A 72,089-nucleotide genomic window follows, 5' to 3' on the forward strand; every position below is an offset into this window, starting at 1 on the left:
CCAGATGGCCTGCCAGACACAGATACCAGGCTGAGTGAGAGAATTGTTATATCTTCTTGTAAATCAGAACTCAAAAATATGTAGTCTGTGGAGTGTGTGTAAGAGATGCCATTTTGGTTACCAGGGACTGAACCAAGAGCTTCCAGAAATACAAGCAGGAAGGGCTCCAGCATGCGTTGCCATGACGTGTGGCGCTCAAATCCTAAAATGAAAACTCCTGCTAAGTCTGTAGCAAGTAGGAGGTGCAGATATTGTCTCTCCTATTCTGAGGTTGCAAGAGACCAACGTGTCATTGCAGCAAGGCAGTCGCAATGATGTGAAGAGGGATGTGATGCAGGAAAGTTTTGCTTTTAGGCAGAGCTGTTAACTGGGTTAGGAAACTGCGTATATCAGCGAATCTGTAGTAATTTACCCCTGGGCACAAAACACCTTTAAGTTTATGCCTGAACTACACTTGCAGAATACGATGGCCTTTCCTCCCCCTCCCCTTCCCCCAGTCAGTTAAAGGTGCTTGGGTGCTCTGCAAAGCCCTGGATCAGAAGGCACTCATCCTGCAGACAGTAAATCCTACATTCCCTGTCTTGGTGATGCTGTATCATCTCGTACTCCCCTTTGACCTGAAGGCTTTGTCCCTTCAGCCATAAACTGTGCAGTTAGCAATTGCATGAGGAAGTAGGGACAGAGAGGAAATAAAGAGACTCACTCAAGTTCAGCTTTACAAAGGGATTTAGATACCTAAAGGTATTGGTAGGCTATGTGATTATGGCCCTTGGAATCCCAGCTTCCAAATAAATCTCTGTGCCTAGTCTTTGGAAAAGGCAGGTCCCACTGAAGAGAGGTTTAAGGGGCTTAAATGAAAGTGCTGAGCAGGAAATAGTCTATAGGCAGCCTAGAGAAGACATTAGCCAAGGGTGTTGCATTAAATTCAGTCTATCTGCAAGTGTTTTAGTGAGTTGTGGTCTAACTCTCATTCTAGGATGGTAAACGTGGGGAGTAGGAAAATGGAGATACTCATAAGAAAAAGAGCATTTATTTTTTTCCCTGCTACCTATAGAAGAAACAACATGAAGGGAAACAAAACTGATGGCTCAGTGGGAGGTTAATGGGAAGGTAAGAGGAGAGCAAATTTGTTGATGGAAGAGCTCCCCTACAAATCCCGGCTGCTCACCGTCTTCTTTCCCTCTAGCTCCTGAGCAGTAAAAGTAAACACAGTAAAAATCAGCAGCTGGGACCTTTTTGCAAGGCAACAGCACCGAGCAGAATTCCTCCCTCCATATTTTATAATTTATCTGAAGGCTACAGACATCTGTTCAGATGGCCAAGGGGAAAAAAAGCATGAGGGAATTGGGCTAAATTCAGCACCACTTAGGAAAGACGCACCTGGCCTGCCATTTGTTATGTTCTCTCCTCTCTGCTTTATGATTTATATTTTATAAATCCTTTCCATTGTGGCTCCCCCTGCTTCTCTCCTTCTGTTCAAGTTTGATCAGATTGTAAAGGTTCAAAGTGTACTACTGTTACTTTAATTAAAGTCATTTCCCTCTGCCCTCCCTGTTAGAACAGATGTATTGGAAATCCCCAGGCACCTCCTCCCTGGACAAAATTGGACACAAAAATGTAAAACTGTGTTAAGACAAATTCCCTGTGCTAATTGCTTTTCTCTACGCAGCAGGGATATGCAGGAGAGAAGGTGTTTCTCCATGCTAGCAAGTCTATTTTACCCTCTGTAATGAGTTTATGGTGGCTACCTGAATTCCTTCTCACACCATCTTGCCACTTGCCAAAAAGGCTTAAGATAATAAAAGCTGCAAGACATATGTGGCACGATTTGGTACCTTTACTGCCTCTCCCACCCATATCATGGGGATCTCGTGTCGCTGCCTAGTTCACTGAATTTACCGTTCTATTTTCAGTGGACAATCACGCCTGGTGCATGAAGATTATTTAGGCACCCTTGTCCCTCAACTAGGTTTAAGGCTGAGAGGAGGAGAATATAGCCTGAGGTAAAACCAGACTTGCAGTATTAAGTCATGAGATGAGTCAGGAAAATACATTGCTATGATTATGCTCAACAGGAAAGTGCCAGCTCTTGCATTTTAGCCAGCTCGTGAAGTAGCTAATTAGCCTATATGAGCCTGTCCTGGAGAGCATTTAGGGCTATATCTTTTCTGCTATTGGACTTAGCTGCCCCCTTAGCTTCTTGCTCCTCCTCAACCTTGCTTAATGGAGATTTATTCTCCATATGTTGTTTATAATCCTGCGTTCGGTCTTGATGCTAATTTCCCTCTCTTGCAGCTTGTTTAAAACACTGCAGATACTATGGTGTATGAGCTTTTCCCATCTGCTCTAAAAGGAGAGACCTTACGGGAGGGAAAAACACATCTCTGCAGAGGGTCATTTCATCCTGGCTAGAACATGTCAAAAGGCCTAAGCATGAACTCAGACTGACCCAGGCAGCAGAACGCTGTACGGCCAGCAAAGATTATTTAGCCAGTCAAAGCATCGTTGGCAGACTGTGGAGGACAGCAAAGAGCTGTGCAGCATGGAGGATAAAGCTCTGCTGGTTTTGAGGACGTAAAGCCTAGTTATGTGCAGACGTTAGAAGGCAAGTACAAGATCATGGATTTTGTCCTTGCGTGAAGATATATTGCGTATACTACATCTGTACTGACCTGTCCTGTAGCCCTGGCTGTGCTCCCCAGGTGATATCCCCAACCCGTGCACACTCAGTTACCCGGCATGCATGACAGACTGTATGTTAGTGAAACCTCAAAAATGCCCAAACCTAGCAGCAGCGTCCAGCAAATGCTGTGCTTTATGTGTGAGTAGAGTTGCTTTTAGTTCACAGCCAAGTACCACTCCAGAAAGGTACGTCCTTTTTAGCATGACTGGATCCCAGAGTCAAACTGCTCCTTAGCCCTCCACCTCATCAGACATGCAGAGCAATGTAACTCCATCTCCTCCCCCAGAAGCCTATGCAGATTTATAATAAAAAGAAGGACAACGGCATTAACAAAGACCTTGCTCCCTTCTCTGTACATTCTTTTCTAGAGACAGTTTTCCTCTCTAATTTTACATGGCATGCTGGGACTTACCATCTGTTTTGGAGAGCCCTCAGATGAGCAGAAAACAGGCCATGTCTTATAGCAGAAGAGGAAATCTTTGAGCACCACACAGACTTCTGACAGAGCAAGGTTTTGGAGAACAATTTAATTTAACATTATAAACAGTTCTGTCCCTCCCTAAGTACTTCCCACAGAACAGGCAAGTTTTTTACTATCAATTCCCAATCCCAGCTCCTGCTCCCCAAAGGACAACAGAAGTAGTCTGTCATTCTTGGGCAAACTCCCATTTCCCTCTCCTTCCTGGCTTTTCTGATGGAAATATTCATTACACACCAGTCTCCCACCCGCCTCTGCGCTGCATTCAGACAGTCATTGAAACCTAGATTCCCAGCCTTCCCGTGACACCCATAGTCACTGTACAATTCCTCAAAGGTCCTAAAAATTTCAAGGTTGTGTCTAAATCACTTTAAAGTCTTCTCATTTTCTTATTAAAGGCAGATAAGACTGGATTGATCTACGGTCCCTAAGCCAAAGTCAGCATAACAAGCACCCAGTCAGTACATTTGGAAATTTAAGGCAATTTAGACTCTCTATCAAGCTTATATATTTCATATTTAAAATATCTGGGATTGTAAGCAAGCGTCCAGGACAGCACACAAAGCCATCAATTTTAATTAAGACCCATAAATTAATAATATTATTCAAATGTTGAAATCCAATAGCCTGAAGATGACTGCTATACTAATGCATAAATTTAGTGAAAAATACAGTCATACATAGTACAAGAAAATGAACCCAATGGGAGAAGGTAGTGAACAGGCAAGGGTAATGACCGCCCAATGGGTAGACATTATATGTGATTCCAACAGCAAGCACAGAACATGCTTTAAAAGAATGCAAAGACAGAAAATAAGAAGAAATACACTTAGGTATGAATTTTTGATTAGAAATCCCTTGGGCTAAAATTGGTAAATGTTTCACTACTGCAAAAAAATTCATAACTCTTCTGTGCTACACCAGTGACTCCAGGTCAATAATATCAAGCCAAAAAAACCTCATTGCTGGACATGGGTAAGTGCCTGTGTGCTATTTTTAAACCTGAAAAATATCTGTAAGTAAATTTTAATTTTCTGTTCAAGCCAATTGCCATTCTAGACTAAGGGGAACACATTCAAAAGTGTGTGTTTAACAGAGAAGGGACTACAGATGGGGGCATGTTCTGGAGCAAGCACCGTTGACAGATTTACAGGATAACTGATGAGATTTTGGAAAGCAGGTTGCACAGGATACAAAGGACACCTTGTGCCTGTGGGGGTTGTGAGCACTGATGCGTGTGCTGACAAGGTTTGCACAGCTTGCTTGTGTGTACATTTGCCTTTCCACACTATGCTGGAGGTGAGAAGAGCCTGAGCTGGCATGAAGACATGCAGCTTAAACATGACACGAAAGAGAGTTAGTAATCATATATTTATTGGAAGATGCAAAAGCTTTGGGCATTTCTGGGGCTTTACAAGCTAATTTAACTGCTACTTCTTATGAATTTGCTTCCTGCATTTTTGGTTGGTTGGTTGGTTGGTTTTGTTTCATGCTTGGTCAGAGAGGGATACTTTTTTTTTAAAGTAAAAACTAAACATAATAAATTGGAGCTCTCTGAGTAATGAAGGCATCTGGGGGCTGTATTTGATGAAGAAGAAAGTCCTAGTGGGAAGAGGAAGAAAAGTTTCACTTGCACAAGTGTGTAGTTTTTCAGAGATTTGCCACCTCCTTGAGAAATATTTTGTGCCAAGAAAAGGACTGTGTGCCTTATTGGTTTTGCCTGCCTGGCACTGTATAGGTAAAGATCATACAGAATCACTGAAAACTGTGCTATCCATTTTAATGCAAGTACCACGAGAGTGAATGATGCTTCCGAAAGGCCCAGCTCCCAGGGCTCAGAGAATATCTGCCTTGACAAAGACAAAATTGACTACTTCTGTCAGCACCAGAATGAAAGATGCCAAATTTCTTACAAGCCGGTGGGATTCTACTTGGATTCTCTGCTGTCTCATATGTCAGCCTCAGTAGCAGATTTCAGCAGCACAAGGAAATTCTTTGTGTTTCTTGCTTGTGCATGTAGCTTTGACTCCTCTGCCCAGTTGCCCATTCTCTCAAAATTTAATGGAAGGTAACATGTCTAAAGACTGCTATTGCTTTAACACCTGACTGAAATTGGACAAAAGCTTTTCCAGTCCTACTGATTTTTCCCAGAGATTCCTCAAGGGCAGCGTGTGCCATTTTTGGGAGAGTCAACAATGATGGGCAGAGGCAGACCTTCTGGTCCAGCAAACTGAGCAGTCACTGGTTCTAGTGGCAGCAGGGGGACCAGCTCTCAAGGGCCCTGTTCCTTAGCACTGCTCCTTCCTGTCTTCCCTTCTCATGCTGAGGAATGTAGACCACAAATTCTCAGCCACTAAAGTTCAGTTTTTCTTACTCTGCTGAAAGCCATTTAGTTAACCCTTTCACTGTGCTGTATGCAAAGCACATTCCTTTACTATGGCAGAAGTTTTGTGAGCATCTACCTGAATCGTCATGATGCCTAATTTTGGTCTTTAATGTGGGAAATGCAGTACTGTGTCCACTTGGCTCCCCAGTTCAAGAAGGACAGGGAACTACTGGAGAGAGTCCAGCGGAGGGCTACGAGGAGGATTAGGGGACTGGAGCACCTCTTGCATGAGGAAAGGCTGGGAGAGCTGGGTCTGTTTAGCCTGGAGAAGACTGAAAGGGATCTGATCAATGCTTATAAATATGTAAAGGGCGGGTGTCAAGAGGATGGGGCCAGACTCTTTTCAGTGGTGCCCAGCGACAGGACAAGAGGCAACGGGCACAAACTGGAACACAGGAAGTTCCATCTGAACATGAGGAAAAACTTCTTCACTGTGAGGGTGACCAAGCACTGGGAGAGGCTGCCCAGAGAGGTTGTGGAGTCTCCTTCTCTGGAGATATTCAAAACCTGCCTGGACGCCATCCTGTGCAACCTGCTCTGGGTGATCCTGCTTTAGCAGGGGGGTTGGACTAGATGATCTCCAGAGGTCCCTTCCAACCCATGCCATTCTGTGATTCTGTGATTCTGTGAAAGAGCAGTTAGAATTAAAGTCCAGAGAGTGCCATGTTTATCTAGAGGGGGTCACAAGAGAGACTTCTTTAAAGAAAAAGAGACCCAATTAGCTCCTTTGAGGGTAATGATTTATGGTTATGCTTTTTTTTCACCAGAGTATCCACATCAACTGATCTGTAATAGAAGAGGACAGGACACTTACAGCTCTTGGGCCTCTCAAGATTTTGCAGCTGTTTTGGGGATACAGATTAGATAGTGCTCCTAAAGCCCACAGAGTTTTGGAAAACACGGTCTTTATTCTTTCATGATTTGTGTGCATGCAAAGCTCTCCTTCTAGAATTCAGAAGGTCCATACTTATTTTTTGACAAATAAGCAGGGAAAAGAGAGAATGTTAATTGTGCCTGAAAAGTGAAAATCCTGTTGTTTCTCATCATACTTTGCACATTCTTTGAGGCAGGGGACCATGCTTTTCTGGCATGTTTATACAATATGATCACCCCATTACTCTTTTATATCAAGTGCCACCGGTTATGCAAGCAGTAAGCATAGCAATGGAAATCAAGGTCCTAATGGAAATCAGTCCATTAGAAAACCATTTCTGTCCCAGTTAGAGAAAGTGGTTTGTCTAGGTTGGCTCTCACTAAAGACACATAAACTTGGTTGTGATTTTCCAGGTGCTGTGATACGGTGTTATTTTGCAGAGTTTCACCAGAGGCAATTATAGATGAACTAGTAAAACTAGGCTACCTTTTAATCCATTCATCAAAATGTCAGATCATCCCATTCAGAGGCAGGAAAACCTATAAATATTGCAGCTAGATGGGCTACTCTGTTAGAAATATTATATGTGGTTCTCTTGTCCAAGTCAGGAGTTACCTTACAAACAGCAGCAGACTTACATTTGCATGGATGTGGGATAAAGAAGACAAGAAACAGCCTAATAGTTATTAAACAGGTATCCCCTTCTTGGCTATCAAATTGATAAAGTATCTATTGCTTATTGTATTGGGAAGGACAAAGTATGAGAAATGTCCTCTTAAATGGTTTAACTTAGTCTGTGGGCTTGCAATTGTTTGCCTGGTAGCTTAATTTGTATGGTATGACTCTCATCTTGGAATTGATGGTTAAATAATTCTAAAGCATATTAAATTGGGGTGGCCACATTTCTTTAAGGTGTTTTCTTGTTGTCTGAGAAATATCTATACTGAACTTACAGACATTCTTGACCTTCATCAGTATCTTCAATTTTGGAAGATAACTGCGAACTCACAAACAAATGTGTGAGCTGGCTCTACAAATCATGGTGCATTGGATTTACATGGTACTCTTACTAATTTTCATTATTTTAAAGTTGGTGCCTAATCAGCTGTGATACACACTCCTTGAAACAAAGAACGCTTATCCCAGTATATTTTATTAGACCCATGGGACCTCATTTGAGCTTTGACTTTTCCCCAGCTCTCCAGGCCAGAAGGGTTTGTATCAGAAAGTCAACAAGAAACTTTTCTAAGAGACCAAAGATTGGGGGTCTTGCAGAAAGCCTGGGGGCACATGTGGTTTGCACTGTTGTAGAGGAAGCTGAAGGAACTAGCTGACATTGCATGATGAGTCCCATCAGTTTCTCTTGGATTTTCTTAGCAGAGAGATAGTTGGACAGAAAGGAGCCACTTGGATTATTTAATCTAGCCTGCATCCATCACTGGCAACCAGGCCATGATTCCCTTTCATAGAGTGAATGATCAAGTACCAACTTTGTTAAGGGTTGAGTATTTTTCCTTTCCCCCATCACACTGGTGACTAGGGACCATCCTCTAAATGGTCTTGTATTGACATCCTTTAGATTAGGCAGACAGTAGTCTCCCTTCCTACAGTGTTTATCCACATGATGCATTGCCAGGCAGCTATCGCATTCTTTATCAGCCCTAAAAAACAGCTAAATAAGCTAAGCTTGATTCCCATCTTATCCAGGAGAAGGCTTCAGTGTTCCCCTCATGTTTTAGCAATCTGTTTCTGTGCCTATTCTGATTTAAATTAATCCATCCTCAGCATAGCTAACCAGAACTGGACACTCTGCCAAGCTACAGTCTTTGGTATTAACCTTGCCTCAGTATATCTTGAGAGCACAGCTCTTTATTCCTCTCACACTAGTAGGTCATAGACAGTCTGTATTTGTCAGTCATCTGCAAGACTTACCTCAGTTTGAACTGTTGACTTTAGTGTGTGACTTGATATCTTACACTATTCTTCTTGGTGATTTCAACTTTAACAGGTTCTCTTTTATCCATGCTCTCCTCTTTATTCTTTAAGTTTATTGCATCTAATGCTTCCCCACCTTTCCTTTTATACGTATCTGTCCTACACAAAATACATCCCTCAGGACAAGCAGCAATGGGGAGCTATTAGGATGGAGACAAGAAAATCAAGAGAAAGACCCTCTGGGCCCCTTAAGAATCACAGAAGATCTATATCCTCCCCTGGAAGACAAATCAGAGCCGATTTGTTGGCTTTTGCTAACTCTCATTTGTTTCAACACATGATTTATCACCAGGGTCTCTTCTCACATCTCTGAAACAAATGCCAGATGCTTTCTACACTTGCTTATTTCTCCAGCCACTTCAGATTCAGCCAGCATCAATTCCAATATCTCAGGGAGGGCCCTGTTTGTGCAGCTTGCCAATAAAATCTATATCTTTATTCACAGCATTTAGTGAATTCATAAAATGGGGTCGATGGCATCCTAATGGTTATTTCATCTCTGGGTCACTTTCAAGCAGATCCTCAGAATACAGATGGATGGAAGCCCTAGGGAAGACAAGACCCCTGTCACTGAGGTGGCACATTGAAGTGGCATGCAAATTAGTAATCTGAGCAAGGAAGTTGATCTCTGAGCAAATGGTGTGTAAGCACCAATTCTGACTTTCCCCTACAAAGAGGTGGAGGGAAGAAGAGGGCTTTCCCCATCAAGGTGGAAGGCTGGGAGTTAAGTGCGGGAGCAGACTGGGGTGGGACTCAGAGGTGCAGTCATTTTGAATTTCCTCAAAGGAAGCAGACACAGCCATGATTTTGGCTATGAATTTTCCCTCCTTCCCCATGGCTGGAATGTGGTAAATTGTGCACCCTTTAGAAGGGCAGACTAAGATGATGAGTTTCTAGGGGTGACAGTAGGGGACTGGGAGCCTGCAGTTTACTTTGGGTGTTGTGTATCCTCTTTAGGACATGTCATGCAGGTATGTCTGTGGTGCTGTACAGTCAAATTGGGTTGCCAGACTTCCCCTGGGTCCCAAAGAATTCTATGCTGCTGGAGTACTACTGCTGCAGGGGCATCCCTCCTCCCACAACTACCACTACGGTAGCTGTGGGTGCTACCACCTCTGTCAGACCTCCTGACCACCTTTGCACAGAGATGCAGGTTTGAGATGAAAGGAAAGAAAGGAACACAAGGGAAAAATAAAACCTCCTAGGGGGCGAAGGCAGATAAAGATGATTTAAGTTGTATAAAGACTCATGACTATTCCTACATGCTTCCTTTGTGCTATTGATCTGATGGCACATCTTATGTCTGTTTTTTTAAAAAAAATCATCAAACATAGCATTGATTTTTGGAGGGAAAATAGGAAGGAAAAGCAAAAGGCAATACATCAAAACAGTCCTGAAGGAAAGATCTCTAGAAGGCAAGCGTCAGGCAAGCTTCCACTTTGCCCACAGTTTTGAACTGAGTGAACAAGCCCCTGTGATGGCATCACTAATTTATCAGGCCTTTTCAGCTTGGGAGATGACAACGCACCAAGCCACGGGCTACATAAGTTTGCAAGGTGCAATGCAGCAAGTGGGAAACTTTTAGGTGGGTGTCATTAAGCACAGTCTCTGCTGTTCCACAACTGTTCAGCCACCCCACTGTCCTCTCTAGGCCACTGTCTGCATGTTTGACTACTATCATTCCACTAGGAACTTTTTTTTCTCCGTGTGTAATCAAAATTTCCTTTATTGCTCAACTTGTCCACCGAGACACCCACAATGCCCTCCTTAAAGCAGAACTGAATTTCTCAGAGAAAGCAGGAACTCATAGCATTTGGCGTACCCATCTCTGTGAAGAAATGTTAAGTAGGTGATAAGCACCTCTTTCAAGTATGCCCTGTGGATTTGAACCTAGGCCCCTCAAAAGAGAGGAAATCCTGTGCTCTTCTTCTGCGTGCCATGAGGAAGTCTTTCAAGAAACTTTGTTATGTTGCTTCCCTTACAAATCCCCAGAATTTATAACTTTACATGCTTTTATGCAGGGAGAAAGAAAAGGAAGCATAATTAGCATATTTTTAAAGACATTGGAGTGCTTTTTCATCTCTATTACTGAAAAATTGAGTCATCTTTACTCTATATAAATTCTGTCTCTGAGAGCTTTTGTTCAAATGATATTTGCTACTTAACAAAATTTGATTTAGTGAGGGGGTATGCATAGAAGAGATGGAAGGGAAATATTAGCATTTCATTGGAAATTTTAATATAGACATTTAATGGCACCAAAACCCAGATAACTTGGTGCTTATATTAACTTAGACTCCTAGTCATTAAATGTTTTTCTTCTACTGTTGCTCCTTCTTTACCTGTTTTCTTATTACTCTAGCTCTACACATCACACCCATTTTCTCCTGCATGGGATCTCTAAATGGTATCATCCATGACTTTTTTTCCACGGTACATATACTGGATTTATGGACAATGTGGTGTCTATAAAAAAATGAAAGACAAATAGCAATGACTACCTCCAAGCAGAAAGCAGATGAGCCTTTCCCTCATGGCTGTAGCAGGATGGTGTGCACCATACTGATGAGATGCAAGATTGCCACTGAGCCTCAGTCAAGGTAAACGCTGTTACTTGCACTTCTGCTCTTAGACCTTCATCCAATCCTTCTGGTCCCAGCTTGCAGTAAGGATCCCAGCCAAAGGCCCCTTTTCATCTTCATGCGTCGGATGGGTCTCTCAAGAAGATCTCTCCTTTGCAAAGAGCACAATGAATTGTAAAGCCAAAGGTGATTTTTCTGAATGGGTTTGGGAATGTGACTAAAGTAATGCGTAATAATGATACACATTTCCTTCCCTGTTCTGATCATTGCTTTAATCTTGTTGACTATAACTTGTTTTTAGCCTAAAAGATGACAAAAATGTGGGGGTTTATACAGTGAAGCAGCAATATCAGGCCAATACCAATAGGGAACAGGTTCACAGATCACACATCCATATGAGACCATTAGAAGCCAACAGGTCTGCCCTCAGATTAGAGATATGGAACTTCTCTGAGCAATTCCAGGTTGAACTGAGGAAAAAATTTTGAGCTTTACTTAAAAATTATCAGAACTGAAGAAATTGCCATCAGCCTTGGTCACTGCTCCCAGTTGATAACAATCCTCAATCTTCCAAACTACCATCTTATTTTGAACCTGATTGTATCAACTCCCAGCTTCCTAGCCATCAGAATTCGGTATTTCTGCATGAAACTCGGTGAGAAGTCCCTATGCAGGTATTTCCTCTTTCTCTCAAAACCAAATCCATTGCTTCTCTATTTCAAGCTTCTAGGAAGAAAAAAATTGTTTGACTCAAACAAAAAAACCTCCTCTGCTCTTTGTTAGTATTTTTTGAATTATTTCTTGCTGGTCTTCCAGGACTCAAGATAAATTCTCCACTGACTGTGCCCCTGATTCACTGATGTTTGCAGCAGGCTCACCCAGACCCTGCTGCTGTCACTGGTAAGCAGTCACACAGCCAAATAACACGTTTACACCACTGATGAAACTTGGCTCAGTAACTACTCCTGAGGGAGCCAGTGATTCAGGGTTTCATACAATGGAGGAGGATATTCCACTTGCAAATAGTTTCCAGCTGTTCATTTAGATGTGTATGCTAAACACTACTAAAACTGAAAAGATGCTGAAATGTAAAAGCCAAAGAAGTAAAAAATAAAAGTACTGGTGTAAAAAAAAGCTGGCAATCAAATAAAAAAGAATCAGGACTATTGTTATACATTCTTTGCAAAAGTGCTGCTTCTGTAAGAAGGAAAAAAACCCCACAAAAACAAAATATGAAGAAGTCTGAAAGAAAGAGTTAACAGGTTCAGATTAGTTCTTCAGTGCTGTATAATTCTCCATCACTCACTATCACTGTATTTACACCTCCCACACAGACTTTCCCTTGCCTCTTGTTTTCTGCTATAATGGAAATGCACTGTTGGATTTCTACTGTTGACTTTATATGTTGTTTATTAAGTGTGTAGAACATATTTTGAAAGAGACATGTCCCAGGGTACATCAAGCTATGTCAGACTGTGATAGGTTTTCTCATAGTGTGCTAAGCTGGTGAAGCAGAAGAATTTGCTTATGGTCAGGACTAAAATGATTGATCTGTTTGGTGGCTTGAAATGTGTTGATTTTAGGGTGTTGTAGGCTTATGTAGGTGTATGGGCAACTTTCTAGTTAGTATTTCACCATATTGTATAGTAGCTAGCATAAGAAACAGGCATATTTTTAGCATGTAAAATAATTTATGTTTGAACTTTAACACATTAAAATCCCCTATTTCCTGTTTAAGGGATCTATTTCTAATCACCTAGCAATAGCCTCTTTTGATATCCACACACCTTTTAGAAGAAAACTTGAGAATTAATACATAAAAATTGTACTTCTGAGGTGAAATAAAGATCGGATTGGAAAGAAGACATTTTAAAGTCATTATGAAATGAAGGTAATTAACCCTTAACCACTTTCCAGTTAACTAATTAACTGCTTACCCCTAAAGTATTTATAAAAGAAATATGGTGGAGTCTCTGATGGTCTGCGGCTTTACATCACACTCAAAAGCCTTTCTAAGAAGTACCCTCCAGATTCAAGTATCTATGGGCTTGCTGTAGGAACTGCAAGAGGAAATTTCATAGTTAAGTAGGAGATTAGGAGATCAAATAACATACTCTGTAATTCTATCATTCAGAGCTTTCACAGAATCAAAGAATTTTCTTCTGCAGCTCTCCAAGCACTCAAAAAATGAATACATTAAACTTAATCACGGACACATGACCCTCCCCTTTCTCAGCTGGGCAAACTGAGGCACAGTGAAGTTACAGGGCTGGTATTTTTGGAAGCGGGCTGGAATGCTGGGTGCCATCTCTTTGGGGTGTTCGGCTTTTGATGCACAAAGGGGGATTAAACCTAGTAAGCTGTCTGAGCTCCTGTGCTCCACCTGCGCAGCGGAAGAATACATGACAGCAGGAGAGTGACATCCCCACAGCATCCTTTTCCCTTTTATTCTTATCCTGCGGCGATACGCAGAGCTTAGCGCATTGCTCCGTGTGTTGGCCACTATGATTCCAGATGACTGACTGGATCTGCCAGTGTGCTTCTCAGCCCCCCGGAAAGAGATACTCTGTGTTCAATGGGTGGATCAAAAGTCCGCCCATAGTAGACTGAGGAAGGCCAAAGAGAGTCATGAGAAATAGGAGTGAATTGCAAGGTGCCAAAAATGTTGCTTCTGCTGCCAAAATCTAAGACAATCTTTCCCTTCTTCCCCTGCCTTTTACCCAAAAGCAATCCACGTATCCCTAACACATCAAGCTGTGACAACCATTAACCACCAACCTCTAGAAACACAGGAAAAAGAATAACATGATAACCTGGAGCCCTGTCTAGTCCCATGCTTTGGCCTCTCAGCCTGTCTCACAGCGCTGTCCCCAAGCGTTGACAGACGTAGGCTGCCTGCATAACATTTTTGGCCTTGTCCCCTGAGTAGCTGCTCTGGCCAAGTTTTCTAATCAGTGATCAATGATCACCAGACCAGCAAACGGGACATACGCACCCAGCAGCAGATGGCAGTGACTGTACTGAAGCATGACAGCTCTTTGCACGCAGAACTGGCTGCAGAGGGAAGCAGACTGTTCTGGCCACCTAGATACAACTCACTCTCTGCTCTGAGTCTCAAGTAGAAAGCATTTTTCTACCTGCTAAGACATCTGAACATCCTACTGAAGGTCTGGAGCATTCTTTTGCTGTATGCTAGAAATGTGCCTGGGAAGCAGAAGACTTTCTCTGGCTTCTGCTTTCTGGGACTCCATAGGTGGCCCTTCAGTTGGGTGAATCCATAGTGTCTGGTGTATGTGAGCAGGAAAAATGGGAAGCCTCGCCTCTGTAGCACTATCCCCTATTCAGCCCAGAGATGCACTGCCAGAAGAAGTACCCATATCTGTGATTCTAGAGGAAGTGCTATCCTTTGAAGGATCCTAAATATTCGAGAGCTGCCAAAGGCTGTTTATGCACTCCACAGTCTCCTCTTAGTCCATATATCCTACTTCCTAAGCCTCCTGAAAATTCCCAAGAGCCATCTTCAGCATTTGCTTCCACATTTCTCTGAAGGGGGGTAACTGAGCTCACTGCTAAGGGAACTGTTCTTTATCATTATATTAGGACATTTTGAGAATCACCCAGCCCCATTTCATCTAATCATACTCTTCTTGAATGTGGTAGATAATTCCTCCTCTGCTAGTACTTAATAGCTGTGAATATAGAGGAAGCTTTTTTTGTTTGTTTGTTTATATTGGGTAGCAGCTTCAGTTATGGGCTAGAGACCCATTATGCAGGGAGTTGTAAAAACAGCATTCACAATAAGTTTGTAGACAGTTATCATATCCCTCAGGCATTTGGCATGTGATTCTTTAAGTGGAGGAGAGTTTGAAGGCAGATCAAATTAATCTACTTTATAATTCATACCTTTAGATCATTTTGATTAACTCCCATAATAAGGAAGTTCCAGAGCATCCCCATGGAAACAGACTCTGAAGCACCTTGTCTGCATCCACCTCATAGGAAGATGTCCAGACAGTAGCCAGTATTCCCAGTATGCTCTCAGCAGCACCTCACAGGGGGCTGCTGGTTCCCTCCTGTGACACAGTATCTCCACTTGTGCTGCCCAGTGTTTGCACAGGTCTTTTCTGCCATTAGCAAATGAGATATGAGTCTGTATTACAAAGATTGGCGTAAAATTCATGAGTATGCTGTCCTAAATTGAGATAGCCTCTCCCCTTCTCATACCTGCTGGAAATTGAAGACCGGTAAGTGCACTACATACCCACACTATTTACATCAATATGTTGTCATTTGCCATTAACCTTTGCTTTCAGCTCCAGCATTGCTCTTCTACAAATCTACTGGAATCACTTTTGTGCATGAGCTTTCCAAAAGCACCATAACAAACTTTATAAAAAGCAAACAAGAATACTTGGTGTAGTTCATCTCCTCATGGGCCTAAACTCATTGTGACAAAGAAACTGGTGAGTCAATCTAGGTGAGGTGCTTACAGCATAGCATTTGGGAACCCTGGAGGGAGCAGGTGGAATTGTGGAGAAATGTCAGGACGTTGCAATAGCCCTACACTTTGCATATTGCCAAGTGGAATGGAAGGCCCAGGGGATGCCAGTTTGGTTGAAGATGAGTGTGAGGTAGATTGAGAGGCAGGTCTGGTCTTACCTTGCTGAAACCTTGTAAGACAGTAAGTAGAGCAGAGAGGCATGTCTTCTAATTGGAATTCAGTCTCTGCCTTCAAAGAGCTCATTTAAAAAAAATATATGCCTGCCTCATATAGCACCTCCTATGACAGAGACACCATCTATGGAAGAAGTTATTAGGACCCACTGCAACAGAAGCAATCATCCATCTGCAAAACAGGAACATAATACAAAACAGGCCGAGAATCCCTGCTGTAGAATTAACTGAATTGGATGCGAACCATATTTTTTTTCTGTCTGCATAAAGCACTCCGGGTTTTTTCGTGATCCATCTGTATTATATGTAGCAGTAGCGTGTTATCCAAAGGTAGATTAAGTTAAACTTCTCCTCCTCCCAAGTGGCCATTCCTTATAACTAGAAAACAATCCCAAGGTTAAGGGAATTGAATAGAAGATTTACTGCTCACATTTAGACCACAGTTTTAACTTTTGTGCAAGCAATAATAGAGAACGATTCAATTGGAGAACTGAAACGTACATTTAGTGCAGAGACACACTTCCATTTTAGAGGGAAAAATGTCTACAAAAATAACTTTTATAACAAATGTTATTGGTCCACATTCAAAGTAGACTGTCAAAAGAATTATAAACAGCTATAACATTGCTATTATCAGAGTATGTAAGCAACAATAGTATGTAAGAGCTCAAATTGTGCCTACAATACTGTTCCACTAGATGTAAAAACAAACAATGGAGATGCTCTCTTTGCAAAACCTACACTTTAGTACCTTTCTCTGATGGAGTGCCTAGTTAATGATTTTGGACACCTCAAAATTACCTGGTCAGTCTCTTAAGCCAGAGTAAATTTAGTGGTTTAATACTGCACGATTGCCCTAGATCTTGTCCCAATATGAAAACCTAGGCTCAGACTCCTTCTGTTTCCACCAGGAGGAATAGGGAGATGATCTATACTTCTTAGCAGAACATCTAGCTACTTATCAAAACAAGGACAATACCCAAGAAATGAAAAAGCAAAGCCATCAGCCAATGTCTTATCTCAATTATAAAATTGCTTTTGAAATTTACATTTTTGGTCTTCCAGAAATATTTAGAGGGTGGAGAGGAGAAAAGAAGAATGCAGTTGGAACACCCATCTTAACAACTCTCAGAGCTTGGGAAGATGTTTTCTTCTGACTCTGATGTACATTTTACTATTTCCTTTCAAATTGCCTTTAACAATGTGTTTCTACTAATACTGTAACTGGGTTCCAGATGTAAGTGAGGGTCCTTGCATCTTGTCCTTTTGGACATCCAGAGGGACCCTGACAGGCTTGAGAAGTGGGCCCGTGCAAACCGCATGAAGTTCAACAAGGCCAAGTGCAAGGTCCTGCACGTGGGTTGGCGCAATCCCAAGCACGACCATAGGCTAGGTGAGGAATGGATTGAAAGCAGCCCTGAGGAGAAGGACTTGGGGGTATTGATTGATGAGAAGCTCAGCATGAGCCGGCAGTGTGCGCTTGCAGCCCAGAAAGCCAACTGTGTCCTGGGCTGCATCAAAAGAGGCATGACCAGAAGGTCGAGGGAGGTGATCCTGCCCCTCTACTCTGCTCTCGTGAGACCCCACCTGGAGTACTGCATCCAGCTCTGGGGTCCCCAGTACAAGAAAGACATGGAGCTGTTGGAGCGAGTCCAGAGGAGGGCCATGAAGCTGATTGGAGGGATGGAGCACCTCTCCTATGAGGACAGGCTGAGAGAGTTGGGCTTGTTCAGCCTGGAGAAGAGGAAGCTCCGGGGAGATCTAATTGCAGCCTTCCAGTACCTGAAGGGGCCTACAGGAAAGATGGTGAGGGACTGTTTATCAGGGAGTGTAGTGACAGGACAAGGGGTAATGGGTTTAAGCTGAAGGAGGGTCAATTTAGATTAGATGTTAGAAAGAAATTCTTTACTGTGAGGGTGGTGAGTCACTGGAACAGGTTGCCCAGAGAGGTTGTGGAGGCCCCACCCCTGGAAGTGTTCAAGGCCAGGGTGGATGGGGCTTTGGGCAACCTGTTCTAGTGGAGGGTGTCCCTGCCAATGGCAGGGGGGTTGGAACTAGATGATCTTTGAGGTCCCTTCCAACCCAAACCATTTTATGATTCTATGAAAACTGCTGTGTTAAATATTTACCTCCAAATAATTGACATTTCTTTTAGCTTTTCCTCAACAAACTACCTGTGTGTCATCCTCCTCATTTTGGCTTTATAGAAACAGTATGCACACTTTTTCCTAGCTTGCTTGTTTGACACCTAGGTCACTTTTGCTGTCAAAATCTATTTATTGAATAAACCCGATTTTTTTCCCTTCTCAAGATGCAGTGAAAAATGTGCAAAAGCTCCCAGTACAGGGATGTTGGTTACTAGGAAACACAGTCTCCAGAGAGCAAAGTAGGAGCACAAGCCTTTGACTACAAAGATTTATTTTGGGGAGGATCCTACAACAAGGGTTGGAATTAAAATAATAGTGAGCTAAAAAAAAAGTCTTTGCTGAAGGACAAGTTTAAAGACAAATGGGTATCTGTAAGATTCTTACAACAGTCTTCGCCTCTTGTTCTAGGAAGAAGTTTTATGTTATGGCCCAAACTTTGTGGAATTCTCTCAAGAAAAAAATTGAAAACACTCTTGAGTAGAAAAAAAAAAAGATCCAGGGATTCCACTGAGGGTTCTTCTGTTCCTTCACAGGAAAAACTCTGCTGCTCAGATCTACGCACAATCATGACACATATGAGACCCCTTTCTCTACATGTGCTCATGCTGGTTAATACCTTCAACCTCAAGTGGTAAATGGGTGCTTGAATATGGCTTTGGAATACGACCTTTGTTGATATTTGTGATTTTCTCAATTATTGTCAGCTAATTGGCAAAATAAGATCACTAAGATAGAGGGTTTTTTTAAAAAAGAACAAAACAAAAAACAAATCCCCAAAATAAAACGCATCCAAGAATGGTGACAGTTTTCTGTACAATTTGTCTGATGTTGGCATTCTATGCCTACTAAAAAAATGGGAATGTAAGTTAGGTGGAGCCTTCTGGGAGGAGAGACAACACCTCTTGGGGTAGAGATGCTCTAAACCATGGTGTGTGGCAGAAGAAGAAAATAAGGATCGTTGCAAAGAGTTCATAGAGAGACAGTGAGACAGCTGAGAGGAACATGGGGAAGACCCACAGCCAGGCCATAGACATGATAGAAAGAGACACCTCCCAGGGACCAGAAAATACTGCAGAATCAGCTGTAAATCTGGAAGTTATTGTGCAGATTGAAACCAAGCATTGGAGCAAGTGCCTGCCTGCAACACCACAGTGGTCAGGGGTACAGTTGTGTATAAGCATTATTTCTAGGCTGATTTTACTAGTCACTGAGTTAACAAGTTAACTGTTTTAATTAATAGAGTAATAAAATCCAGCTTCTTTGAGTTTAAAAGAGTTTTGGTCTTCTTTGGGATGGCTTCCTACTAGGAGAAGTTCTGGGCACAGTTGCAGCTGCCTGACTAGGAGCCCTGTCACAATTATGCATTTGAGATACATCATCCAAAGCTTTTCCCAAATGGCTCCCTGGCTCTTTCGTGAGGAAGCCCACAACACCCAGTGGGCTATACTGGCTGATGTGGCCTGGAAAATAAAGAAAATAGGAAATGATCCAGCCAGAAGTCACTGAAGACAAACTTCATCCAAAACATTTACAGTACTGGAGCAAGGCCCAAAGTATTGATGTTTCTGTATTACTTATTTAGATTGACATATTTTAAGATGAGAGTTGCAGGGGAAAGACTTCTCTTTTAGCCTCTTGTAGATTCACCCATCCATCACCAAACAGCATGGTAGATGTTCCAAGGAGATTTGAAGTGAATTAAGAGTCCCATGTTCAAGTGGCATAAATGCCATCACAGTAATAAGTAAATCCCTCTTGGACCATTCCTAGAGAGACTATAAGTTGATAACCTATTATGTCTGGTCTGCAAGGACCATGTAAGAAAGCACTGCCTCTGGCTATTTGTCTTAGATGTAATTAGTGTGTGTGTGATGCTCTCATGTTCCAAAGCACAGAGCGGAGATAACTGCAAGAGCCAGCTGGAGCCTGGCCCTACGAAGTTGGTGCCAGGCAGTTTGAAACAAACACTAGTCTTTCCCACCCAGCAGTTCGCAGTGCTAAACACATCAAAGGCAGGCAGGCAGCCAGAAGCAGACTCATGGACGTATACACATATGATGATATGATGTGCTAGATACCAGAAGTCTTAATCTTGACAAGTTGTTCTGAGGTGAACAGAAGAATAACAAGCTCTCCTAGTCTTAGTTCAAAAAAAAAAAACAAACAAACAAACAAAAAACCCCCCAAAAAACCCAAAGAAGGTAGCAGTAAAAAAGAAAGCAAAGAAAGCTCTTAGGTCTGTCAGCACCAAGAGTTCTGAAAATGTTCATGTCCTCTCTTGGGAATAGAGCTTTGAAGCCTCTAGCCTAGGGAGGTCTCATGTACGCCTTAGTGCTTAGGAGACTGAATTGCCTCTAGAAGGATGAAAGCTTCTCTTGGACTCTCACCTCAAAGGAGGACTGGAGGAGTTGTCCAGGTCACAGGGAAGGTGAGTTTCTACATAGGATTGAAGATGGGTCCTCCACCCCCATATTAAAAAAAAAAAAAAAAAGTCCCCAGAAAAATTCTAGGGCATGAGTAGATCAAGGATGAGTATGCTCGGGTCTATTGTGGTGCAGTTTTTCTCATGAATACTCACAAATGTGCTTTCTTGGTTTTGTCAAGGTAGCAAATTGTGCAGCGAACCTGAAGGGTGTGCAGCTGACCAAAAAGGCCAGGAAAGATAACGTCCCTAAGACAGTGATTCATCAACACAGGCAGAGAATAAGTCAGTGTCCCATGTGCTCATCTCCTGGGGTCTCCAAGAAAATGGCCTTGCTAGTACATACTCAAAACCGAAAAGCTATGGAAGCATGCAATGAAGCTCCTGAATTCCAGCTTGGATATTAAAAGGGTTCCTTTCCTAAGCCTTCAGTCTGGTGTTTCATTCATTCACTTCCAAGCTTGAATTTGAAGATGAGGATTGCCAATTTGGAGAGAGCAACATCACTGCATTTGAATTTTGCTGATTACTTGACCCTGCTAAATAGCTCTTGGGACAATACATCAAGAACATCAGCATAGTAGAATCATTTTTCAAACTCTCCTGTCTATGGATCCAAACCAAGAATTGCCACATTTTACATCAATTCATTCACAGCAAATAGCTGAAGAACCTCATTTGCTGGAGGTTCTTGCCCAGAGATACAATTTACTGGGTCTGCTGATGTATCAGCATCTACAGTTCTTCCCTCATCTTCACCAGTTAGGACTAGACAATATTCTGTGAGTCTTGTCTTAGTGATAGCATCAAGAAGTTAAAAAAGCCTGACAAATTATTGCTAACGATGTTAAGGCCCATTGATAAACTTAGCAGCTTGATATGAGAACAAATCCAGTGCCATGGTAGCAGGAAAAGTTTGGAAATTGTGAGAATTTAACATCAAAGTCTTATCAACCTTGTCAGTCACCTGCTTTGTCCTCCCAGGAGGAATCTAAGGTGGCATGAGTCCAAGAACAAACTACTTTTGAAACTTTGTCCTAGACAAGGACAAGTTGCCAGATTGTTCAGCTGGAGGTGTCTGCTGTACTGCACAGATATTTGACATGTCCTCAAGTGTGGGAAAAGTAAAAATGGTGCATAATATTTTATCTAATGGACTAACTTCTTTGTCTTTTAGTTTTCTTTTTTCTACTTCACCTAGCTTTTCTGCGTCCAAGCTATCTACATCTTTATTGCTTTGCCACCTTCCTTTCATGGGATACTTTTGCCACTTAAACAGGCTAATAAAAAGTCCACCCAAAGTTGCCAGTTTTGGTGGACAGACTATCAGGGAATTTCTTCCTACAGTCCTACAGAAAGTTTCTCATGTGGAGTTTATGAACAGCCTGAGTGACTGCCTCAACAGTATGCTCCCCATCAGCCACTCATGGAACGTGAAGTGGCTTCTGCCCCTCAACTTTATCCTTCATGCATCAGCAAAACCTTGGCTTAGTTCTTTAAATCTAACCCTTTTCCCCATCACTGGTTTGGGTTTTTTTCCCTATGTACCCAAAATGTTCCCAGGCAAACCTCAAAACCTAAGACAGCTCCCTATCTGAGAGTTTTATCCAAGCTCCAGTGTTCATGATATCAGGATTATTTAATACTTAAACCATACAAATTTGTAAGAAAAACTTGGATGAGCCTTGGAGAAGCCACTACTTGTCATTAGGAGAAGGACTAATCTAGAAAAAAAGACACCAAAGACTGCTTCCAATTAATTCAGGGAAGTTCAGAGGGAGCAGCCTTAACAGGCTGGACATAACCATGAAACTGAGGGGAACATTCTGACACAGAGATGCAAGTTAGGCATAGGTAAGTGATCAACAAAGATTTAGGCCAGGTATCTGTGATCAAGGCCTGAAATCAAGAGAAGGGCACCCATTTGGTGCAGCTGACAGGAACCTCCTTTTCCAAATGCACTGTGCTCCTCTTCTAAATTTTTAAAAGGTTAGGCTGCTCACTAGCTGAGTCACGGTAATTGTTCGTGTATATTCCTGCCCTGTGGCAAATGCGAGTTAATGTGCGATCTCTCAGCTGTCACATATTGAGGCATAGCTCAACTTATCTTTCATTAGCTGCAGGCTAAACATGCACATGGACCATGCAAGGGATCATCTGATGCTATTACCTTGTTCATGAGACTGAAAGTTTCCACCGAGGCACTTAGAAATAAAGGCAAGCTGACAAATGTCAATAGTCATTAGTAACTACTTTTTCAGGGATAATGATGAGGTGAAGAAGTCGCATGTCACAGTGGCAAAGTCTCAAGTGAGCCACAAGTTTGGATAAATCATCAAAACCCGATCAAAACTACCCATTTGAAAATGGACTGTTTACAGATACCTGAATCTATGAAACTCATCCTAAGTACCCAGATATGAAAGTACGTTGGATTTTGAAAAAGCTTGTTGATTTTTCCAGGTGACTCCAAACCTCTCAAATAATAGATCAACACGATCTCCTCCTGGACCCTTGGCACTCATGCCAAGAAAAGACAGAGGTTTTGAAAATGTTACCTAGGCGAATGCTTACCAAACTGTGAATGTTACCTAGGTGAATGCTTACTCAACTGTGTGAGCTCCTAGCGAGTCCAGTACAGGATGAGGCACTGGCCCCACAGCTCTCTTACAGGCTTACAAAACTACATCATTAAACAGTGATAGACTGAGCATGCCCTGAAGATCACTTTAAACCTGTCCTGGTGAGACCATTAGCAAACACCAGCTGAGTCCTTAAGCTGTACTATTGCCGCCTTCTTCTAGGGAGCAGACATGGATGATGCTCTGCCAAGTAGGGTCAAATGCTGTCTGATTGGTGTCCTGAGAATCTTGGACATTTCTTAAGCAAGGCTGAAGGATATTTTGCGTAAGGCTGTCATTGCAGAATAGCCCCTCCAAGCACTTATTCACACTGTTTCACTTGCTATGCTAGTTCTGCTCCAGGGAAGGGGCATATTTTGGTGGGACAGAGCTGGGATAACAAGTATGAAGCTGCTTCTCATTTGATACAAGGGGTCGTGAAACACAGCTTCCCTGTGCATTGCTGATCACCGGCTATTGCAATAGCTTTGTGATTGCTGCAGTATGAAAGAACAGTCCTTTTAATTTACTCTTATGAGGACCTGGCTGTCCTCACATACTGTCTAATGTTTAGAGAAGAGTCCTTTCCTACCTTTTCGTCCTTCCTTCCAAATATCCTCCATGCCGCTCAGCTGTAGTCATGCAGATGGGCACCCTCTCTCTAGCTGGAAAATCTGCAGGGACCAACTATAAGTTCATAAATCAGCAAGCAAACATTACATAGTATGGAGTATCATTTCTGCTAGAAGCAAACCTGTGTGTGTGTATAGGTATGTGTGTGTATGTGTTAAGAAGAACACATCTGGATTGGACAACCTCTTCTGCTCCATAAATCTACAGAGGAGAAGCCATCAACTTTCCCTAGCAACCCCATCTTTTTGATGGCAGCAATGAATCAATAAGGAAATGGATCCCTTAAGCATTGTCCCTTTGCACAATTTAATTGCTCTCCTCTAGTCCCTTTGCTGTTTGCTTCAGCCAGGAAGCCCAATCAGGGCTCAGATGCTGCTTCAAATACATTCAGAAGTTTTTCCATCAAGGGCAAGGGCAGGTGATTTGTTTTTCTTCATGATCTGTTTTCACTACAGTCTCTTAAAAGTGCAGCCTCCGCATCTATGGGGCAATGGTTCAAGCCTGCTCAGCTGATTTAAATGACAGTAGGGCCTAGGGATTTGACCATTACAGAGGGACTTTTGAGGGACACTGGAGTCAGAGAGCTCTTAAGACTGCAATGCTGTTGCTCTGTTCTGCACTGTTATCCTCTGCGGCACTTGAGGCAACAAGGGTCACGCACAAGAAAACAATACAAAACTATACTTTGCCCTCCAAAAAAAGCAAAACACAGCAGTCTTCCCAAAGATCCCCCTTGCTCAGGCCTAAAAACTGCCAACGTAACCAAGTAGGGTTCTTCAGTTGGGACCTCCTCAGCTGTATCAGAGAGCACGAACTGGATAGTTGTCATGAGGGTCCCCTAGGTGAGGAACTTATTTGCATGGGAACTTGGAGTTCAGCAGGGACTCCAAGGACTGCTGCGTTAGAAACAACAGCAGCAGCTGTAGGGTCTGTGTCTCTTTTGGAAATGGGAGTGAGCTGATACAGGTTTAAAGGAAGACACCATCCAAGCAGTTTCATTTTTCACCATTTATGAGGACATAAATGAACAGATGCTCAAAGAGCTTTAAGATTGCCTCTCTAATTTCAGCTGACTGAGATGAGGTTAGGACTCAGTCCACTTCAAAGCCATTCTAACTTCTTTCAAACTTCTTTCACACTATTCCTTGCCCAAATTACTTTGAAGAAAACAGTCAGAAAGAGTTTATGTGGGTTTTTTTTAAAAAGCAACTATATTTCTGTTTCCAGTCCTTGGAGGATCCTAACTCTTTCTGACAATTACTTTGAAAAATTGAAAATTTTCACTTTCATTTTCTTGTAAGACAATCATATGCTCTTAGAGCAAAATAATTTTGAAGAAACATGGGCTTATTAGTGTAGTCCATGAGCCCTAGTATAATATTATCTCACTCATTTAAATCCTTTCCTAAAAACATCTAGGTAAACAAGGGTTCATCAGCTTCAAGTATTCTTTTTAGATCTGCAATAGCAAGTAATTCCTATGTGCTTACTTACGACACCGATAATCTAAAGCAATTCATTTCTGTGATTTTCAGCTTTTCTCCAGACTTTATCACCAAGATTGAGATCGACTGCATGAAGGCATTTAAAGGATGCAATCAGTCCCTTTTCCTCAAGGACACCATACAGCAACAGCCCAAACAGCAACAGTTCCACTGTGTACAATTACAAAGCAAAACCCCACACAAAGCTGCATGCCTGATAACTGGAGCTTGGCACAAACAGGAAGAAATTATTTTTTCTAACTGCTAAAGAGTAACCTTACAGATCAGCACAAGGCCAGTGAAGTCAGTGAAAGTATGCTGATTTATACTAGCTCAGCAATGAGTCTTGATGCAAACTTGACAAATGTGTGAAACTTTTTAGCACTAATACTCTTTATACATTAGGTAGTTCACCTCCTCAATGCCAGTAAGCCCGAACCAGCATAACTACTGGGTCTTTTATTCCACAGAAACAGTTTTATGCCTGTGTTGGGGGGGGGAAGCTAATCTAAAGGCAGACTCTGAGTGTTCTTTGGATGGGAAATCCTTTAAACACATGAAAAAAGTTATGGGATTTACAGTCTGCCTAGATCATGCGTGCCAGGGAAACAGCTGAGCCATCATTGTACTAGAGGATCCCTGAGCTGCTGGGAAGGACAGCCACAAGAATTTTGCTGAGTGGGATGCAGACTGAGGAGAGCTCCAAAGCTGATCCAAGCTACAGGAGTGCTCTTCTTTTCCATTAACAGAGAAAGAGGATTTCACAAATATTTTAAAACAGAGGAAGCTGGCAGCTGCTTTAGTGTGTCAGCAAGTCTCCCACCTGGAGGGACAAGCCACACCAGGCAAGGGCATCTGCCACACCGCAGTTGGGCAGAGTTTTGTCTCCCTGTGCTTTAGAAGAAGGGACTGTGTTGAAAAAAAAGGCGGCAGCAACATCAGTTCTGCATCAATGCAGGACTCTCCAAAAGAGGATAAATATCCATTACAGGAAATTCAGGAATTTTCTGGAACAGGCAAGAGGATCTGAGCCAAAGAGTCTACGTTTACAAATAAAACATCAGAGTAAAGTTAGTTTTTGGCAAGGGAAATGCATCCCCCACCTTAGCTGTGTATTAATTAACCAGGTCTTTTACTTTAGGGAATAGAATATTGCCCTTTGCTGTTTGCAGCACTTTCTGCTAACCCAGTCTCTTCATATATCCTGAACCTGTTGAGCAACCAAAGCTTTAAATTGACTGCTAATTTTGTGTTGGGTCAAATTAATTTTGAAACCAGATTAATTAAAGCAGATGAAGCTTTGTTTATCCATTATTCATGAAGCTCACTGGAACAGGAGAGAGTGCATTAGCTTTATTTAGGATATTACTTCGCTTTAATGAACCCTTTTTTTGCCTCTTAACGCTCCTTTTGAGCAGGAGTTCAGCTTTGTGTTGTTGGCTTTTTTTTTTCCTTTGGTGGTCTAGTGCAAACAATGTAATTAGCAGATTTTCTTGCTCCAAAAGAGCTGCAGCTGACAATCTCCAGCAGCGACTGCCTCTCACCATAATTCTGCAGAGGGAGAGAAGAGCACGTGTGCATGCTGAGCAAGGATCTCCCACTCATCGCCTGCCGCATTTGGAGGCTGCAGAGAGGGGTGGATATGCTCTTCCAGCATCAGAGCCAGAAAAGCCACAGACGGTCAGAGGAGGCTGATGGATAAATAAACTAGAACCACCTAACTGTGAGCATCTGAACATCACTGTGAATGATCCAGTGAAGAATTTTTTCCCCACAGAGCACTGATTTATAAAAGCCAAGCTAGACATGAGGGGGTGTGAAGTATGGGCTAGAAAATATTACTGGAGCTATTACAGTGCTCTTTGCACAAATGGTGTATCCCCTCTGGATATGGTTTAGTTCTAGTAGCTCTGTCTAAAACGATGTATTGAGACCTGAGATACTGCTTGTCTCAGAAACTAATGGCATTTATGAGCAAGTGGAAGACTGGAACTCCTCAGAGTAAAGAGAATAAAAATAGAGCTTCACGCAAAACTTGCAGTAACATCATATTTGTAAATAAAATTAGCTAAGCAAATGTAAGTTTAAACAAAGGAAAGGTTGTCTTCACAAAGTGAGTTGGACTCAATTAAACAAAATACCACGATGCCAATTAAATGAGATACAAAGATAAGTCTGTGTACAAAGATAAAAGGATAGTTTGCAAATTTTGAAGGCAAAACATTTAACAGTGCTAAAACCCAAGTCTTTTTCCTGCAAAACAGCAAACCAATAGACAGATCTTACTGCTACAGGATATTAATGAGAACTGCTGAAATTAAAGACAGAAGTGGTTACCCATGTGACTTAGGAAAACATCCACGTACAATAGCAAGAACACTATAAGGGATCCAAACTTATACTTCAGGTTATGAAACAACAACAAAAAAATAGGATGAAGCTTTCATAGGAAAAAACATTTATTTTCCTCTTACATAGCTTGCCTGAAGAACATGATATCAACCACTGCAAAAAAAACCCAGGATAATAAATCACACATAGCAATCAACTGATCCTCCTAACTGCGGTATCTGAATATCTTATGATCTCCATGTATTTATCCTCACAATGCAGTTACGGATGTGAGAAAATGATTTGTGTTTTAAAAATGAGGAACTCAGTGGAAGGAAACTAAGGCCGTGATCCTCAGAAGTGTTTAGGCACCTAGTTATTCACACAAAGCTGCAACAATAAGGAACCAATCTTTGCACCCAAGGTCTATTCCCCTAGTCACTGTTTTGTGCTCTTTTTAAGATTAGGTGGTCCAAATTGACTCTTATAGCAATTATTTTTTGCGTCTATCAACAAGAAAAGTATTTTTCATTTGCTTCTGAAGAGAAGGATGGTTGCTAAGCAAAAGAGTACCCAGCAAGGGGAATGTGAAGTGGTTACGAGAGATCAAGGCAAGAAACCAGAATGATGAAGTGAGAGCTTATGTTCCCTTTATTCATGGCACTTTTATTAGTGTTGTATTTTTAGATAGCTAAAGTGCTGTTGTAACATCACCACGGAAAGTACCAGAACCTGGAGAAGAGGCAGGAAAGGACAAAAGGCTGTAAAGTACTGAAGAGGGGGGATAAAACTTACACTGAAGCTGCTAGATAGACTTGTGGATGTTGAAGACTAAACCTCATTTAATGGGGCTATATATCTGTTTTAGTTATCGTTATGGTCAATGTTATCCAATAAACTTCTATTAAGTAGATTAGTACCGGAGGGTATACTTCCTGTTTATGAGCTGGTAATTACCACATCTTGAGCTAAATAAACTTGGAACCTGAAGGCTGAAATTTTTATGGGAAATAAATTCCTTCAGCCTTGGCATTTGTTAGCTCAGGATGCACTGAAACCAAGCTAAGCGGGGAGCACCACAGTACATATCCAAAGATACGCTCACCTGGCTGCTCCAGCAAAGCTCTGCTCACTCTCACACCGTTTCCAGATGTGGGCACAAAAAAGTTAGAGTCAAGCTACCCTTGGCTCCTGAGGGTAAGTTTTATTCAGGAAGTGTTTCGACCTTCCCTCTGTGCAAGTTGAAACAGTATTTTTCATCTGATAGCGCAGGATTTAAGGAGTGCAGCCCTCAGCTCAGCAAGTTGTCCGTCTGCCCTGCTTGGGGACAACAATGATGAGGCTGATCGCCGTTTGCTCAAAGAGGGGCTGTTTTTAACAAGCTTTACAGCTAGTTGAAGGGAATTAATTTTGAAAGGAGTCAGAGCCACTTATATGGGTTCAATAAAAGCGGGTCAAAGACACCGCCTAACAGGTCTACATTTCATCTATCTCATTGCCCATTTTGGTCAAACCACCTTCTATCACCTAAGAGTGGGGTGAAACCTGGGGTGAAGTGTTGGTTGTTCTGAATTCAAGAGGAGTTTCACTGCTGATTTTAATGGACCTGAGGGTTAACTCCGTGTGTCTGGCTGGGATAATCGCAAGCAAGCAGTGGTCTGGCTGGCATGGGCAGCATACAGGACCAGAATAAATAGATTTTTCACAACAGTGAAAAGTAACTGCACTGTCTCTATGTAAATCCCTGCACTTTGATTGGCCAGTGGCTGTAAATAGCCAATTAGGCGGCACACGTTCGCAGATTAATAAATGGCCATTCCACTGTGGCTAAGCTGCATAACAATCCTCAGTGTGGTTCACTGAGAACACTCCACCGCTGCTGACTTTAATTGTTATTAGTTTGCATTATATGTTAAATAGGGGAATATTTTAATGTAATAGCTGTAAGCGCTAAAGCTGAGTAAATAATTCATAGCAAATTATTTATTCAATAAATTTAGCCTCTTTTACTCTTCAGTTTTTCAGGAACAAGTTTATTATTTTCTCAAAAGAGTGGTTATTATTCAGAATCACTTTCTAATCAGTTTATCAGAATGTTTCTTGCGCTGAAGATCCCCTGAGTAGGCTATTTTTTACTAAATCACTAAGCCACACAGCCTCCCCTGTTTTGATGTGTGTTACCCTTTAGCAGAAGTTTCCAGTGAGGACTTAGGTTTAAACGAAGCCAACCTGGCTCCTCTTGTTCCCAGTTTCCCTGATGGGAGGGATGATGCATGTCCTGCCACAACACTTTTACCTTCTACAAAGGCTGGCTTAGGAAAGTGGTCAATTCTCTGGAGGTTGAGGTGAGTTTAGGACTGAGAATTTCTACATTACTGTGATGAAGAACATATATTGCTGTCCCACCACCACCCCCTGCCCCGCTTTCAGGCAGTAGGCGCAGAGCATAAGAGATGCAGCACAGATCGCTTCAGGATCCAGGACAGGTATGAAAAAGCCATTACAAACTGTCCACTGATAAATGCCACCTGTCTCACCAAGTGTCAGAAGACCTCAAAACACATGCTGTTGTTATTCATTTTTTTTATTATTTTTTTTTTTTAATAGTTCGCAGCTAAAGGAAAGCAGATAAGTAGAGCCAACAGACAGGAGGGAACAACATCCCCCCACAGCTGCATTAAGTCATCCTCTGTGCACCTCTCCTGTCTCTGCGCTTTAGCGGTGAGCAGGGTATAGCTCTGCTTTTTACCCTCAGCTGGCTTCCCTTAAGCCTATTTGCAGCAACGCTTAGATAATTTTGCTGCAGCCATTTGTACCTCAGATCTGCGCCTCGTGCCAGGTGTCTGCCTCAGGTATTTACACATGTACGTGACATCTGAGAAAAGCAGAGCTAATCAGCGAGCCTTGATGATTAATAAGCCTTGCAATCTCACAGCGCTTAACATTGCTCCCTTGTCTTCCCCCAAGTTTCCCAGGGACGGCTCCTGCTCCTCCTGGTGAGGTGCCCTCCACCTCAAGGGCTCTGGCTCAGAGCAGCCTCTGTGTTACTCACAAATCTGTGAGGCAGCGTCGCATCCCTCCTCTTTCCAATTACTGGGCGGTCATCAGCATAATGCTGTTCGTCATCGGCACAGGGGGTATCTACTGTTTACTGAAGACCAAGCGGGAAAGCAAATAGTTTGGGTAAGCTCTGCTGACAGCAGAGTACAGCTTTATTTAGTAGAATTTGTTTCATACAAATGGCATCCCAAGGTACTTATCAAAGTTAAATAACACGTAATAGCAGAGGGAGAGAGAAATTAAGATGCACAGGCATGGGAGCAGAGATGTTTTCAGATGAGATTTGAAAGTAGATGGAGAAGCGGTGAGGCAGAGAGAAACAACAGGAAAAAAAAGACTATTCCAGATGGTGGGAGATACAAGGGGGAAAAGCTTTCACAACAACCGTGGTTTGAGCATAATTAGGCACAGAGAGATGACCAGTGCCATTTGGAGAGAAAAACAGGAACAGAGGAGAAGGCAGAGAAGTTCCAGGAGACGGACTGGGAAAAGGTCACAGAAGGTGAATAAAGAAATGAATGGGGAGCTGTGGGAGCTTCCTCTGTAAATATCATGACAGTGATTTGGAAAGCCAATGCACCTGCAGAAAGACTGGTGTGTTCAGGATGGCTAGAGTATGTTGACATGAAGAATTCAAGTAGAAAGGAAAGTCAGGCACTGCCATATCTGAAGGAGAATTTCCTACAAACACTTGCATCTGTCTAACCTTCCGCAATGGATTCAGACCCAAAAGGTCAAATCCAAGGAGGTGCTGTATAATCTATTGCCATCCCCACTCCTTCCTGCCAAAGATGATGTTGTTTTCTCCTTCCTGGGTTGCAAACAGCAATTCCATTGCACAGTTGCTGCGTGTTTTTTTTAACAAAATTAATGTCTTTTTATCCAATAACCTGTGAGAAGGAACAAAAGTGCTGCTAGAGATATAGTGGATTATGGTAGTCAAAAGAGTGAGGTGTTTTCTATCCCCTATGACCTGAAGTTGTCTCCATTCTGCTGGGTGGAAGAAATATCAAGTCAAGGTACACATCTCTAACACTAACACAGACAAAGAAAGGAATGCTGCAGGAGGACATTCTGGTGACCAGGCTGCTTCTGCCTGACAGTGCGTGAGGCAAGGCTGTACTACAACTAGATTGAGTTGTGAAGCAAGAAATGAAATGCACATCTCTCATTGTGGCAGCTCTTGGGCTTCTGACCCATGAACTCTCCTGTACCAGATGTACAGTGGTCATCCTGCTGACACAGAGACCGAGGACCTCAGTGAGTTCTCCTTCAAGGCAGTAATATGAGCTTGCCCACTGCTCTATGTCTGAACCCCCTGTGGATCGCCCTGTGGACCCTGCTGAATGCTAGAGTGTCTTCAGGGATGCTCACATTTATGCTGGGGTGGAGGGAACATTTTCACCACTGGCGGAATCCTGAGAGTGTGCATATGTAGAATATTCTCACTCCCCACTACTTTATTCTGTCTTTTCCTGGAACATGCTTTTGCAGCAAGAAACAGAATCTGTCCCTAAGGTTTCTCCAAGTGCTCTGCTGGTCTAAACACATCTTCTGGAAACGCTTTCACCTGCATGTTGGATTCATACTGTGGGGATGTGAAAGAAGGCAAAGCCTGTCTTATGAAAGAGGAGAATAGCACAAACAATTTCAGAAGATTTTGCTCAAGCAAATAGCTCTTCTGCAAGTTCCAGTTAAGTAACCATGCAGAGCTGGAAAGAAGCTGGAGTATGAAGCCAGCTGAGCTGTTTTGTGTCACAAGATAAGACAAAGCTGGCTTGAATCTGTTCATAGTTTGATTTTTTGTTTGTTTGTGTAATTCCCATCTTCCTCAGTCAGGCAGAACCGGGATCTGTAGAGAAAGGTCAGGATCTAGCTCTTTCCAAATGCTGTGTGTTTGAAGGCCAGAGGAAGAGCAGGATAGATAAAGTCTGGGCCTGTAACCAGTAGTTCCTCACCAAGTCAGAAGGAGGAAAGCAAAAGACAGACAGCAGCGCATCTGACTGTAAAAAGCAAGGCAAGTCAGCACATCCCAGTCACGGGGGCACCCACTGATGGCAGCAGAACACCTTTCGAACAAAAATAGTGGTAGGAGGAGGGTAAGGAATTATCTAGTTAGGCCAGGAATTGAGCATGGATGTTGGTCTGGCAGGAGAGGTCACAAATTAATCAGGAGAAAGCACATGCTGGGAAGAGACCTAAAGCTTGGAAGCCACTTCATATGTAGCCCTAGCCTCTGTAGGGGGTCCTGGTGGTCTCTCCACATTCCTCTTAGAGCTACTGAAGCCCAGAACACTGAAGGAAGCCACAGGGCTGGTAGTGAGGGTATTGCTCCAGCAGCCCCTCCAGCAGCCTGTAAAGAAAGAAGCTACAGAGAAGCTCCAGGCTCTAGTCCTACATGAGGGCATAACATTGTCTTTTTTTTTTATTATTTGTTTTAATCTCTAGCTATTTGTAGCCTCTGCTCCTGAAAATCAGAGGTCAACCAAAAGTCCACAGAAATGAAAGAGAAGGGAGAGGAAGTACTGGTTTTGCCAGGACAGAAATGAGATAGCCTTCCCCCTTAGGACATGTCTGATAGCAAAATATAAAGGGAAGCAGCTATGTTCATATTTATTTTTCAGTGCAGAATTCCCAGTAAGAAATAGTCTTGTATTCAAAGATTATCAGAAGGACTTCCAAATATTTTTTCACAGACATAGGGACTTCTAGCAATATTAATATTTAGGACAATTAATTTTCATAATAGTTTAGCGACCCCAAATCCACCTCACTACTTCATACAGTACCAAACTGGTCTACAGTGTTGCCATGTAATATGCAAGAACTTGCAAGAACAAATTTTTTGTTTTACTCTTGTAGAAAATTTTTGTGGTATGCTGGGAACAAGGTAGAATGGTGGGAAAACCTTGCATGGTGATGGGCCACAAACATTTTTCTGCTAAAGAGGAGGATGAAGAAGCTGGTGTTGATCTCAATGAGGCTGACTATTACACACGCATCTGACTACCACCCTTAACTTAAGCCTCCTTAGAACAGCTTTAGCTGATATTGTGCAACCTCTTCTCAACCCATAACACTCACCACTTTGGCAGGGAGAAGCACAAACTATGGAGCACGGAGGGGCATCCACTCCTCTGTGGGGCTAAAGCCTCTCCCTTCTTAAGAGTTTTTTGAGGTGATCAAACTTCTAGCTTCTCTGCTCAGGGCAAGTGTATGAATGACACATAATAATGGGAAACATGAAAATCCTCTTGTCTCCAGCTCCTTGAAAAGAGGAATGTGGCAGTCTGTTTTTAAATGGCCTGTGATTCTTGGATTTGAAAAAATAAATGGCATACTGTTGGTGCAAAAAATTTATGTGTCAATAAACCAATTTCTGTAATTACCAGGGCAGCCCACTTTGCTAGGAGGTATTCATATTTTATTTAAAACTCTCTACTAAAGAGTTTGCATTGTGTTTACCTTATTAAATGGCATGAATGAAAAGCTTGATTCCTCATTCAACAGTACTGATAAATGAGAGGAAAAAGTTGTGCAGCTGGACTTTTATACCATCAGTCGTTAAATGATTATTGGTTTACTTTTTACAAAGCCATAGCAGACATAATTTCCCTATGTGCTCTCTTAAATGAAGGGCTTTTCACCTGCTTACATCCTTCCCTGCTTCTAAGAGAGGAACGGAGATAGTGCTCCTAAATGCCAGCAACTCCAACAGCTACAGAGACATTAAATGAAACCCCTCCATGATTTCAACTCCTGTTTGCAAGACGCACATGCCAGTACCAGGCCAACCTTCCCCAGGCTCACCCGTGACCGGTTGGGTCCTTGTAGTCCCATGCCTTCCTCAGTGCTCTCATACCACTGCTGAGACTTCCCACCGCTGGCAGCCCACAGCAAAAAGTGGCACCAGGTATCCAGCAAATTACTCCCCTGCTCCTTCATGGGAGCAGAAGCTACCCGCATAAATGGTGGGTTACAAGCACACAGGAAAGTCTTAAGCCTTGTGAATACTTGCAAGAAGCATATTCTTGTTGACCATTTTTGTGCTGTCAATAATACATGGCCATTTCCTTGGTCATGGTCTTGTCAGCTTCAATCACACTGGGAGGCGATACAAGTTTAAGCTGAAATTTTATTATCTGCTTACAATACCATATCACAAAGATCTCCATGGCATTTTGTCACAGCTTGCAGTAGCTAAGGACACTCCTGGTTTAGGGTCAGTGTTACAAAGCTGTTTGCCAGGGTCACACTTCACTGTTTGTGTTTGTTAGTGAAGAATTGAAGAGAGCGGGAAGGGGCAGAGCCTCAGTTCTGGGTGAGAGGCAGATGAACCAGGAGTGACAGATGAGCCACACAGTGAATAATAAGGCAAAGCTAGCACATTCCCAGAGTCCTTCAGAGACCCTACAGCATGGACACATGGCACAAGGTGACACAGCACAGAAAGTGACATGTTTCGTAAGAATACATTATACAGAGCATTGCTGAGCCGTGTGGCACTTTTAGGGACAGATCACAGTTCACAGAGACTGCTGACCTGGTCAGTAAGGACAAGTGTGATACCTACCTGGTCAAACCTCAGAGCAGAAAAAAGGGATAGGCAGACCCCATGGATGACTAAAAGTGAGAAGAGATGGGCCATGGGCCTTCCCCTTCCCTCAATAGCTAATTAGTACCTGGTCTGCTAACATTAGTTTTTTATCCTTCCAGCTGATCCCAACTTTTCCTGCCCCATTAAGTCTTTTCTCAGCAGAGAGTGCTGCAACGGATGTCTGTCTGAGCTCTTCCTTGTCCTTCTGACATGAAGAAGAGAATCAAGAGCTTTCTCATTTACCTCTGTTTGTATGTTTTTGTGACTGCTTTATTTTGCTTCAGTCAAAATCTTCCCTAAAATATAAGCACTGCTTCCTTTCCATTTAGGGGCAGGAGGCAGCAGCTGCCTGGCCCTGGGCACAATTACACTCCAATAGCTGAGGATGGGAGTCAGTGGCAGCCTCATTGTCCCCTCAGCTTTCATGAGGAAAAATTTATTTAGCAGCTCAGCATGGAGGGCTCTGCACAGCCTCTCCCTTCCCCATGAAAAAAGAAGCATTTGAAATGGCAGCAAGAAGAATATGCATATGTCTTTCAGCTGTTTTCTCTTTCAGTTAGTGCTATCTGAGTTTTTCCATGCCCACTGCAAACATACTTTCCCCATATCTGTGTGTACTCCCACCACGCTCAGGTGGCTAGCACAGAACGGACACACATTTTATTTTGTTTGTTAGGCGCTTCATTTTTGGGTTTTTTGCCTTTAGTTTTCTAGGAGGGACTGCTTAATCAGGGGACCCATACTGTGTGACTGAGCTAATCATAGAATTGTAGAATCATAGAGTGGTTTGGGTCAGAAGGGACCTTTAAAGATCATCTAGTCCAACTCCCCTGCCATGGGCAGGGACATCATTCACTAGACCAGGTTGCCCAAAGCCCCATCCATCCTGGCCTTGAACACTTCCAGGAAGGGGGCATCCACAGCTTCTCTGGGCAAGCAATCAGCTTCATAGCCGCCAGAGAGCACGTTGCTCTGTGATCACCCAAAGAAACCATCTAAAGTCTGATGCATTCAACATCAAACTGCTTGAAATACAAGACCCAAGTAGCTTGTTCCGTCATCTGATGAATGGGTACAGAGGTGAGACAGACTGGCCAGTAGTTCCCCGGCTCTTCCTTTTTTCCCTTTTTAAAAATGGGGGTTATGCTTCCCCTTTTCCATTCAGTGGGAACTTCACTGGACTGCCACAACTTCTCAAATATGATGGAGAGTGGCTTAGCAACTTCATCCGCCAGTTCCCTCATCCCGTGGATGCATCTCATCAGGTCCCATGGACTAATGCACCTTCAGGTTCCTCACATGGTCTCGAATCTGATCTTCTCCTACAGTGGGTGGTTCTTAATTTTCCCTGTCCCTGCCTTTGCCTTCTTGAACTTGGATGGTGTGGCTAGAGCACTTGCTGGTGAAGACTGAGGCAAAAATTTGATCCAAAATTATGTTAAGCTTCTTGTACAATTTAACCTGTCTCTCATTAAAAGTATCTGCAATGCCTAATGACTCTGAGAATAGTTTGACAGAAGTCTAAAATTTGTAATGCCTGGATTTTTAGAAACCAGATATTACCACACAACAACCCACAGTACCAAGTGCACTTTTGTGATCTGAAATTTAAATGCAGATGAACTGATTTTCAGCCTTTTCAACGGGCTATTAGTTTGACATATTTTTCCACCACCTTATCAGATTGGGAAAAAACAAGATTCATAGTCACATGAAAAGACTGTGTTTCAGTGCAAACTATTTAAATTCATGCTACTGAACAGTGGTTCACCATCAAATTACTGGAGCATATATACCATGTAAGATAAAATAACTCAAGCCCCTCTTCTGTCTCTTGCAGTTCCAAAGAGTGGCTCCAATAGCACTGCATGCAGTGTGCCCAGAAGATGGTGCTTAGTGTCCCTAGGACACACTACAAGCCACCCTTCCAGCCTGAATTGATGCAGGATGACAGTCTCAAGAATGAGGGAGGCTTGTGTTAGTACTGAGTGGGTGCTTGAGCAGGTGCGCTTGTGTCTACAAAGGTGAAGAACTTTAGCTGGATGGGTTCAGGCAGCACCCTCTGCAAAGAGAAAAGAATGAGGAATGGGAAAAGTAACTGGGCTTTGCGTAGCATATCATGGGACTGGCGTGAAGACACCTGAGACTGGGAACATTGCCTGCTGGGCTTGAGCCTGGTCTCTGGATTGAGGGTAGAGAACTGGAGATGCGGATATTCAGAGTGGGTGAGTTGCCAGTACAGTTTTATCTAGGACTTGGCAGTCCTAGAGATCATCAGTAAACATTACATCTATAACTGGACCGGCAGCCACGCACCATGGACAGACGCTAGGAGCCTGGTGCAAATGACACAGGTGAGGTTTTTGTTGCAGGGATCATGGTGATGATGGGCCAAGTCCTGTGAGGGAAGATAGTCTTACCATGTATTTGTATACTGTTGAGCCCTGATGCTGGCTGGGATTTCTAGGAGTGCTGATAACCACGATGACAAGCTCCTTCCAAATTTACTCATGCTGCACAGTTGCCTATAATCTGTTTTGTAGAGAAAGCCTTATGCATCTCTGCCAGCATGGAGGGGACTGAAAGGCAGCTTGGGTCCCTTAAGCTAAAGCTTAAAGGAAGGCGAAATGTTTAAAAATATGTCTACTTTTTCTTTTTTTTTTTTTTTTAGTGCAATTCAGTTAGATTGTTGTGCTAAAAACTTATCTGGGGGGGAGGGAAGGGGAGAGAACAGGACATATCCTATTTTCTGACTGAAATTGTTAATCTGATAGGAACTTCTGAAAGATAACAACGTAATGGACAAAACAAATGTACTGAATCTTATTAGGCCATGGACATCAATCATGCGGTCTCTCTGAATATTTGTACTGACAAGTAAGATATCCACCGTCAATCATGAGAGGGTGTGCAGTGGAGCAGCATTGTAATGGAGTGGTGCTTGGTCCACGCTCCGGTTTGTGCTGAGGGCTGGGAATCAGGTGAGGAAGCAGTGCCCTTAGGTTTGTTATAAAGAACCCTCCTCTGTCCCTGGAGGCTGTGGTTTTGCCTCCTGCTATCAGGGAACAGATAATACACAAAGTGCTGCAGTGTTTCTCTTTGTTATTTAAGGAAATATATAAGCACTTTTTAAGTACTTTAATGGTACTCTATTCAATGCATGGCCACAATGACAGAGACTGGAGAAGGCAATTCAGTGGAGCAGAGACAGTGGGCGCAAGCCCAGTCTTTGTGTACAGACTACTTCCACTTGCATCACAGTCTGCGAAGCCGTAAGTACTTTCTGGCTCTAAGGAACACCAGGTAAAACTGGAAGCCACACACACAACGCTTCAGGGCAGTCTATCTTGCAGGCTTCATTATTTAGGCAGTTGGACTAGATGATCATTGTAGACCCCTTTCAACTGGAATTATTCTATTCTATTCTACTCTGTATTTTAAGTGTCTGATGTAGGCATGTATGTTTACTTTCAGTATTTTTCAGCCCTGGACATGTATCTCACTCCTTTTTTCCGGGCGCAGGAAGTATGGTGGATGGCTGTACCTCAAATGAAACAATTCAGCACACTTAGAGCTTCCTCAGGGAGACATGCACAGCACAGGCTGAGGAAGCACAAGCTCTTTCTTGGCTCTTCCTCACAGGTGCACTAGTCCCCTCCTGAATGGCCATCAAAGCACAACAGCTTTCCTCCTCCCATACAAAAGGCCTCCTCTGTGTAAACAGAGAGGATTGGTTCCTACCAGGCAGGTCTGAAAGCAGACGGGCATATGCAAGAAAGGACACCTAGCACTTTGTATTACCCTTTCTCCGTGCCTCTGCAGGAGACACAAGAAATCAGTCAATGACCCGCATAATGTAGCTTTACATGGCCAGTCTCGTGTTGATCAGGCCCCGGGAGAGGAATTCCCCCCCACGGACGATGAGCTGGGTACCAAGGAAAGGCTGTGAGGGGACACCAGGATGAACACAGCCCTGCTCACCCCCCTCCCAGCAATTCTATCTCCAGTTCATCTCCCATCTCACTGTTTCTGACAAGGTCTATCTAGAATAGTCATGGTCCTGGCCTGACCAGCAGTGCGTATATATAGATGGAAAAAACACAGCGTAAGATGTCTAGCTCTTGCACACGCTTTGTCCATGGGGTATAAACAAACTGGAATGCAAATGCCTTTCTAGTACAGTACAGATGTTTGCATGGACCACCTTATGTAAAAGACATCCTATGTTTTCCAGTGTTGTGGGGATGTGGATATTTGGATAGAGGACAGTCTGATTTAAAAATATATATATTAAAAATGTTTTTCATGCCCTAGAATGCCTAAAACACCATTAAATGCCTACATTTGCAGGGACAAATCACACCTTATCATACAGTTTACAGGGATCTTTGTAGTCTCCACCGAGTATACTACAAAAGCAGCACACGTACAGCAAAGAATATATAGAAAGGTATCTAAGGGATACATTTTACAGTGAAATTTCTAGTTCTTTCATGACTGAATTTAATAGAATAAAACTGAGCTCTTTGATTATGAACATCCTTGTACAGGATGACAATGCTACCTGGAATGGCAAAGACAGGATCTCACTTATCAAATGCTTGAAAAACAGCTATGATAAATTTAACTTTTTTTTTCAAAGAAATTCTAAAACTTCTTATGGCTGAAGTCATTTTAGTACAAGATCATGCAAATCTACAAAATTAATTTTATCCTGCTGCAATGAGCAGAATAGCTGTATCACAAGGGCTGGACATGAAGTCCACTGTTCATGGACAAATCTGTTCTGAGTCTTTCATATATGTAGGCTATTAGTATTGGAATAGAAGTATCTTCTGAGATAAAAGACTGGTCTTTAAGCCTCTTACCATAAATATTCATACATGTGATGTAACCATATACACAGCGAATCCAGCCCTCCACTACCCATAGATGTTAAGTCTATGTTTAATAATGATGGGAGTTCTCCTTGGATGTACTATTCAAACTCTGTCCTACTTCTGTTCACCTTAAATTTGGGGGTTTTTGTTGCAAATATCCATTACCAGCATGGCCAACTGCCTTTAGCTACTTGTTGCAACTGCCTTTAGCTATTTGTTGCCTGCCATTTTATCTAGGCACAAGGATGGATTGATTGAGAAAGTCCTTCTTCCCGTTCTCTTCTAGAAAACTGAGAAAAAGAGTCTCTTATTCAAAGGCCCCTTTGAGTTGAGCAGATGATGGGCAATTCAAGCTCAGTATTCTGGTCTTTCATGAAGACAGACTGATGCTAAAGCACACGGCTTTTCCTATGCCTCTTAAAAGGAAAGAGGCAATCTTCCCCATTCAACCTTATGTCTAGGCATGTTTGATTTGCCTTCTGACTGCACTAAAACCATCTTTAAACAGTGTATAATGAGCACAGTGTGGCTCTGCTGTCTTGTAATGCACGATTAGTTTGCTAACAACTTGTTTGAGTAGGCATGTGTGTTGCTTCGTGTCTTTAAGATTATGCCTGAGCAGGAATAAAAAAAAAAAAAAAAAAAAAAATCACAATTCTCCTCCTGTTACTCCTACTCTAGTCTTCCTCTGGAGCTTTCTCTCTCTCTTATGTCTGTCTTAATTAGATCATGTCAGTCCTAATTTGAGAATGCAGATTTTAAGCAGGGAGAGAGGAAGGAAACACACAGACAATATACTAATTTTAGACAGAGACAAATGTGTCTTTTTTCATTAGGGAGAGGGAAGGAAGGAAAGCAAAGGGAAAAAAAAAAACAAACCAGAAGAATACCTGCAGATGAAAATTGTGCATTGCATCTGAAGTGGTGATTCTATCAAAGAGCACTAGGAAATTCAGCTGGAGAAAAGTCTACAGCCAGGACAGCTCTCTGTTACCACTCCTAATGGCTCTCTAGTTCTTCTCACTCAAGATATACAACAGAATAGCATTGCACATTTCCATTCAAGTACACCTCAAACATTTTTATAGCACTCAAACTACAGGAGAAAACAGAATGCATTTAGACTCTATAGCTTCTCTCTTGCCCATCCATACTAAAGCTTGATGTTACCTGTGGCTATTGTCTTCTAAAGGATTTCTCCAGTGTAAATGGTTATATGGGTGTGTTTAGGATAATCACAAAGTTCAGGGTTCCAGACCGTGGAGATTCTTTTGTGTATGCATGGATTTAAAGGATGATGCCTAGCATGCGCTGGATGTAAACAGCAGCTCCCCACCAAGCAGACTTTTGTTATAGCTTGGGGAGGGTGGAAAGCCCTCAGAATGATAAATAAGAATTTGTGCCAGGCCTTGAATTGGTTTTGAATAAATCCATTCTGTGACTGTGTGCATGAGGAAGGATATTTAAGACGCACAGTGATCATTTATTACCGTAAATTATTTATCTCTTCCTTTCTCTGGCTTCCTCCTTGTATTGACATAAGTTATGCACATGTGGAATTTGGACCTGAGAAATACACAAACAAAGGGGATTATAGATTAGTCCCCCAAAATGATTCCTCCTTCAGATTCACCTTGCATTTTTCCACCTCATCTCTCATCACAGAATTATCAGCTCTGAGCCAGGATATTCCATGCTGACAAACCTGGGTGAATGTCTGGAGATGGAGTTGCAGTCCAACTTATTAATAAGAGAGATGACATTCAGGAACATTTGTAAAAGTCTATTTATTGCAGGTTACCTGTGCAGAATAAACTGGACTGGTGGGGGTGGGGAATGAGGCTGTATGTCATCTAATTTCAATGATCTGGTCTGACATCCCCCATTTCTGACAGCAGCCTTGTCCTTGTCCACAGACAAATTATCCAGCCACCTACTATGATGCATTGAGCAGGTGATGTTTGCTTTTCCCAGGTCAAAGAAGAAAACACACAGGAGAATCTACCTGGTCCAAAGAGCAAACACAGCATTGTCAGAAGCACCAAAAGTAGGTGCAGTACGAGTGGGTAGTGCCTTGTCACGGGAGTGACAAAGTGTGCAATGTGGGTCTTTTATGAAATGCTGTGGTGCAGTCACATGCCAGCACAGGCAGATGACAGGTACATGGGCTAGAGACAGGTTCTATGCAGTGTGGCTATGGCCAGTGCCCTGCAACTGGAGCTAGCCCTCGGTGGCATGAACATGGGCCAGCTAGCACTGCTTAGTTTTATGCCAGGAATCCTCCTTTGCAGTGGCTGCAAATGGGAGGCTGGATGTAATTTAAGAAAATAAATAGGCAAGGTAGAAATAGTACCTTCTGTAGACCAACAGGTCCTAGAGTTCTCTTCTATTTAAGAGTCTGGCTTTCCTGTTCACCCCAAGCTCAACTCACACAGTGAAGAGGCAATGGAATAAAAGTGAGTTTCAGCAACTTATGTGATAATTCGCAAAAGCTCAGCCTGTGGTTAAAGCACCCTGCCAGGGATTCAGCAGTAGATCCTCTGGAGGCCATTGCACAGCCAGAAGTAGCTGGGTCACAGCAGACCCTGCAGCGCTGGCAATTCTCGTCTTCTTTAGGGAAGTAGTTCAATTAGGCTTCTTTTCAGCTGCTAGAGTTTTGTGAAGGGACTACCCTGGAAAACTGCTCAAAGGTGTTCACTTGGCTTTTCTTATACTTCGTTTCGTAGTTTAGCAGACGCGTCAGATTCCCAGGTAGCAGCAGTTTCTTGTGCTGTCGGTAAGGAACAAGTGACCTTTCCTCTCCGCTGCAGACCTTGCTGCAGTCACTCATACCCTTCTCACACCCTGAGAATAGACCAACGTAACACCCTCTGCATGGGACTTCACCTCTGAGGTCACTCACAAACAGGAGTTGTCTGCTCATTAAATAAAGGTACTCACAAATGACATATTTCAACAACAGAGGTCAGAACTTCAAACGTAAAGGCAAGCCCCAATACCCCCTCAGTTTCCTGTGGGTTTTGCAGTCTTTTCTGTTGGAAGGTTGTTATGTGTCAAGCAAGGTACAAGAACAAATTTAGTGTTCTCAGCAAAGTTTATAATAAAAGCTGTTTATACACCAGATAATCTAAAATAGAGGAAGGGAGAAGGAGGACATAAAGGGAAAGACAGTATCTATGTTTTCCTCCTCCTTTCTCCTCTTTGTAAGTTTTCAGCAACTCATTTGCAAATTCCTGCAATTTTTCCTATACCAAGTCAAGTTTTCTTCATACTCAAATGGCAATGCTTTTGAAACAGAAGGCTTTCCCTCACTCTGACAGAAGAGTGGTCAGGAGCTGCCTTCTTAAAATACCATAGAGGGCTTGAACTAAACGAATCAGTTTTGTGTGAAGTCTCTCAGGTGTGCAGGGTCAGAAGAAGAGAACTCAAAACCAAAACAGTAGAAGACATTAGAAAACAGTACAACAGAATGGGGTCCAGGCTGTGGTGCTACAGAGCCTGACAAAAAAGAACATTACAGAGAACAGACATGGTTTGTGTTGACCTAGTTTCCCAATCTGTATCTTCTGTCCAGGAACCAGCTAGAAGTCACTGCTTCGCTGTGTGGACTGCACTGCACCAGTTCCTGCCTATGCCCATAGTAACAATTCCAAGCTGACTTCTAAAATTAAACCTAAATGGTCTGTCATGGCCCCTAGGTTCCCATCCTCCGAGCACTGAAGGACTACTCCTCTGAGCTGCCGTGGTTCAGCCCCAGCCGGCAGCTGAGCACCAAGCAGCCGCTCGCTCACCCCCTGTCCCACCGTCCCCCGTCCCCGTCGGGATGGAGAGGAGAATGGGAGACAAAGGCAAAGCCTCATGGGTTGCGATAAGGACAGGTTACTGGGACAGCAGTGGGAGAGGGAAACAACAGCAGTACTTACAACGGAGTACACAAAACTGGTGTAAGGACAGGTTACTGGGACAGCAGTGGGAGAGGGAAACAACAGCAGTACTTACAACGGAGTACACAAAACTGGTGTAAGGACAGGTTACTGGGACAGCAGTGGGAGAGGGAAACAACAGCAGTACTTACAACGGAATACACAAAACTGGTGACACACAATGCAGTTTCTCACCCGACGGCCGTACAGCTCACACCGTCCCGAAGCCGGACCCCGAGCCCTGGCGCCACGCCGCCCCTCCCCGACTACCCGCCTTTTATGCTGAGCATGATGTCACATGGTACGGAATACCCCCTTTGGCTAGTTTGGGTCACCTGTCCTGGCTGTGTGCCCTCCCAGCTTCTGGTAAAAATTAACTCTATCCTAGCCGAATCCAGGACAGAGCAGTTATTCTGACCTCTGAAATACTCAGAATCGTTTTTTCTCCCCTCAAAGTGGGTTAGAAAAAAAAAAAAAACAACAAAAACACCCCCCCCAACGACCAACCAACCAACCAACCAAATATAACATCTTTCTAAAATGTACCAAATCTGACTTGAAAGAGTCCAAGCAAAGACACCCCCACTTCTGTGCTCAGTAAGCTACTTTAATGTTTAGCTGACCTCATTGCTAGAAAATGGCCAGGTTACTTTCAACCTCCCAACTCAATCTATTCCAGATCGTACTTCCCATTTAGCTCCATCACGAGAACTTTATCCTGAGAATCATTATCTTTCTCCTAGTATATCACCTCAGTGTTGTGCAACAAAGTATGCAGGGATTTCCCAGATGGGACGCTGCTTCCGGATCTTTGCCTTGTCTGGTAAAACAGAGTTGTTCACCTCCTTCCCATTGTGAAAGTTAGCTTTTTCCTGCCACTGGGTCATTTCTGTAACTTTCTTCAAGTACCTTTTGACATTTGCAGCATCCTTTCATGAAGAGCGTGTACAAAGGCAATGCTATTCCATTGTGAAATAATCTTGGAAACAGTGGAAGGACGCTCTGTGACAGACCACAAAAACACTGTCCTTCTACTCCCAAAGCTAAAACTACATCAGTGATGAGGCACTGGGCCTCAGATCCTCCTGACTGAAAATCAAGAGCAAAGCTATCAGCCTGGAGATTGGCTCAAAAAGAAAGTGAAATATGTTAACTTTCTGGGCCTGTCAGTTCCTTTCCTTGGAGTATGCAAGCACTATGAAAGACCTGGCAACTTCTGCCAATTTAATTTCTGACAGATACCTTCTGTAAGAGAATTGGACTTACAGTGGGTTTCTGACTTCTGTTTTGGGTGCTATTACATGGGCTACGTTTCACCATGACCTAGCTGAGTCCTCATTTTACAGCCATTGAAGCTAGTTATCCTGCTCATGCGTTTAATTTTGCCTTGTACTTTTGGCTTAAAGCACACTTAAAGCTAAATCAAAAGAAACAAAATGCACCTAGCAAGACTGCACTATTGCCTTTGTTTTCCTTCCAAAGCTGAAAAGTGTCCTTGCATTATATGTGTTTTACCCTCCTCTCTGCTCTTCGTAAGGAATAAGCTGCAGATGAGCTTCAGACTTTTCTCCTCTGAGCTATGCTGAAATCTGCCTCTCTTAATGAGCAGCCTTTTGATTTTTCTAAACACACCGCAGCTTGGCCCCTCTTTTCCCTGACATTTTGCCAAGCCTATTACAGATGTCTGAGCAACCAGGGAAATAGAAGAATTATGATTTCCATTTGGCTTCTACTACTGCTTAGTCTAATTTTCACTGGCTTTGAAATACAGCAATTGCTTTTCTTTTGTTTTATTTTTCCTTGTCATTTTGCCGTTTTCCTTTTCTTTGGCGCTCAGAAAAACTGAACAATAAAAAACTGCTGAAATGAAATCCCCTTCCCCTACACTGCTTTTTCATAAAATAATGACTTATTTGTTCCAGAACAAGATTTCATTATCTGAAGAGGTTTTTTTGCAGGAAGAAGTGTGCTAATGAGGTCATATGTAATCAGAACATATGGAATTGCCTTACCATTATTTCCGTTTCAACTGCTTTGGAAGGAGAGTGACAGCAGGGTATGTGTGCGTGTGAAGGGAAACAGTAGCCAGCCTAGTAGAGCATTCCTGTACCATGTGAGTAGGAGAGCACGTACCTCTGGAGCAAAACCAATTACTTTTCAGAAGGGCCTATGCAGGCTGGAGGAATAAGCCAATGGGAATCTTACGAAATTCGATAAGAACAAACACAGATTCCTGCATCCAGCAAGGAATAACCTCTTGCAACAATACAGGCTATGGACTGACTAGCTGGGGAGCAACTCTGCATGTACTTGGAGGGGAACATTGCTGGACACAAGCATTTCAGGAAGTTTCTGGAATTGCTAGAGATAATTTATGCATGGAGAAGCCCACAGAAAAGATGGTCTGCTTTGTATGCTGCTCAAGGGTAGAGAACAAATGATGAGGAAAATGAAAGCTGCATGGTAGCATGCAAGTTCCCAAGTGATGTGAAGAAGGCAAGCAGCAACATTACCACCCTGCAGTTCATGAAAGCATACTTCAGCTTGTTCAGGGAACTGATAGAAGGACTGCTTGGGAGGCAGCCTACCAGGGCAAAAGGCTGTGGGAGAGCTGGTTGGTCTTCCAAGACAGACTCTTAAAACCCAAGAATGGTCCATTCCAATTCACAGGAAAAAGAGCAAGTGCAGCAGGAGGGTGGCCTGCCTGCAGTAGGAATTTCTGACTGAGCCCAAACAAAAGGAAATGTATGGAAGGTGAAAATGGGGACAAACAATCTAGGCAGAATACAGAAGAGCAGCGTGCAGAGAGGATAAGGAAGGCCAAAACTTTGCCTGAAATTGAAACTGTCAGTGTATCTATCTGGAGAGCCCCATTTTACTGACAAATTCTTCTCTGAGGCTTCCCAGAGAGTTGTGGCCAGGGCAGAGCCTGGGAAGGAGGGAGGGAGAGTAGCATTATCCACAGCAGAGGAAGACTGAGATAAGAACCAGTTAAGCAAAGTAAACATACACAGCCTGTGGGTCTTGATGGGATACTTCCAAGGTTGCTGAGCAGGGTGACCAATGTCTTTGGAAGGCTACTCCCTATTGTCTGTGAAAGATCATGGTGATTAAGATGTTCCTTGAGATTGCAAAAAGGCAAGCAGCACACCTGGGTTTTTTTTTTTAAGAAAAGGGGCAAAAAAGATCCAGGGAACTGCAGGTCTGTCCTTAGTCTCTGGAAAGATTATGGAGCAAACCATCCTGGAAGCCATGCCCAGACATAGGAACAACAAAGTCACTGGGAACAGCCAGCATGGATTTACCAAGGACAAGTTATCCCATCAAAACTGATTGCTTTCTCTGATGATATATAACTGACTATGGATGAGGGGAGAGCACTAGATGTTGCTCACTCTGACTTTAGTGATGCTTTTGACAGTTTCCAATAACGTCTTTATAGAGAAATATGGTTTTGATGGATGACTTGAAAACCATGTGAAAAACTACCCAGACTGCTGAGTTCCATTTAGGTGTCAGCTGTTCAAAGACTAGTTGACAGCCAGTTACCAGCTATGATTCTTGAGGGTCAATACTGGGGCAGATGCCATGTAATATTTTCATTAATGACCTCAGCAATGGGTCACAATGAACTCTTGCTGAGTTTGCAGATGATGGTAAATAGCATAGAGCACTCAAAACACTGGAGAACAGAGCTGTCATTCAGAAGGACCTTGATAAACTGGAGGAATGGTCAGACAGAAGCTTTCTGAAGTTCAGTAAGGGCAAATGCTTCATTCTGCATTTGGAACATGGCAGCCCCATGCAACAGCACAGGTTGGGGATTGACTGGCTCAATGGCAGCCTTACAGAAAGCAACTTGGTCCTGATGGTCAGCAAGGACAAGGTAAGTCAGCAACAGGTGGTAGTGAAAGGTAAGCACTTTATAGGCAAGATTGTAGAAAGCCTGGTTCGTTTAGCTGGGAGAAGAGGAAGGACAGCTTGAAGTCTTCCTTTAACTAAAATGAGATTGTAGAGAAGTCCATGCTGGACTCTTCTCAGAGGTGCCCAGGAAAAGGACAAAACCCAGGTTGCAACAAAGGAAATTCCAGCTGGACTGAAAGAAATAAAATTTCACAGTGAGAATGGTCAGCTGCTGGAACAGGTTTCCTAGAGAGGTTGTGTGTTCTCCGTCCTTGGAGCTACTCAAGACTTTGACTTGACATGTTCCCAAGCAAGCCAATTCTAGTTTGCCTTTCAAACTAAATTATCATATGCATCTATGATTTTCAATGCTGCTGAAATGTTCAGGTCCTTGATGGACAGACATTCATATGGGATTACCTCTGCTGTGCTCTTCCTAGTTCTCAGTCCACAAAATATTGCCTCTAGCATACTAGGTGGGGCTTCCTAGAAGTTTGTAACAGGTTTCCATGAAAGAAAGATCAAAATCAAATTAAGGGATTTGAAAAATTCCACCAGTTCTTCGTACTAAAAGGGAACTCAAAGGACCATATTCCTTACAAAATCTTTTCTACATACTTGATTTTATCTTCCTCTGCATCCACTGGATGTTCAAAGGAAGGGGACACACATGTACTTGTCTTCTTGCTGTGGATTCCTCTTGAGTGGACATGATTTCAGAATGAGAGATGCTGAATTTCTGGATCGTAACATCATTATGTCCCTTGTCAAAATGTCACAGGAGCCTCAAGTGCTGAGAGGAGCCTGGAGTGACAGAAGTCAACTTGCTGGTCCTTTCCTATTGCCATCCAGCAAACACAACCCCTAGGGATTTTTTTTTTTTTTTTGGTAAGGATTGTGTTCTGATCTAACTACTGTCAGACTCTGACAGACTAGCAGCTTGTTAGAAGTTATTCCTCTAAGAAACTATGGCTACTTCTGCTTGAGAAAGAGTTTGGTACAATAGAACTGGATCAGCAGATTGATGCAGTTAGTGCCGAGGCTTCTCATCTCCACTACATGCAGTCTGAAGCTCCCCTGGTCTGAAGGCCTGAGTGCCCTTGTCATGCCTATATGTGTTGAAGCTGTCCAAAGAGAAGGCCCCCCACAAACCTTTGCTTCCTTGCCTATAAGCCCATCTGTGAAGCACCACACTGTCCTTTTGCATTTCAGGCAGATGATGGTGATATATTAACATTCCTGCCAGCTGTAACAAGTCCTCCCGTATTTAAAGAACCATTATTCTGCTTCTGCTTGTGCATTTCCAGGTGACATCATAATGCTGCTGTCTAAACTTCCCAATTCTAGTTCATTCAATGTTCAAAAAAGGTGTCACAGGGTGGAGTATGAGGGATGACAACAGTGGTGTTAACCCTGCAGCAGCTACTCTGGGAGAACACTCAAGAATACTGATACTGCCTGTCTTCCCCTGGCATGGAGAAATACTGGAAGCCCTTGCCACTGTGACTGTTTTGGCTGTGGTTCTGGGTCTGGGAGGCAAATTCTGACTCCACTCCCTGTAGAGTAAACCCTTAGCTCTTACTGATGGAGTAATTCGGTGTGGGCAAGACCATCACAGGCAGAAAGGTGGCTGATACTTCAGGGGTATTCTTCAAGCCACTTTTTTTCAAGTGAGTGAGAAACATCAACAAGATTATTCAGGAATTTAGTCAGATGGAGTTAGCTGAGACAAGTACAGATGACCACATGCAATGTTTTCAACAGTAAGTGATATTCATCCTCTCGGAGTGATATAACCAGTTCCCCAAAACAGGCAGAGGTAGTGCTATGTCAGATATACTAAGGGGTTGTCCTATTACAAGGACAGATACTGCTTTTGCAGTGACCGTAATTGCTCTGAGGAAGATGAAGATACAGCATCAGAGAAAAAAAAGTCATGAAAGGAAAAAAGAGAAGGATAAATAAAAGTTCTGGTCATTGGGCCATGCTATCAGGAGGAGCATAGCAGATGCCAGGCATGCAGCCTAATCCCATGCCTAAGCTCAGGAGGGAACTGGGAAGTGCATGTTTGGGAAGGGTATGGGACTACTGCTCTACTGTTACTGAGCAGAAGCTATATGAGGTCACTGGTGAAGGATCAGTGGCTAGGAAATTATTTGACCCACACTGGTGCACTGCAGATGGACTGTGGCAGTTATCTGACTTCAGCTCATTGTCAGCCAGCCAAATGCACAAGTCCTCTAGAAGGAGATGAAAGATTTAAATCTCTCCTGATGGCTCCTGACTGATTGCTTATAACTTGATATCAAGTGTGCAACTACTTTGCAGCAATCGGGAACATAACAGGAGGCATATGTGGACCTATCTCATGCCCCAATGTCTGTATGAGACACCTACCTACCCATGGTGCAGACAAGCCCCACCTTGGGATTCCCAACTATCTGATGTTAATCAAGAGTCAAACCACATTCTGGGATGGGCTGCTTGCCTGAATGCCCAAGCTGGTGCTGCTTTGCACCCTTAAGGAGGGGATATTAATGGCAACCTATTGGGTGTGAAGCAGTGGTTTTTGGTAACTACATTTTCATCATTGGGGAGGAGTGTGATTCTCGATACAGTCATTTTAGTCTCCTTACCAAGCAGAGCTGGCTTCTCTTCCAGGTCCTTAAAGACTCCTTTGCCTTTTACAGAGAAATATTGTGTCTAGAAGTGTCTTTGAGGGCCTGTAACCACCAGTACTTAAAATCAATACTGTATGTCCACCATAACATCACATGCTAAAATAAAAAGAATAAAAAAAATCTAGGTGGGATGGCATGATAAAGAATTAGACAGCAGTGGGGGAGAAGGAACAACCAGACAGGCAACCTCTACGAGAAAGTAAACTTCTAGGTGACCTATTAGTCAGCTTCACTGCATGTGGTTTATTAGCATTATATTTGTGTGGAGCTGGTGGGCGTTTTGTGTGTGAAAGTGTTGCTGTGCAACAGCAAAAAACTTGCCACAAATTAAAATTCACCAAACTTACATGAAAAGAGGGAAAAAGCAACCTGTTCTCAGGAAGAATTTTTTTCATCCAACTTCATCCCAGGCAATTAACTTCTTGTAAGAAGAGACCTATTTTGCTCCACAGGGGAGGGAAAAAATATCCATGCAATAAAATATGGTGAAGGCTGAAGGAAATTGAGCTGAATTCACAAAAAAGTCAAGCAAAGGGGTCAAGTGAAATTGCTCCATAAAGTGTTCGTTTCTAGCCCTTCTACAGAGCTTCAACCAGCACAACAAAAGCTCTGATGCCTCATTACCCTTATTTCAAATTCTTTCTTCGCAGCAGCTCAGTTCCCACAATGGTGACAGGGAGCTTTTCTCAACAATTTGAAAAAAGAAAAAAGTAAAATGAAAAAAACCCCAACATAATCCTAAAACTTGTCCAGCCTATCCAAGGGCAAACAAAACCAAGGTTTTTTTCTGTTTCTGCCTTGCAGGGAGCACCATTTCAGGAGTAAAGATTTTCTCCTGAAACAAAACAAAATAAAACAAAGAGTATATTTGATGGTCCATTTTGTACCTTTTTCTCCCCCATTTTTTAAAAAGCAATATCAGATCAACACAGCTGCCCTAGGTATCATAGGCATACCCTGCCAAGATTAGCAGCCCTTTTCATACCTGAGAAAATATAATTTAACTGCCTACAATCCAAACGGTAGGATCAAGGTTAGAGCTGCAAGTAAGGACTTGAAATCCTTTCTGCCCTGTAAGAGCGGTAATTTTTTGACTGTAAGAGTGGGAGTCCTGTGCCCACTCTTTAGAGCCATTGAGGGTTAGATGATGTCAGCCGGAACCAAGTCTTCAATACCTCTCTACATAGCAAACTGTGGACTTTGCGATTTCTTACAGCAGCGATCTAGCTGCAGTCACTGACAGTCATCTGGTAACTGATTGTTCAGAGAATGCCGCTAACAGTCTTACCTGTTTGGATTAAAGTCAAGAAAATACCATAGTTCATGTCCATATCTATGGATATTCACTTTTCTCACAAACCCCCTTTGCAAGATAGAACAAACTTATCAGCAAGCACAAATGAGCTATTCATGCAGAAAATGGTGGGGACAACAGGTTCAGCCTAGGAAAGCTATCTTGTCAAGGTTAGCAATTCAGGAAAAAACTATGAGGCAGGGATGAGCTGCCTGCAACAGGAGAGGTTAGAGGTGGCTGGAGTAACCTTCTCTTTAGACCTCTTAGGGTAAAATCCTTAATAAAGAAGGCTTTAGACATGACATTAGATTTTAACCACAGCAGATTTGTTTCTTGTTTTGGATATGGCCAGAGGGCCCTGTAGTATGTTTATTTGTATTTATTGCAAGTTGTGTGCTCCATAGACCCGTTAGTTAACTCTATTATTTAATTGTGTTAGGGCATAAATGCATGTACTTGCACATTATTGCCAGTCCTTTAATTCAGAATACATGTTGACATGGTTTTGACCTGTGACAACCAGCATTGTGAGATAATACCAGGTCTGATTTCAGGGGATGGCACAAGCTGCAGGCTTTTCCTGGTAGGCCGTTCAAAGCAATACAGCTTCAGTTTGTTCCCTCTGGTCTGTAACCGTAATACCAGCAGGCCTGTGCTTGGTACTGCCTATCCTTCACGAATACACCCTCAACACTGAGCTACAAAAAGTCACCTCCCTCCTCCTTTGCTAGCATCTGAGACAAGAACAGACCTATACATACAATATATTCAAGGATTAAGAGGGGAGCATGGTTCTGGTCTCCATACAGTTATGGCACAGAGACAGGGGCTGTCACCAACAAAGGTGGGTGGCACCTGCTGGCATGATCATGTGCTGTGTGTTGGGCCAAGGGTGTTGTGTTTTAGATGCAAGAGGCCATGAGAGAGGTACTGAGCCAAAGTTTGCTCCAGTTGAGGAGTATGCGTGCAGCTAGCTCAACATGGAGAAACTAGCTCTGCATGGGGTAGATATGCAGCTGTAGACAGCTGAACCACAAGCTGGTTCTGAGTTAGGACATGATCCCTGCATACTGACAAAGAGGTGGTATGACAAACCATACAAATATCCAGCCACAAGTGCTTCAATGGCAGCGTGTTGGGTGGCCCAGCAAAGACGAGCTGGACTCAACCATCAGTGTGATATTATCACTTCCAGAAAATCCCATGTATAGAGGAAAGCTGTGGTGGGTCAGCTCAGACAACAAGGGAATTCATTTTTCAGAGCCAGAGTCCCTCCCACCAGCAGCCCATCTAGTGTTGCCCAATTAGAGCTGCGACCAAGTACAGAAATCCAGTATATATTATTTCCCCTGCTTGGCTCTGCATTTCAAGGAGCACCTCTCTTGCTGTAAGACACCATGTACCTTAATGTCACAGTCTGCACGGCTTCACAGAACAGGCTTTATCCATTGTTTAGCCAGAGTGCCCTGTGTCTGGTCTGAAGAATATCAGTTACCAGAGAAACATCCTCAGACCTGATTTGTGGATCAATGGATACATACATCTGCTTTTCTACCAGGCAGACCTATGCAGTGACACCATCTCTGAAGGATTCTCACACCCCTCACATCATCTCGTAGCTCTTGCTATACACAGAGCAGATACCTGAGTGCCAGCCACAGTTGGAAGGCCTTCAGATAACAGCATGAAAAAAACCAAAGTGTGACTAAGTCAGGAGAAGAGAAAATAAGGTGTGAAGCAGAGCACAGACTTGGAAGTATTTTCTTCTTCCAAAGGGTAAGAAAACACAGTGGTTTACCAGCATGCCGCTCCTTTTCGTGGCAAAGGAGGAAGCTGCAGCAAGCCAGCCAGTGATTTCTCTCCCTAGAATGGCAGTCGATACCATGCTTCCATATCAGGCTCATCATCCATCCAAGGGACTTCTTATGAGGAGCTGTGGCTTACCAGTGTAAGCAGGTCTGGACCCCGTTGCCAATAGCACACTGATTCCACATGCAGACTTGCAGCAGATTGCTTAGTTTCAAAGCTGTTCAGAGTATAGCTAGAACCAGCACCTCACATTATAAAGCAATACCTTTCTGGTGTGGGGCTTTTTTCCAGGCAGGTTCGAAAACTGGAGAGTTTTTTCACAAGTTTTCCATCTCAGTTGTAAATACAGAAGTATGCATGGCAATGTCCAATGGTGAAGGAAACATGAAGCAAATGGGTGCACAGGTATTTTTTTCTGACGTGGTACTAGTAGCAGCAAGGACTATGTGCTAAATCCAAACCGCTGTATCTTAACACTTGACTTACGGCTCATGAACACTGGAGTTTGAGAGCTGGGTTTTATTTGTGGACTCATGGAGATAGTACAAGAGCAGATGTTCCAAAGGTGCAAGATTTACATTTAGTGTCCAGTTCTGGAAGGTAGAAGCTGGGCTGTGGCATACAGACCTGGGGTCAGAGTTTCCCCAAAATGCTCATAGATGTTAGTTAAGCTACTCTAAATGTCAAACCATTGTCTAATTAATAATGTTAATAAAATCATGGAATAACTTAAATTTGAAGGGACTTCTGGAGGTTATCTGGTCTAATTCCCACTTAAAGCAGGGCCAACTTTGATCAGGTTGCTCAAGGCCCTACCCGGACTAGTTCAAAGTACCTCCAAGGGAGTGTAAGAAAGGAAAGGTAGTTCCATGCTGGGGGGTATGAATTAGCATTTCAGAAACTGGGAGAGCAGGGGAATGAATAGAACATATGAGCAAGGAAAAAACAATATGCTTTTGATAAAAGAATTGTTTGATACATGCGAAAGGGGGGTTCAATTTTATTTCCTCAATGGGAATGTAGCTTTTTGAAATTTGGGAAACCATTTTTGTGGCAAATAGCACATCACTAAGTATAAACAAAGCCTCAGGTATAGCATATAGCCTGCTTTTTTTTGCCATCTCTTCCTAATACCATTGTCTAAGAGAAAGGAGAAAAAAGATATTTCAATAACAGAATAAATTTGGAGTTCTTCCTATTTGTTACCTGTTTGAGTGATTTAATCTGTTTGGGCTATGGGAGTTTGGTAGAAGGTAGTGTTTTCAAATATTTTCTCCCAAAAAAGTCTAAACTTACAGTAGGAAAAAGTGTTACATCACAAGTGACTTCATTATGGTCCTGCAATATTTTTCTCAGGACTTCAGTACTCATAGCTGCTGGCGACACTGAGGACTGAAGTTCTTTAGTGCTGCCCCCTTGCAAGAAGCATTAGATAGGATGCTAAATATATTAACAGAAAATCTCAGACAGGTAGTATTAGAGATACAGTGGAGGATCTATCCAGAAGTGTGCCAAAGCAGTCATTTAAGTTGTTTCATCCAGCAGGCAACAACTTTTTCTACAGGCATCATTCTGAATTAGACTGACCTACATTTTAGCTCATTTATAGTTCAGTGGGGGGTGCAAGAAACCGCCCCAATTTTTCAGAGGTGGACAGGAGGGTTCAGCACAGCAACTGTAGCTACAGAAAGAGGGTTAAATTCAGAGGAGGTTGTGCTATGGAAAGGGGGATTTGCTTTGCAAATGCTTTCACTCATTATCAATAGAAACATTGGTTCTAACTGTCCAGCTTTCAATACAGGAACAAGCTTAAATCTTCATCACAATTTGTCTCACAGTATGCAGGCCTCTCCCATCTCCTCCTGTAACTGATCATAAATGAAACTTTAGCATAATTGAAAGAATAATTCTAAAACATTGACCTTTTTTCCTTATAGGATGTAGGAGAAATTGAAAGGATTTCAAGTTTATACTCAGCAGTAAGTTCTCCAACCTCCCATTAAGTCATTCATCTCCAGTCTATTCCTCCAGTAAGTGTTAACTACACAGATGATCCATGTATGCCACTGTACTCATTTGCTATGTGCCTTGTAAGGCATTTGTCTCTGCCTGCTAACAACAGGTCTTCTAGCATTTCAGGGAACAGACATCGGGAAAACTGGGGGCAGAGGCTAAGACTGTGACCATTCCATTCATCATTTGGGAGCTTAAAACTAAAAATCTAACCCCCACATCACAAAAGTGATCCTCAACAAAAATAGACCAAAAACTCAGGAGTTACACGTTCCAAACGTTTGCTTAAAAATTCAAATCTACAGCTACATTCTGCTTTCATGGTTTTCTTCCAAAGAAAATGTCAGAAGTAACTAGCAAGTATTGAAAACTGCCTTCCACATTTTATTTCCACTCTCAGCCATTTGGGTACCGGTCCATATTTCTGCCGGTAATTACTTGTAAACCTTCCAAGATGCAAGGGCTACCAAGAAGAAACAGGTGTAGAAAGAAGGCATAATGATAAAAAGCTTACTTGGCCCACCTTGGATTTAGAAATTTAATTTTCCTTAATCATAGCATGCAGTGAAGTCACTGTTTTCTTATGCCAACTGCACAACCAGAGGGATTGTATAGTTCTATCCAGACCTTATTCATACCCAATGGTTGTGGTGGATTTGTCGTTTCAATTATGCATGCTCTGAGAGTAGAAAGCTGAATTCATAATGAACTTCCAATGCCATCAAGGAGAAAATCAACTTCATGCGCTGAAGTAATGTACAGAGTATTTTTGCCTTATGCCTGCCTACAAAACCGTTTCCAAAGACAGCAGGAGGGAGATAAGTCTCATATGTATAGAAAAACAACAGTACACTTACCGCATCTCTCATACCCATCCATTGCTGCAAATTGCCTCTATAAAACACACTCCTCCACCTTGCTGAAGAGCCAGCTCAGCCTTCCCTTCCTTCTCACTGGGTAACCTAACCAACTCCCCCACAGCTTCACCCCTTGTCAGTTAATCATGATGACCTGGTAGCTCCAAAATGCACTCTAGAGATGCACATCGCTTCCAGAATATGGTGCTCAAATGTGTCTAGCAGAAAATTAATTTTAGCCTCCAGATAAAACTGAAAGCTTTTAAATATTAGAAAGGTGTCATCTTCTGATTACACCCTCTCCTCTTAGAGCTCCACTTTCCCTCTGGTATGGTTCCCCCTACTCCTCTTATTCACCTTGTATGGCAAGCATAATCCCACTTACTCCATTGCGGTAGAAGTGACTGAGTGATGGACAAGCATAAAGTAACTGTGTCAGGTTAAAGTGGAATTGGAGATTATTTCACTTTCCAGACAAAAATCCATTTTCACAACTGAGGCTATTGACAGCACACATGATCTGCCAAAGAAATTAATGTAAATCCCAGAATAAGCTAGAAAAATCTTTGCAGCCACATCTCTTCTAATAGCCCCATTTAAGGTGTAAACTTGAAAACGGGTACTGCCACGTGTTCAAAATATGTTCCACATTTGTTCTAGAGTTCGTTTACTGAGGGCGGCGGGGAGAGAAGGGGGAGGAAAAAACACTTTCAAAATGCTTTCCATTTCTGAAGACACCTCCCATACTGTTATTCATTCAGCAAGACTTACAGTGTTTTCCTTTTTACCTAGTGAAAACAAACTAATCACTTCTCATTTTTCTCTGGATGTTTTATTGGCCAGAAATGTGACAGTTTTACGAGGCACTTTGGACAGCCATTATGCTGCTGACAGATGAAAATAATAACAGCACCTTATAGAAATGAAGTACCAAAATAAAGTGCAATAATTAGCTAGCATCAATTCTTACTACATATTCTTTAGTTTAATGAGTACCCCCTTATCTGCCCATCTTACAGAAGAAGGAACAGCAGCACAAAAGAGATGAAACCTCCTGACCCAAAGTTGTAACAAATTTGAAATACAGCTTGAATTTGAACCCAGGTCTCTGATGTGACCACCAGGCTTCCAAATACATTATTCCCCTGGGGGAAGGAAGAAAAATTAAAACAAAAACAAACAAAAAAAATCCCCCACAAAACCAACTTGCTTGGTCACTCTGAAATTCAGCTGAAAGGCTTCCTGGCACCATAAGGAGAGGACTGAATAGCAACGTGTCCATAAAGCCTTTTGTTTTCACATTGTAAGCTTTGATTCTCAGCTTGGCCAGTCTGATGGCAAGCAAAAGACCATTTCTCTTTAACAATTGCTCAGTGGCCTGCACAAAACAAATTGGTTGTTATCTTGATCTTACACAGAATGGAAATTGAACAAGATAACCATTACAGCTGTGAGAATAACTTACAGTGATTTATATACTCAGTGAATCAAAGCGTTTTTCTCCTTGCAAAAAAGTCAAGGCTTGCACTAAAGAGGGATCCATTGGAATGGAACACACCCCATTCTTTCCGAAATGCAGATCTTTTGTTCAGGTGTGTGAAGTTTTATGCCTATACAATGCAGTATAAACATAAGCAATGAAAGTTTCATCTGGTTTTGCCAATGAACTTGATAGCCACTTTAGAGGAAAGCAATGTCTATTAATTTCAATAGAGCATGGATTTAAGCATCCAACAAGAATTATTCTGATGTTGTTGATATTCAGTATTTCAGTATTTTATGACTGATCAAAAATGTCAGAAGGATAAAGGAAGTCTCCCTCTGAAGATCTGTGGGTAATGTTTGTTCCTTCAAGAGCATAATATTAAAGCATCAAGAGTAAAGTGGCAAGTGTTTACTTTTTACCCAGAAGCTCTGCAAAGCACCTTGAAATATTTGTGCTTTCTTCCTGTAACTGGAGCTGAGATAAGCTTCCAAATCTTGAAATTGAATTTCCATCCTCTGGAGGGCTTTAGAGCACCATCCATTTTTCACACTGTAAAGAGAGGGTGCCTGTCTCAATTTTTAATAGCTATGATTAGTTGTGTTTCTTGATTCAACAAATATAACTCATTTCATTTGGAAGGAAGGAGCAAGAAAGGGTAAAGAAAATGTGCTAAGAACCTTTAAGCCTTTCATGGGCCACATGAACCTTGCCTCAGCGTGGCTTTTAGTGTCCCAGTACCTTAATTTTCTATAGGTGGAATGAAGGTGCTCAATGCTTTCCCGCCCTACTTCCCAAAGGAGAAATTAGATGCTTTGGCACGCAAAAAGCACCAACCTTCCCTTTCCTTTTTTGTCTGCCTGACCCTCTGTTAAAGAAATCCTGCCTGCTCTTATGGTAGGGCTACATCTGTAATAGTATGTTCAAGTATGCCCAGAAACGTTCAAGATCTGGAGCACGGATGGCTACAATAATAAATGGTCCAGGAGGCTACTCCCTGGCAAGCCTTGGCCTGTGCAGCTAGTTGCCAAGCATGGTTCATCTGACTCTAGCCAGGCCCTTGCAAAGGATATAAAAGCTGGGAGCAGTCTCCTAAGAAGGTTGAGTATCTCATCTCTTGGTGGAGAGAGTAGAGATGCTTCAAACTGGGCAACTCACAGTTTATTTGTGTATTCATGAACCTTGAAAAAAAGAGTTAGTCAGTTGCTGTTTTCAGTGATGGGAAAGTCTAAGAGTTTAAACCAATAGATTAAAAACATTTTTTCCCCAAAATAAAGTCAGTTGTTCTTACTCAATTTAATTTTTGCTCTTTTGAGTTACCATTTTCTAAGTGAAACGCAATAAAGAAGTGGTAAAATTAAGGCTTGACGCTTGTCTTAAAGTGGTCAGACTAGCACATTACCAAAACCAAATTAGCTTCTTTTGAGAGATGATTGCAGTGGTGTGAGGCCTTCGGGTCAAAGAAATTCAAGACTGAAATCACCAGTCCTATTTCATTTATCTTAGACAGGACGAGAACAAATTCAGAATGTGCCAAAAGGAGCTAATTTTAGTAGCCTTGCCCATCCAAAGAACAAACAGCTGTCAGTTAACCAAATGTATTCTTTCTTTATCAGTCATCAGCACAGTGAAAGGAAGGATGAAACAATTTGTCTGCCAAAACACATACTGAGGCTGCAGGCACATGCAATACAACCCAAGGGCAAGTCCCAGGCTTAGCAGGGTAAAGAGTTAGCAATCACAGCCAGCTGCTTCCACTATTCAAGAGAGCTCTGGTGACTACCTGTTGACAAATTGGAAAAGATTCAGAGAAAAAATGCAAGTCTATTTCAACGAGAGGATATGTTGCCTTCTAGCAAAAGGCTTAAATATGTTAACTGTAACTGTATCATTAAGAGAGTTGCTAGATTGTGACCTAAAAGTACCTACTGGGGGAGTGGGAAAAGGTTCTGACACTAAGAGGTAAAGTCTTATGTCCAGATACCTGACTAAAGCTAGACAAATTCAGATTAGAAACAAGGCATACTTTCAGAACATTGTGAGCGGGGGACAAGTTGCTGAAGGATGTATGGGTAATCTACCAGTTGAAGTTAAGATGATGTAGCATAAACATAAGAGCTAGGTCAGCCAGAAACAATGATTCTGATCCACAAATTTCTAGATGTAACTCTGTGCAACAGCAGGCCTAAGGTTAGGATCAAAAGTAGACTATTTTCTGCCATCTTTGAAAAGTGATGCCGACTGGGAAACATGCAATGACTGGGAAAAAAAACCAAACAAACATTCCCCCGTCTCTAAAATAAAGAGAAAGGAAGAGGAATCAGGTTCAGTCAGCCTCCTTTTAGTTTAGGAGGAGACAGTAGACAGACTCTTCTCAGTCATGCTCAGCAACAGTAAAAGATGCAATGGGCACAAATTGAAATACAGGAAAGTCCACTTAAGCGTAAGAAGAAAACAACTTTACTGTGAGCATAGTTAAACACCGGGACAGGTTCCCCAACAGAAGTTGTAGGGCCTACATCCTTGTGGATGTTCAAAACCCAGCTGGACATGACCCTGAACAACCTGTTCTAGGTGACCCTGCTCAAGCAGGAGGAGAGAACTAGGTGATCTCCAAAGGTCCCTTCCAACCTCAGCTATTCCGTGATTCTTTAAGTCAGATCCAGCATTATAGAGAAAGACAGCCAAGGCTTACCTGGCCCTTGGACTATTATCTCTGCTCATATACATGGGCACGGGAAACCTTGCCAAGGGGGACCCTAGCCAAATAAAGAATGACTACAGAGCTCTGGAGGTGGGAGTGAAGGGCATGGGAACCTAGCTAGTGTCTTCCTCAATCCTGCTGATGAAGGAGAAAGATAAATGCAGGAGCAGGTATTTTGCAAGTCAATAGCTGGTAGTAGAGCTAGTGTTGCAGGCAGGATTTCAGCTTTTGTGAGTACAGGACTCTCCTCTGAGGAAAAAGGACTGCTCAGGAGACATAGGATCTACCTGACAAAGCAGGACAAGAGCATCTTTGTTAAAAGGCTTTCTAACCTAATAAGGAAAACTTTAAGCCAAACTCAGAGGGATGAAGTGCAAAGAGAAGCAGGGGGCAGTTAAGTGCCTATAAGGGAGTGCTCAAGGGTATGACTGAGGGAGGAGGATCTCTTTCAAGAGAAATCAGTGTGCCTGGGGAACAATTAAAGTGTCTATACACAAATGCACACAGCATGGAACAAAGGCTTTGTTTGCATACAGAAAGAATGTCATACCATACATAACTCCTCCATACTCAAAGTGGCCTTATTTTTCCATGGACTTAGTGTGCTGTGTGGGTCTTTGCTGAGGGAAGAATATTTGTTTGAACGTCTTTTTTTTCAGATATGAATAGCAACGATTGCAATTATGAGATGAAAGTGTGTAGAGAAACACTGGGGGAGGGCAGGCAAGAAGCATACTCGCTATTTGCATCAAGTTGTGCATTCTGTGCAAGTTATCCTGCTGAAAGCATCTTTGAACTGAATTACTAGGTACACATGCACTCTGCCTCTGTGCAATACCTCCATTGGAGCAACTGGGAAACTGAATTCCGTATAAAAGCTTCAGGCTTCTGCTTTGGGAAGACACACTGCTTATACAGGAATATGTAACTTTGGGCTAGATGACTCATGCCTGTAAAAATACATAGCTGAAATGCAGATGAAGAGAAATTTAGTCCAAGCTACAGCAGAATTTCTTGCTCTGATAAGCCTTCATGTTAAGTGTGGTGATACAGCTCAATCCCTTTTAGGCTTCTGGCTTTGCCACTGTTTAAGCAATTGCCTTATATGAATATATGATATACTGAAAGGTGATAGGCACGAGGTTAGCTTAAAAAGACTAGTATTCTTCCCCTTCATGCGTAGCTATCAATCTCAGTTTGGAGGCAGGAATTTCCAAACTGCAATTGTTCTGGCATCACCATTGGCAGTGACGATCACAGCAACTCCTAGCTGGCTGTGCACATATACGGAAAAACGTTAGGAAAATTATTCAGACAACATCTGTGTCCTACTTCGAAGTAGCTTGCGTACAGCTCTGCACACATCTGTTTAGGAACCTCATCTAAAGGCATTTCCATCTTTTTCTGTTTATTAGAGAAAGAAAAAGCTCTTCTCAGATGCTTTCTTCTCTCAGTGTTCTTGTAGCTTCCTCTACGTTTCCCTTAATATTAATTTGTCTACAGCACCATACTGAGTCATGAATATACTGTTTTTCTGACATAAAATATGAAAGGCAATTACTAGTGCTTTTGATTTACTTGAAGAAAACCTGCAGCACGTTTCATTTTTTCTTTTCCTTCAACTAACATGTTCAGAACTGTTTAAAATAATGGAGCGCTCTGAACTGTGTTTGAGGTCAAAGAAAAATAGAAGTAAAAAATAAAAAATCTTTGCCTGCATCACTTTGGCGATGTCAAATCAACAGATGCTGCTGCCTGTACAGAGAGCTTTTTCTTGGGATTTAAGAATTTCTGTGAAAGAGAAAGATCATAGCAGGTTAAAGATGTAAGGGAATGCTTCACCTCAATATTCACTGCTCATGTGGCCATTTTTGGAGCGTTGGAAAAAAACAGGTGCATTCATAACAATTCCAGTTTACTGATGCACTTTGCTAGAAAGCTAAAGACATCAGAAATCCAATGGGTAATTCTACAACCAGATGTTTCTCTAGATCCAGACAGCTATAATTTCTGCCTTGGACAGCTACTGCACTTGCCTTGCAACCTGTCCACCTTTCAGAACAGAGCTCCAAGACCAGCCACATGTACAGCTAGAACTAAAGCAACCTAATGACTATGGGAGGAGAAATACATGCATTGCTAAATGCAGTATCACCTCTTCCATCAGCAGTCATCCTGAAGCGCTGACTTTGATACAAATACCACAGTCCAGAAACATCAATTGCCTCTTAACATTCATCTTGACCATGGCACTGATATGGCCATCTTTCAGTCTATTTGATTGCTGAAAAATTCAAGTGGAATTAAGCTACTAGTAGCAATCAGTCACAGATAGAGATAGTAGGGTTACAGTTTCCTAATTTTCTTCTCAGTTAAAAACCTCCAGTCTATCTCCTGACAATTCCTGCAATGGGTTCTGTATTATGCAGAATAAAAAACCTGCAGCTAAAAGGGAAAAAATAAATAAATGCAAAATAAATTGCATTTAACATCAAAGCAAATTCAAGGGCTACTGCGCTATGTGCATTATTCATTTTCATATTTAATTCATTAACCTTCATCTTTTTTTAATTTAAATAAACCTTACACTATCTATTTTGCCTACTGGCCCAGAGCATTGCAGGTATCCCAGATGTGTCCAAAAACTTACACGCACTTTGCTGCTCCATACACAGGCCCTTGAATAGTCACACACAATTGCATACAGAGGCATGAAATATGCATATTTTCATGCATTTTAGAGAAAGTGATGAAAAAGTACTGTCCCTTTATTACTTTTAATATTGCTTCTCTCATTTTATTTCTCCTTCCTTTCCCAAAATTTCTTTCCTGCTGCCACCTGCTATATCTCCTCTGTTTTTCCCAATAACCCTTCTCTCCCTTACATTGTTCTATACTTAATATAGATTACAAATTTTCCAGGGTCTAGAGAGCACTATCCCCTCCAGAAAAATAACCACTCAACCCCACGCCCCCTAAGGATTCTTCCTCCTTGTTTTTTTTTCTCACCTTTCATAAACCCTTCCCTGAATCCCCCCCCTTACTTCTTCCTCACCACAATTGCCCTTGATTCTTTTTTCAGCAGTACAGCTTAAATCTCTAAGCCTCTACTAGTGCAGTTTAAAAAATAAAAAGCTGCTATCATTACCTTAGTATATAAGGTGTCTGTGCTAAAAATAGCATTACTTGATTAAAGAAAAGATAACCGAGATGCTCATCCATAGGATTAGTGTCTCAAGAGTAGGCAGGCTCAACATAAGGTAGACAATAATCCATCCCTGAGTTTCAGTGTTACTGTTGCAGAAAATGTGATAAAGTTAGAATATATTATGTCCCTTGTGACAGTACAATCAAAAAGGAGAAAGATCTGTGAAGGGAATGGTCATCTTGGAAGGCAAGGTGCACATGCTGTACTTTTTCTCTAGTACATGGATCGAAAGAGATATGTTGTCTCAAGTTAAAATCTACAAGGGTTTTCAGGAAGATGGACACCCATGCAGATTCAGTCATCCTGTCTCTAATGTACTGCCTACCCTGGAAAAGGCAAATCCCCACTGACACAATGGAAAACTGAGAAAATACTGAACATATCCTTGGTGCCAGGTTCAAATTCATGATGTAGTTCGGCATTTCCTAGAGGATTTCTGTGGTGTGTCGTCAGAAGGGCTTACCCCACACAGGAGGTGATACAATCCAGGTCTTCTCACCTCATCTGCAAAACTACAGCACAGCTTTCTCCTCCTTTTCAGAAGTAGCTTAACAATGCTTATGGTAACTGCACTCCCCGGTTACAATGAAAAACAGAAGTCAGGAACCCTTCCAGTTTTACAGTGAGTGAGTGATGTGTGAGCAGATGGCTGCCTACTGAACTGCACCTCAAGGAGCTAACAGACTAGAAATGAACCACTGTACTTTGGGGAGTTATCTGACTCTTGCAGCAGTCATCACCAAAAAGAGGCAAGTCTCTTGGAAGGGACCTTAAAAATCATCTAGTTCCAACCCCCCTGCCATGGGCAGGGACACCCTCCACTAGAACAGGTTGCCCAAAGCCCCGTCCAACCTGGTCTTGAACACTTCCAGGGGTGGGGCATCCACAACCTCTCTGGGCAACCTGTTCCAGTGCCTCACCACCCTCACAGTAAAGAATTTCTTTCTAACATCTAATCTAAATTGACCCTCCTTCAGCTTAAACCCATTACCCCTTGTCCTGTCACTACACTCCCTGATAAACAGTCCCTCACCATCTTTCCTGTAGCCCCCTTCAGGTACTGGAAGGCTGCAATTAGATCTCCCCGGAGCTTCCTCTTCTCCAGGCTGAACAATCCCAACTCACTCTGCCTGTCCTCATAGGAGAGGTGCTCCATCCCTCCAATCAGCTTCATGGCCCTCCTCTGGACTCGCTCCAACAGCTCCATATCTTTCTTGTACTGGGGACCCCAGAGCTGGATGCAGTACTCCAGGTGGAGTCTCATGAGAGCAGAGTAGAGGGGGAGGATCACCTCCCTCGACCTTCTGGTCACACCTCTTTTGATGCTGCCCAGGACACGGTTGGCTTTCTGGGCTGCAAGCTCACATTGCCAGGTCATGTTGAGCTTTGCATCAACCAACACCCCCAAGTCCTTCTCCTCAGGGCTGCTCTCAATCCATTCTCCGCCCAGCCTGTAGTCATGCTTGGGATTGCCCCGACCTGTGTGCAGGACCTTGCACTTGGCCTTGTTGAATTTCATGTGGTTCACACAGCCCTACCTCTCAAGCCTGTCAAGGTCCCTCTGGATGGCCATCTACTTTCATCTACTTTCTCTACATAAGACCTAGTTAGTGGGGGATCAGGATGAGTTTAGACCTCCAGGTATGTAACATCCCTTCATTTCCCACCATCCCCAAACTGCTGTAGCTCTGAAGCTATTAGTACAGTAATCATTATGCGGGTAAGTCAACCTTTTCAAGATAGGTCTAATAGCAAGGACTGTGAATTGACAGGTTCAGCTTCTTGCAGTTCCCACTGTATTGCATGCCAAACAGAACAGCTTTCCCCATTGCTGTTGGTGAAGATGTTCAATGAAGTCATATATATTCCTGGACCAAGGTTGCAGACCCTTTGGCTGTGCAGCAAGCACACCTTGCTTCTCTTTTTTCTGATTCATTGTGGTTCCATAGAAGACTAAACTGTAGGCTCAAGGTGATGCAGGGGAGGAACAGAGAGGAAAAAGTCATGAACATCCCTTGAAAGAACAGATTTGGAAGCAGGGGGTGAGAAGACAAGCATTTTCATCCTTCAATATGCCATGTAGAAGGTCACAAGGGGATTTAAGGAAAACTGCCAGACACAGAGTGCCTCCTCCCTGCATCCTCAATGGCATCGGTTCAGTGGAACAGGCCCCTGCAGTGCCCAAAATAGGGAAGCACCGGGTTGAAAAGTGTGCTCTCATACGGAAAAGGGGAAAAGCTGTTTTTCAATCACAGAAAATACTGCATTGAATAAAACCTTTCAGCTAGCTCTCAGATTCACTCACCCTTGGAAACAGCCATAAGCACAGTTTGGCTAATAGCATCCAAATAAGCACAGTGATCGGTGACCTTCGCCAAGTGTTTTCTAAAGGTACCATTACCACAGTTTCTGACCCTTTAGCAATGACATCCAGATCTTGCAACAAGCTATAGACACTTTTCATTGTAGCATCCATTGCAACCCAGATTTAAAAAAAAAGGCTTTCAAAGAAATCAGTGGTCACAAGCATCACAAGAAAGGTGGGGGCTAGAAAGAAGGGGAAGCCTTCCATAAGTCACAAGGAGTGAGTTCAGAGTGGCAATATATTTTGCTACCTTTTTGTTTTCTGTTTTCTACTGACTTTGATAAGGAGGGGTTTCTTTGCTATCATTGCTTTGGAAAATTCTAAACAGGAGGTCTCAGGACAGACAAGCTCTGCTTTTGTTAGAGAAGTATGGAAGTATAAGAGTCCTTTTCCTTTTCTCTTCAGACAGATCCCTCTTTATATGACCTTCTCTTTAGTAGGGATAAGGGGAAAACTGTCATTCTACAAGTACAAAATTTATCACCACCTACTTTCTTTTCCTTCATGTTTATAACTCATAGCGACAAAACCATGAGCTGTGGTTGAAGTTTTGCACTTGGGACATTAAGATCTGTCCCACAGCACTTCTGAGGTCATGTTATACCTGACCTCCAAGCCTTCCTGCATTCAAGGATCTTCCAGGGTCTGTTGCAAGCAAGTGTATTTTCAAAAGCTGGTATGAAATTAGCTCTTTATGACCCCTGGACCTACCAAAGTTGGTGACAGATGTCAACATGTTATCAGAATTATTGGGTAGGGACACACATGAAGGCATATCCTAATTTAAATTTTCAAATCTAATCCCAGGAACAAACCGGGTTTAAAAACAACCCAAAGAAGAGAACAATCATACAGCTGTAATTCCTACCTTTCATGTGTTTGCTTTTTCCCTCCTTCAGCACACCACAAATCACTCTAAACTGAGTATGGTATATTTATTTACAGTACCTTCTTCAGTTTTTGATTATCCATGGGCTGTCTGGAGCTCAGGAGCTGAATCCCACCTAGAGACCTGAACCCAAGCCATTCATTTGCATCTCCAGCTTATCCAATGAAAACTGCTGCAAAGGTCTCTCACCTCAGCTATTTCAGGACTCTAGTTATCTAGATCACAGGCATCTCATCTTTCACTTCCCCATAAGTCATCTAGATTGCTTTGTAGTGCACTAAAAATACTGGAAATCACATTTGTTTTTTCATTTACTTCTCTATTCACGCAGAAGGAGAGAAGGATCAGCTTGAAGTTCACGTCTCTTCAAAGGACTAAAAAAGCGAAGTGAGAGATATTCTAGAATTCACTTTCAACTAAAATCTAGGAGGGTTTCCCCTGCTCTACCAGAGAATTATCATTACTCAGACCCTCTCTAGCCGTAAAGAAAATTAATCCTTATTGCTGCCTACACCAGTCTACTTTTCAGCTACCAGTTAACTTTCAAAAGTAATCTCAACTTAAAAAAAAAGCCCCAAACATAACAACCAAACAACAAACACCACTAACAAATAAGAAAGTCTCTGATAGCTTGCTCTTTCTGCAATTTATAGCCTAGCCTACAACACCTCATCACCCTTTCACTCATGAAAATATGCTTGAGGGGCAGCAGCTGCTTTTATGGTGTGTCTTGGTATTACTGATTAGGCCTTCAAACTCCACCTCTTTGGGACGCAAGCACCTATGGCTGCAGGAGTCCTCAGCAGGGACTTAACTCTTTGTCTGCTGGAGCTGCTGCTGGTCTTCTCTTCCTCTTGAAATAGCCATCCCTCACAGTGATTTTTTTTTTTTTTTTTTAATAATTGTGGCTTTGTCTTTAGTATGCTCACAAGTGTCCCTTAATGAGGTGGTAACCTGAGCAACAAATTCTTTTTAAAAAGTATCTTTTTAAAAGCTGTATGTTTGTGGCACAGACTACATCTATCAGACTATGCGATGAATTTAGTGAAATTAATGTAAATGAATTTTAGCCCAGGGCACTGGACTGGAAATCCAGAGGATTTTTCTCAGTTTTGGCCTGATAAATGAAGTTGTACACAGTAACTAGCTATTAAACTCACTTATGAAGTGCTTTGAAAGCATTAGTGAAGAAACCTACCATGTAAAAAGCTTGGTATTATTGAAGAAAAGGGAATTTTTAAAATTGAGAGCCTTGTGTTTAAAGGCATGTAAAGAATTAAAGGAGGCTGAAATTCCTTCCATTTGTGTGGATCTCATTTGCTAGAAGATGAAAGAAAGAGGCAAAGGAGTAATCAGGCATATACAGTAGGTTGGGCTGTGGAAGTGGTGGGGCCAGGTGCCTACATTGCTTTTCCAATTGCATGAGGTTTATGAGCAAACCTTGACGTGTATCACGTTTTCTAAGCAGAGGAAAATGCAGTGAATTTCTTACAGCTGACATGCTCTCCCATCAACCATGTGCTCTACTGCATTCCAAACCCAAGTTCCCACAGTATTTATGCACCTAAAAATACACACTGCTGCCTAATGGGTGTTCTCAAAAGTGCAAATGAAGTGCTTACATCCCACTGAAATCACCCATCTCTTTAGGTGCTGTACAAAAACCTAGTAAGTGCCTACCTTCACTTGCAGGCACCTAAGAAAGCTTAGAAAATGATGCATTAAGTGAGTCGGGAGTCTAAATCACATCAAATCATCAAGAGTATAGGGGTCATATTCAGACTGCCTAAAGGAATGGTCAAAGATAGATTGAGGTGCCTGTTCTGGGGTCTTAGCTTGAAGCAGGAGTGGAGCAGGGACTAGTCCCAGACCTCTTATTATGAGGTCCTCATATTATGGCTGTGACTGCTGCTGTCCATCCACCACATATCCAGGAATCCAGGGATCTCACAACTCTGAACAGCTTGGAGTTGTCTGACTAATCACTGTCATGGTCAGGAGCAGCAGGGTAGGTCTGCAGCAGGTTGGGTTTCCAGCAGACAAACTAGCTTCACCTGACATGTAATCACAGCTCTGATCATGGCTTTAGTGGCCTTCTGTGATGGAGTTACAGCATTGGTGTATAAGGGAAGAGTGACTGACGTCATCTACCTGACCTTGTACAAAGCATTTGACACTGTCCCGCATGACATCCTTGTCTCTAAATTGGAGAGACATGGATCTGATGGATGGACCACTCAGTGTATAAGAAATTGGCTGGATGGCCACACTCAAAGAGTTGTGGTCAACGGCTCAATGTCCAAGTGCAGAACGGTGACGAGCGGCGTTCCTCAGGGGTCGGTACTGGGACCGGCACTGTTTAACATCTTTGTCGGCGACATGAACAGTGGGATTGAGTGCACCCTCAGCAAGTTTGCCGACGACACCAAGCTGTGTGGTGCAGATGATATGCTGGAGGGAAGGGATGCCATCCAGAGGGACCTTGACAGGCTTGAGAGGTGGGCCCGTGGGAACCGCATGAAGTTCAACAAGGCCAAGTGCAAGGTCCTGCACACGGGTCAGGGCAATCCCAAGCACGACTATAGGCTGGGCAAGGAATGGATTGAAAGCAGCCCTGAGGAGAAGGACTTGGGGGTGTTGGTTGATGCAAAGCTCAACATGACCTGGCAATGTGAGCTTGCAGCCCAGAAAGCCAGCCGTGTCCTGGGCTGCATAAAAAGAAGCGTGGCTAGCAGGCTGAGGGAGGTGATTCTGCCCCTCCACTCTGCTCTCATGAGACCCCCCCTGGAGTACTGCATCCAGCTCTGGGGTCCCCAACATAAGGAGGACATGGAGCGAGTCCAGAGGAGGGCCACAAAGATGATCAGAGGGCTGGAGAACCTCTCCTATGAAGACAGGCTGAGTTAGGGTTTTTCAACCTGGAGAAGAGAAGGCTCCGGGGAGACCTTATAGCAGCCTTCCAGTACCTGGAAAGAGCTTACAAGAAAACTGAAGAGGGACTGTTTATCAGGGCATGTAGTGATAGGACATGGGGAAATGGCTTTAAGCTGAAGGAGGGTCGATTTACATCAGATATTAGGAAAAAAATTCTTCACTATGAGGGTGATGAGTCACTGGAACAGGTTGCCCAGAGAGGTTGTGGAGGCCCCCTCCCTGGAAGTGTTCAAGACCAGGTTGGATGGGGCTTTGGGCAACCTGTTCTAGTGGAGGGTGTCCCTGCCCATGGCAGGGGGGTTGGAACTAGATGATTTTTAAGGTCCCTTCCAACCCAAGCCATTCCATGATTCTATGATTACTTCTGAATATGGTGCATGGGCCATACCTGTGCACATTTCTTGGGGCAGAAGAGCCAGCCAAATAGGAGAAAAGAGTTCTGTAGGAAAGTATCCTGCTCCAGCTCTGCGTGGAAATGTTCCTGTGGATGTTTGCTGAATCCTTGTTGTTACTTAGGCACTTTTGAAGGCAGGATGGATGCAGGATACACTTGGACTGAGTGGCTCTTCTTCAGCTGCCTTTTCACAGACAGACTTCCCCTTTCCACCCCTCCACCTCCCTCCCACTGCCTTTCATTTCTCTCCACCAGTCCTGCTGATCGCTTTGTGGAATTTAGGAACTTGCTAGAAAGAAAAAGCTGTTTTTTCTAAATTCCAGTGCTGTATGCAGCTAAAATCAGTGTCCATTCAGAGCATGTTTATGAAGAGTGTTGGTTTGATTTGCAGCTTGTGTAAGCATGCATAAGCCTAGCAAAATAGAAAAGATTGCTTATTGTTCTACATGCGTAGAGCAAGACTGCAAGACAACTTCATCCTGTGCATGTACAAAAAAATATATGGGCCCAATTAATTTTCTTTCATTATGTATTATTATCTAGTCTTTGTGTTCTGATGGTTTTGAAAATAAAGTAAGCAGTTTCCAGACCCCTTCCAGAAGATTTAATCTCTATTCCAGTCTGTTTGTGTTGTTTGTTTATTTTTGACAGTTTTCTCTGGCGGGACAATGAAAATACACTTGGCAGTTTCCAGTTTAATTTATAAATCATTATACAACTTTCCTATGCAATCTAACAGGAAATGGTAATTTTCCTGTATGTCTTGGGATCACCCTGTAGAAGATGTTAATGCACAGTTGCTCTGCTGTGATAGATTTAGTCTGTTGGATGACTGAAGCAACTTGCATAAATAAAGGTCGATATCTTTGATGTAGCTACTGAATCAACGCAAAGGGAGATTTACACCAATTTTGCGGCTTCCTGATTCTTGGGATATTCAGTTACTGGGAAAATTCCTGTTGGAAAGTTATAATTGCAAATGACCAACCTAATCACAGCAGCCTCTCATCCTCTCTTTCTGTGGAGTAAAAAATTAAGATAGCAAATTACATGCGTGTATCAGCTAGTTGTTCACAAAAAAGGTAAGTAAGGAGTGGGATTCTTTGTGGGAGCGAATAATGGATGCTTAAAGTTTAGACAGGCTGAGGAAGCAACGAGATCTTGGAAACTGGGAGCATACTCTGAGCAAACGCCTTTATGTACTTAGGTTGTTGTTACAATTCCCCCTTGGGACCTGCTGTTGTCCACTTTCAGTGACAATATAGCCTTTGATCTGACTTGGCACGGATGTTCTTATGAACAAGGAAAACTTCCTAGAAGAAATTCTGAAAAACTTGCAGAAGGAACTGCAAGCTTTTGTGAGTTCAATGCAGCAGAGCCCAGTGGGAGGGAATATGGCATCTTGCTAATTAATGGGCTGAATTGTCAGGCAACTTTAAGCTCTCAATGGGCTAGTCAACTCCATTAATCAGCTCAGCCCTGCATGGGTCTCCTCTAATACTGCTTTTAGTGCCACATTGTATAAATAATCAAAATTTCAATTAAATGACACTTTACAAGTCTGTCTTTCCCATGTGCAAATGAAACCTGAAGTCACAGTGGTCATTGTCTCTCCTTTATAGGATATTGTGGTGATTGTTCTTTAACATTGTTTTGGAGTGGAGTTTATTTGCTCAAAATCTCATTATAATCCACAACATGCAGCAAACACCACCTTGCAGTTGTCCTGTTGTTTTATTTTCATTTATTTTTATAATGAATATAAAAGTCAAAAAGACACCATTT

Source organism: Grus americana, chromosome 1 (genome assembly GCF_028858705.1).
Source record: "Grus americana isolate bGruAme1 chromosome 1, bGruAme1.mat, whole genome shotgun sequence".
Taxonomy (NCBI): domain Eukaryota; kingdom Metazoa; phylum Chordata; class Aves; order Gruiformes; family Gruidae; genus Grus; species Grus americana.